We start from the raw sequence: 72089 nt of genomic DNA on the forward strand, positions 1-72089 counted from the left end.
TATGGACGACGGAACACACAAATAGCGTCGTGATTCAGTACATTGATGTGTAGTGTAACTATCTATAAGGGTCTATTGGTGACTCGGTCACCGGATGTTCGCTCTTGGTCAGTCTTGTTTTCAAATCCGACGCAAATTTGACAGTTAATTGCGACATTCCCACCATCCTAACGACGTTGCATCACAGAAATTGCGTCGCGATTCAATACATTGGTCACTAGCCGACTTATCTCGGAGGGTCTATCGTTGCCTCATACCAGATGGACGTACTCTTTGGCAGTCAAGTTTGTTTTCTCCCTCTCATAACTCACAGTTAATTCTTATTGTCAGATCTTGGTATTGACGATGGAACACACAAATGGCGTCGCGATTCAATAGATCGATGTATAGCGTAACTATCTACAAGGGTCTATTGGTGCCTCGGTCACCGGATGGTCGCGTTTTGTCAGTCTAGTTTACATATCCGACGCAAGATTGGCAGTTAATATTATTCCTCCCATACTCTCAATTACGATGGAACACACATACTGCGATGGTTTTCAGAACATCGTCTTCCAGCAGATTTATCTAAGAGCATGCCTTGGTCACCACATGATCGTTGTCCTACGAGTAAAGTTTCGTGAATCCGACGCAAATTTGACAGTTAATTGCGACATTCCCACCATCCTAATTACGATGCAACACAGAAATTGCGTCGCGATTCAATACATTGGTCACTAGCCGACTTATCTCCGAGGGTCTAACGCTGCTTCATACCAGATGGATGTACAATTTGGCTGTCAAGTTTCTTGTCCCCGACTCAAAACTCTCAGCTAATTCTCACCGTCAGATCCTGGTATGGACGACGGAACACACAAATAGCGTCTCGATTCAGTACATTGATGTCTAGCTTAACTATCTAGAAGAGTCTATTTGTGCTTCGGTCACCGGATGGTCGCGCTTTGTCAGTCTAGTTTTCAAATCCGACGCAAAACTGACAGTTAATTTTATTCCTCTCATACTCCCAATGACGATGGAACACACATTCTGCGATGGTTTCCAGAACATCGTCTTCCAGCAGATTTATCTCCAAGCATCTATTACTGCCTGTGTCACCACATGATCGTTGTCCTACGAGTAAAGTTTCGGGGATCCGACGCAAATTTGAGAGTTAATTGCGACTATCCCACCATCCTAATGCCGATGCAACACAGAAATCGCGTCGCGATTCAATACATTGGTCACTAGCCGAATTATCTCCGAGGGTCTAACGCTGCCTCATACCAGATGGATGTACAATTTGGCTGTCAAGTTTCTTGTCTGCGACTCGTAACTCACAGTTAATTCTTACCGTCAGATCCTGGTATCGACCATGGAACACACAAATAGCGTCGCGATTCAGTACATCGATGTCTAGCGTAACTATCTACAAGGGTCTATTGGTGCCTCGGTCACCGGATGTTCTATCTTTGTCAGTCTAGTTTTCAAATCCGACGCAAATTTGACAATTAATTGCGACATTCCCACCATCCTAACGACGTTGCAACACAGAAAATGCGTCGCGATTAAATACATTGGTCACTAGCCGACTTATCTCCGAGGGTCTATCGCTGCCTCATACCAGATGGACGTACTCTTTGGCAGTCAAGTTTGTTTTCTCCCTCTCATAACACACAGTTAATTCTTACCGTCAGATCCTGGTATTGACGATGGAACACACAAATAGCGTCGCGATTCAATAGATCGATGTCCAGCGTAACTATCTACAAGGGTCTATTGGTGCCTCGGCCACCGGATGGTCGCGTTTTGTCATCTAGTTTTCAAATCCGACGCAAAACTGACAGTTAATTTTATTTTCTCTCATCCTCTCAATGACGATAGAACACATACTGCGATGGTTTTCAGTACATCGTCTACCAGCAGATTTATCTCCAAGCATCTATTACTGCCTGGGTCACCACATGAACGTTGTCCTACGAGTAAAGTTTCGGGAATCCGACGCAAATTTGACAGTTAATTGAGACATTCCAACAATCCTAATGACGATGCAACACAGAAATTGCGTCGCGATTCAATACATTGGTCACTAGCCGACTTATCTCCGAGGGTCTAACGCTGCCTCCTACCAGATGTTGTACAATTTGGCTGTCAAGTTTCTTGTCTCCGACTCAAAACTCTCAGCTAATTCTCACCGTCAGATCCTGGTATGGACGATTGAACACACAAATAGCGTCGCGATTTAATACATCGATGTCTAGCGTAACTATCTATAAGGGTCTATTGGTGCCTCGGTCACCGGATGTTCGCTCTTTGTCAGTCTTGTTTTCAAATCCGACGCAAATTTGACAGTTAATTGCGACATTCCCACCATCCTAAGGACGTTGCAACACAGAAATTGCGTCGCGATTCAATACATTGGTCACTAGCCGACTTATCTCCGAGGGTCTAACGCTGCCTCATACCAGATGGATGAAGAATTTGGCTGTCAAGTTTCTTGTCTCCGACTCAAAACTCTCAGCTAATTCTCACCGTCAGATTCTGGTATGGACGACGGAACACACAAATAGCGTCGCGATTCAGTACACTGCTGTCTAGCGTAACTATCTATAAGGGTCTATTGGTGCCTCGGTCACCGGATGTTCGCTCTTTGTCAGTCTTGTATTCAAATCCGACGCAAATTTGACAGTTAATTGCGACATTCCCACCATCCTAACGACATTGCAACACAGAAAATGCGTCGCGATTCAATACATTGGACACTAGCCGACTTATCTCCGAGGGTCTATCGCTGCATCATACCAGATGGACGTATTCTTTGGCAGTCAAGTTTGTTTTCTCCCTCTCATAACTCACAGTTAATTCTTACCGTCAGATCTTGGTATTGACAATGGAACACGAAAATGGCGTCGGGATTCAATACATCAATGTCTAGCGTAACTATCTACATGGGTCTATTGGTGCCTCGGTCACCGGATGGTCGCGCTTTGTCAGTCTAGTTTTCAAATCCGACGCAAAACTGATAGTTAATTTTATTCCTCAAGTACTCTCAATTACGATGGAACACACATACTGCGATGGTTTTCAGAACATCGTCTTCCGGCAGATTTATCTCCAAGCATGTCTGGGTCACCACATGATCGTTCTCCTGCGAGTAAAGTTTCGGGAATCCGACGCAAATTTGAGAGTTAATTGCGACATTCCCACCATCCTAATGACGATGCAACACAGAAATCGCGTCGCGATTTAATACATTGGTCACTAGCCGACCTAACTCCGAGGGTCTAACGCTGCTTCATACCAGATGGATGTACAATTTGGCTGTCAAGTTTCTTGTCTCCGACTCAAAACTCTCAGCTAATTCTCACCGTCAGATCCTGGTATGGTCGACGGAACACACAAATAGCGTCGCGATTCAGTACATTGATGTCTAGCGTAACTATCTATAAGGGTCTAATGGTGCCTTGGTCACCGGATGTTCGCTCTTTGTCAGTCTTGTTTTCAAATCCGACGCAAATTTGACAGTTAATTGCGACATTCCCACCATCCTAACGACGTTGCAACACAGAAATTGCGTCCCGATTCAATACATTGGTCACTAGCCGACTTATCTCCGAGGGTCTATCGCTGCCTCATACCAGATGGACGTATTCTTTGGCAGTCAAGTTTGTTTTCTCCCTCTCATAACTCACAGTTAATTCTTACCGTCAGATCCTGGTATTGACGATGGAACACACAAATAGCGTCGCGATTCAATAGATCGATGTCCAGCGTAACTATCTACAAGGGTCTATTGGTGCCTCGGTCACCGAATGGTCGCGTTTTGTCATCTAGTTTTCAAATCCGACGCAAAACTGACAGTTAATTTTATTTTCTCTCATCCTCTCAATGACGATAGAACACATACTGCGATGGTTTTCAGTACATCGTCTACCAGCAGATTTATCTCCAAGCATCTATTACTGCCTGGGTCACCACATGAACGTTGTCCTACGAGTAAAGTTTCGGGAATCCGACGCAAATTTGACAGTTAATTGCGACATTCCCACCATCCTAATGACGATGCAACACAGAAATTGCGTCGCGACTCAATACATTGGTCACTAGCCGACCTAACTCCGAGGGTCTAACGCTGCTTCATACCAGATGGATGTACAATTTGGCTGTCAAGTTTCTTGTCTCCGACTCAAAACTCTCAGCTAATTCTCACCGTCAGATCCTGGTATGGACGACGGAACACACAAATAGCGTCGCGATTTAGTACATTGATGTCTAGCGTAACTATCTATAAGGGTCTATTGGTGCCTCAATCACCGGATGTTCGCTCTTGGTCAGTCTTGTTTTCAAATCCGACGCAAATTTGAGAGTTAATTGCGACATTCCCACCATCCTAACGACGTTGCATCACGGAAATTGCGTCGCGATTCAATACATTGGTCACTAGCCGACTTATCTCGGAGGGTCTATCGCTGCCTCATACCAGATGGACGTACTCTTTGGCAGTCAAGTTTGTTTTCTCCCTCTCATAACCCACAGTTAAATCTTATTGTCAGATCCTGGTATTGACGATGGAACACACAAATGGCGTCGCGATTCAATAGATCGATGTATAGCGTAACTATCTACAAGGGTCAATTGGTGCCTCGGTCACCGGATGGTCGCGTTTTGTCAGTCTAGTTTACAAATCCGACGCAAGATTGGCAGTTAATATTATTCCTCCCATACTCTCAATTACGATGGAACACACATACTGCGATGGTTTTCAGAACATCGTCTTCCAGCAGATTTATCTCCGAGCATGCCTTGGTCACCACATGATCGTTGTCCTACGAGTAAAGTTTCGGGAATCCGACGCAAATTTGACAGTTAATTGCGACATTCGCACCATCCTAATGACGATGCAACACAGAAATTGCGTCGCGATTCAATACATTGGTCACTAGCCGACTTATCTCCGAGGGTCTAACGCTGCCTCATACCAGATGGATGTACAATTTGGCTGTCAAGTTTCTTGTCTCCGACTCAAAACTCTCAGCTAATTCTTACTGTCAGATCCTGGTATGGACGACGGAACACACAAATATCGTCGCGATTCAGTACATTGATGTCTAGCGTAACTATCTACAAGGGTCTAATTGTGCTTCGGTCACCGGATGGTCGCGCTTTGTCAGTCTAGTTTTCAAATCCGACGCAAAACTGACAGTTAATTGTATTCCTCTCATACTCTCAATTACGATGGAACACACATTCTGCGATGGTTTCCAGAACATCGTCTTCCAGCAGATTTATCTCCAAGCATCTATTACTGCCTGGGTCACCACATGAAAGTTGTCCTACGAGTAAAGTTTCGGGAATCCGACGCAAATTTGAGAGTTAATTGCGACATTCCCACCATCCTAATGACGATGCAACACAGAAATTGCGTCGCGATTCAATACATTGGTCTCTAGCCGACCTAACTCCGGGGGTCTAACGCTGCTTCATACCAGATGGATGTACAATTTGGCTGTCAAGTTTCTTGTCTCCGACTCAAAACTCTCAGCTAATTCTCACCGTCAGATCCTGGTATGGTCGACGGAACACACAAATAGCGTCGCGATTCAGTACATTGATGTCTAGCGTAACTATCTATAAGGGTCTATTGGTGCCTCGGTCACCGGATGTTCGCTCTTTGTCAGTCTTGTTTTCAAATCCGACGCAAATTTGACAGTTAATTGCGTCATTCCCACCATCCTAACGACGTTGCAACACAGAAATTGCGTCCCGATTCGATACATTGGTCACTAGCCTACTTATCTCCGAGGGTCTATCGCTGCCTCATACCAGATGGACGTATTCTTTGGCAGTCAAGTTTGTTTTCTCCCTCTCATAACTCACAGTTAATTCTTACCGTCAGATCCTGGTATTGACGATGGAACACACAAATAGCGTCGCGATTCAATAGATCGATGTCCAGCGTAACTATCTACAAGGGTCTATTGGAGCCTCGGTCACCGGATGGTCGCGTTTTGTCATCTAGTTTTCAAATCCGACGCAAAACTGACAGTTATTTTTATTTTCTCTCATCCTCTCAATGACGATAGAACACATACTGCGATGGTTTTCAGTACATCGTCTACCAGCATATTTATCTCCAAGCATTTATTACTGCCTGGGTCACCACATGAACGTTGTCCTACGAGTAAAGTTTCGGGAATCCGACGCAAATTTGACAGTTAATTGCGACATTCCCACCATCCTAATGACGATGCAACACAGAAATTGCGTCGCGATTCAATACATTGGTCACTAGCCGACTTATCTCCGAGGGTCTAACGCTGCTTCATACCAGATGGATGTACAATTTGGATGTCAAGTTTCTTGTCTCCGACTCAAAACTCTCAGCTAATTCTCACCGTCAGATCCTGGTATGGACGACGGAACACACAAATATGGTCGCGATTCAGTACATTGATGTCTAGCGTAACTATCTACAAGGGTCTAATTGTGCTTCGGTCACCGGATGGTCACGCTTTGTCAGTCTAGTTTTCAAATCCGACGCAAAACTAACAGTTAATTGTATTCCTCTCATACTCTCAATTACGATGGAACACACATTCTGCGATGGTTTCCAGAACATCGTCTTCCAGCAGATTTATCTCCAAGCATCTATTACTGCCTGGGTCACCACATGAACGTTGTCCTACGAGTAAAGTTTCGGGAATCCGACGCAAATTTGACAGTTAATTGCGACATTCCCACCATCCTAATGACGATGCAACACAGAAATTGCGTCACGATTCAATACATTGGTCACTAGCCGACCTAACTCCGAGGGTCTAACGCTGCTTCATACCAGATGGATGTACAATTTGGCTGTCAAGTTTCTTGTCTCCGACTCAAAACTCTCAGCTAATTCTCACCGTCAGATCCTGGTATGGTCGACGGAACACACAAATAGAGTCGCGATTCAGTACATTGATGTCTAGCGTAACTATCTATAAGGGTCTATTGGTGCCTCGGTCACCGGATGTTCGCTCTTTGTCAGTCTTGTTTTCAAATCCGACGCAAATTTGACAGTTAATTGCGACATTCCCACCATCCTAACGACGTTGCAACACAGAAATTGCGTCCCGATTCAATACATTGGTCACTAGCCGACTTATCTCCGAGGGTCTATCGCTGCCTCATACCAGATGGACGTATTCTTTGGCAGTCAAGTTTGTTTTCTCCCTCTCATAACTCACAGTTAATTCTTACCGTCAGATCCTGGTATTGACGATGGAACACACAAATAGCGTCGCGAGTCAGTAGATCGATGTCCAGCGTAACTATCTACAAGGGTCTACTGGTGCCTCGGTCACCGGATGGTCGCGTTTTGTCATCAAGTTTTCAAATCCGACGCAAGACTGACAGTTAATTTATGTTCTCTCATCCTCTCAATGACGATGGAACACACATACTGCGATGGTTTTCAGAACATCGTCTTCCAGCAGATTTATCTCCGAGCATGCCTGGTTCACCACATGATCGTTCTCCTGCGAGTAAAGTTTCGGGAATCCGACGCAAATTTGACAGTTAATTGAGACATTCCCACCATCCTAGTGACGATGCAACACAGAAATTGCGTCGCGATTCAATACATTGGTCACTAGCCGACTTATCTCCGAGGGTCTAACGCTGCCTCATACCAGATGGATGTATAATTTGGGCGTCAAGTTTCTTGTCTCCGACTCAAAACTCTCAGCTAATTCTCACCGTCAGATCCTGGTATCGACCATGGAACACACAAATAGCGTCGCAATTCAGTACATCGATGTCTAGCGTAACTATCTACAAGGGTCTATTGTTGCCTCGGTCACCGGATGTTCTCTCTTTGTCAGTCTAGTTTTCAAATCCGACGCAAATTTGACAATTAATTGCGACATTCCCACCATCCTAACGACGTTGCAACACAGAAATTGCGTCGCGATTCAATACATTGGTCACTAGCCGACTTATCTCCGAGGGTCTATCGCTGCCTCATACCAGATGGACGTATTCTTTGGCAGTCAAGTTTGTTTTCTCCCTCTCATAACTCACAGTTAATTCTTACCGTCCGATCCTGGTATTGACGATGGAACACACAAATAGCGTCGCGATTCAATAGATCGATGTCCAGCGTAACTATCTACAAGGGTCTATTGTTGCCTCGGTCACCGGATGGTCGCGTTTTGTCATCTAGTTTTCAAATCCGACGCAAAACTGACAGTTAATTTTATTTTCTCTCATCCTCTCAATGACGATAGAACACATACTGCGATGGTTTTCAGTACATCGTCTACCAGCAGATTTATCTCCAAGCATCTATTACTGCCTGGGTCACCACATGAACGTTGTCCTACGAGTAAAGTTTCGGGAATCCGACGCAAATTTGACAGTTAATTGCGACATTCCCACCATCCTAATGACGATGCAACACAGAAATTGCGTCGCGATTCAATACATTGGTCACTAGCCGACCTAACTCCGAGGGTCTAACGCTGCTTCATACCAGATGGATGTACAATTTGGCTGTCAAGTTTCTTGTCTCCGACTCAAAACTCTAAGCTAATTCTCACCGTCAGATCCTGGTATGGACGACGGAACACACAAATATCGTCGCGATTCAGTACATTGATGTCTAGCGTAACTATCTACAAGGGTCTAATTGTGCTTCGGACACCGGATGGTCGCGCTTTGTCAGTCTAGTTTTCAAATCCGACGCAAAACTGACAGTTAATTGTATTCCTCTCATACTCTCAATTACGATGGAACACACATTCTGCGATGGTTTCCAGAACATCGTCTTCCAGCAGATTTATCTCCAAGCATCTATTACTGCCTGGGTCACCACATGAACGTTGTCCTACGAGTAAAGTTTCGGGAATCCGACGCAAATTTGACAGTTAATTGCGACATTCCCACCATCCTAATGACGATGCAACACAGAAATTGCGTCTCGATTCAATACATTGGTCACTAGCCGCCCTATCTCCGAGGGTCTAACGCTGCTGCTTCATACCAGATGGATGTACAATTTGGCTGTCAAGTTTCTTGTCTCCGACTCAAAACTCTCAGCTAATTCTCACCGTCAGATCCTGGTATGGTCGACGGAACACACAAATAGAGTCGCGATTCAGTACATTGATGTCTAGCGTAACTATCTATAAGTGTCTATTGGTGCCTCGGTCACCGAATGTTCGCTCTTTGTCAGTCTTGTTTTCAAATCCGATGCAAATTTGACAGTTAATTGCGACATTCCCACCATCCTAACGACGTTGCAACACAGAAATTGCGTCCCGATTCAATACATTGGTCACTAGCCGACTTATCTCCGAGGGTCTATCGCTGCCTCATACCAGATGGACGTATTCTTTGGCAGTCAAGTTTGTTTTCTCCCTCTCATAACTCACAGTTAATTCTTACCGTCAGATCCTGGTATTGACGATGGAACACACAAATAGCGTCGCGATTCAATAGATCGATGTCCAGCGTAACTATCTACAAGGGTCTATTGGTGCCTCGGTCACCGGATGGTCGCGTTTTGTCATCTAGTTTTCAAATCCGACGCAAAACTGACAGTTAATTTTATTTTCTCTCATCCTCTCAATGACGATAGAACACATACTGCGATGGTTTTCAATACATCGTCTACCAGCAGATTTATCTCCAAGCATCTATTACTGCCTGGGTCACCACATGAACGTTGTCCTACGAGTAAAGTTTCGGGAATCCGACGCAAATTTGACAGTTAATTGAGACATTCCCACCATCCTAGTGACGATGCAACACAGAAATTGCGTCGCGATTCAATACATTGGTCACTAGCCGACTTATCTCCGAGGGTCTAACGCTGCCTCATACCAGATGGATGTATAATTTGGGCGTCAAGTTTCTTGTCTCCGACTCAAAACTCTCAGCTAATTCTCACCGTCAGATCCTGGTATCGACCATGGAACACACAAATAGCGTCGCGATTCAGTACATCGATGTCTAGCGTAACTATCTACAAGGGTCTATTGTTGCCTCGGTCACCGGATGTTCTCTCTTTGTCAGTCTAGTTTTCAAATCCGACGCAAATTTGACAATTAATTGCGACATTCCCACCATCCTAACGACGTTGCAACACAGAAATTGCGTCGCGATTCAATACATTGGTCACTAGCCGACTTATCTCCGAGGGTCTATCGCTGCCTCATACCAGATGGACGTATTCTTTGGCAGTCAAGTTTGTTTTCTCCCTCTCATAACTCACAGTTAATTCTTACCGTCAGATCCTGGTATTGACGATGGAACACACAAATAGCGTCGCGATTCAATAGATCGATGTCCAGACTATCTACAAGGGTCTATTGGTGCCTCGGTCACCGGATGGTCGCGTTTTGTCATCTAGTTTTCAAATCCGACGCAAAACTGACAGTTAATTTTATTTTCTCTCATCCTCTCAATGACGATAGAACACATACTGCGATGGTTTTCAATACATCGTCTACCAGCAGATTTATCTCCAAGCATCTATTACTGCCTGGGTCACCACATGAACGTTGTCCTACGAGTAAAGTTTCGGGAATCAGACGCAAATTTGACAGTTAATTGCGACATTCCCACCATCCTAATGACGATGCAACACAGAAATTGCGTCGCGATTCAATACATTGGTCACTAGCCGACCTAACTCCGAGGGTCTAACGCTGCTTCATACCAGATGGATGTACAATTTGGCTGTCAAGTTTCTTGTCTCCGACTCAAAACTCTCAGCTAATTCTCACCGTCAGATCCTGGTATGGACGACGGAACACACAAATATCGTCGCGATTCAGTACATTGATGTCTAGCGTAACTATCTACAAGGGTCTAATTGTGCTTCGGTCACCGGATGGTCGCGCTTTGTCAGTCTAGTTTTCAAATCCGACGCAAAACTGACAGTTAATTGTATTCCTCTCATACTCTCAATTACGATGGAACACACATTCTGCGATGGTTTCCAGAACATCGTCTTCCAGCAGATTTATCTCCAAGCATCTATTACTGCCTGGGTCACCACATGAACGTTGTCCTACGAGTAAAGTTTCGGGAATCCGAAGCAAATTTGACAGTTAATTGCGACATTCCCACCATCCTAATGACGATGCAACACAGAAATTGCGTCGCGATTCAATACATTGGTCACTAGCCGCCCTATCTCCGAGGGTCTAACGCTGCTTCATACCAGATGGATGTACAATTTGGCTGTCAAGTTTCTTGTCTCCGACTCAAAACTCTCAGCTAATTCTCACCGTCAGATCCTGGTATGGTCGACGGAACACACAAATAGAGTCGCGATTCAGTACATTGATGTCTAGCGTAACTATCTATAAGTGTCTATTGGTGCCTCGGTCACCGAATGTTCGCTCTTTGTCAGTCTTGTTTTCAAATCCGACGCAAATTTGACAGTTAATTGCGACATTCCCACCATCCTAACGACGTTGCAACACAGAAATTGGGTCCCGATTCAATACATTGGTCACTAGCCGACTTATCTCCGAGGGTCTAACGCTGCTTCATACCAGATGGATGTACAATTTGGCTGTCAAGTTTCTTGTCTCCGACTCAAAACTCTCAGCTAATTCTCACCGTCAGATCCTGGTATGGACGACGGAACACACAAATATCGTCGCGATTCAGTACAATTATGTCTAGCGTAACTATCAACAAGGGTCTAATTGCGCTTCGGTCACCGGATGGTCGCGCTTTGGCAGTCTAGTTTTCAAATCCGACTCAAAACTGACAGTTAATTTTATTTTCTCTCATACTCTCAATTACGATGGAACACACATTCTGCGATGGTTTCCAGAACATCGTCTTCCAGCAGATTTATCTCCAAGCATCTATTACTGCCTGGGTCACCACATGAACGTTGTCCTACGAGTAAAGTTTCGGGAATCCGACGCAAATTTGACAGTTAATTGCGACATTCGCACCATCCTAATGACGATGCAACACAGAAATTGCGTCGCGATTCAATACATTGGTCACTAGCCGACTTATCTCCGAGGGTCTAACGCTGCCTCATACCAGATGGATGTACAATTTGGCTGTCAAGTTTCTTGTCTCCGACTCAAAACTCTCAGCTAATTCTTACCGTCAGATCCTGGTATGGACGACGGAACACACAAATATCGTCGCGATTCAGTACATTGATGTCTAGCGTAACTATCTACAAGGGTCTAATTGTGCTTCGGTCACCGGATGGTCGCGCTTTGTCAGTCTAGTTTTCAAATCCGACGCAAAACTGACAGTTAATTGTATTCCTCTCATACTCTCAATTACGATGGAACACACATTCTGCGATGGTTTCCAGAACATCGTCTTCCAGCAGATTTATCTCCAAGCATCTATTACTGCCTGGGTCACCACATGAAAGTTGTCCTACGAGTAAAGTTTCGGGAATCCGACGCAAATTTGAGAGTTAATTGCGACATTCCCACCATCCTAATGACGATGCAACACAGAAATTGCGTCGCGATTCAATACATTGGTCACTAGCCGACCTAACTCCGGGGGTCTAACGCTGCTTCATACCAGATGGATGTACAATTTGGCTGTCAAGTTTCTTGTCTCCGACTCAAAACTCTCAGCTAATTCTCACCGTCAGATCCTGGTATGGTCGACGGAACACACAAATAGCGTCGCGATTCAGTACATTGATGTCTAGCGTAACTATCTATAAGGGTCTATTGGTGCCTCGGTCACCGGATGTTCGCTTTTTGTCAGTCTTGTTTTCAAATCCGACGCAAATTTGACAGTTAATTGCGACATTCCCACCATCCTAACGACGTTGCAACACAGAAATTGCGTCCCGATTCAATACATTGGTCACTAGCCAACTTATCTCCGAGGGTCTATCGCTGCCTCATACCAGATGGACGTATTCTTTGGCAGTCAAGTTTGTTTTCTCCCTCTCATAACTCACAGTTAATTCTTACCGTCAGATCCTGGTATTGACGATGGAACACACAAATAGCGTCGCGATTCAATAGATCGATGTCCAGCGTAACTATCTACAAGGGTCTATTGGTGCCTCGGTCACCGGATGGTCGCGTTTTGTCATCTAGTTTTCAAATCCGACGCAAAACTAACAGTTAATTTTATTTTCTCTCATCCTCTCAATGACGATAGAACACATACTGCGATGGTTTTCAGTACATCGTCTACCAGCATATTTATCTCCAAGCACTTATTACTGCCTGGGTCACCACATGAACGTTGTCCAACGATTAAAGTTTCGGGAATCCGACGCAAATTTGACAGTTAATTGCGACATTCCCACCATCCTAATGACGATGCAACACAGAAATTGCGTCGCGATTCAATACATTGGTCACTAGCCGACTTATCTCCGAGGGTCTAACGCTGCTTCATACCAGATGGATGTACAATTTGGCTGTCAAGTTTCTTGTCTCCGACTCAAAACTCTCAGCTAATTCTCACCGTCAGATCCTGGTATGGACGACGGAACACACAAATATGGTCGCGATTCAGTACATTGATGTCTAGCGTAACTATCTACAAGGGTCTAATTGTGCTTCGGTCACCGGATGGTCGCGCTTTGTCAGTCTAGTTTTCAAATCCGACGCAAAACTGACAGTTAATTGTATTCCTCTCATACTCTCAATTACGATGGAACACACATTCTGCGATGGTTTCCAGAACATCGTCTTCCAGCAGATTTATCTCCAAGCATCTATTACTGCCTGCGTCACCACATGAACGTTGTCCTACGTGTAAAGTTTCGGGAATCCGACGCAAATTTGACAGTTAATTGCGACATTCCCACCATCCTAATGACGATGCAACACTGAAATTGCGTCACGATTCAATACATTGATCACTAGCCGACCTAACTCCGAGGGTCTAACGCTGCTTCATACCAGATGGATGTACAATTTGGCTGTTAAGTTTCTTGTCTCCGACTCAAAACTCTCAGCTAATTCTCACCGTCAGATCCTGGTATGGTCGACGGAACACACAAATTGAGTCGCGATTCAGTACATTGATGTCTAGCGTAACTATCTATAAGGGTCTATTGGTGCCTCGGTCACCCGATGTTCGCTCTTTGTCAGTCTTGTTTTCAAATCCGACGCAAATTTGACAGTTAATTGCGACATTCCCACCATCCTAACGACGTTGCAACACAGAAATTGCGTCCCGATTCAATACATTGGTCACTAGCCGACTTATCTCCGAGGGTCTATCGCTGCCTCATACCAGATGGACGTATTCTTTGGCAGTCAAGTTTGTTTTCTCCCTCTCATAACTCACAGTTAATTCTTACCGTCAGATCCTGGTATTGACGATGGAACACACAAATAGCGTCGCGATTCAATAGATCGATGTCCAGCGTAACTATCTACAAGGGTCTACTGGTGCCTCGGTCACCGGATGGTCGCGTTTTGTCATCAAGTTTTCAAATCCGACGCAAGACTGACAGTTAATTTATGTTCTCTCATCCTCTCAATGACGATGGAACACACATACTGCGATGGTTTTCAGAACATCGTCTTCCAGCAGATTTATCTCCGAGCATGCCTGGTTCACCACATGATCGTTCTCCTGCGAGTAAAGTTTCGGGAATCCGACGCAAATTTGACAGTTAATTGAGACATTCCCACCATCCTAGTGACGATGCAACACAGAAATTGCGTCGCGATTCAATACATTGGTCACTAGCCGACTTATCTCCGAGGGTCTAACGCTGCCTCATACCAGATGGATGTATAATTTGGGCGTCAAGTTTCTTGTCTCCGACTCAAAACTCTCAGCTAATTCTCACCGTCAGATCCTGGTATCGACCATGGAACACACAAATAGCGTCGCGATTCAGTACATCGATGTCTAGCGTAACTATCTACAAGGGTCTATTGTTGCCTCGGTCACCGGATGTTCTCTCTTTGTCAGTCTAGTTTTCAAATCCGACGCAAATTTGACAATTAATTGCGACATTCCCACCATCCTAACGACGTTGCAACACAGAAATTGCGTCGCGATTCAATACATTGGTCACTAGCCGACTTATCTCCGAGGGTCTATCGCTGCCTCATACCAGATGGACGTATTCTTTGGCAGTCAAGTTTGTTTTCTCCCTCTCATAACTCACAGTTAATTCTTACCGTCAGATCCTGGTATTGACGATGGAACACACAAATAGCGTCGCGATTCAATAGATCGATGTCCAGCGTAACTATCTACAAGGGTCTATTGGTGCCTCGGTCACCGGATGGTCGCGTTTTGTCATCTAGTTTTCAAATCCGACGCAAAACTGACAGTTAATTTTATTTTCTCTCATCCTCTCAATGACGATAGAACACATACTGCGATGGTTTTCAGTACATCGTCTACCAGCAGATTTATCTCCAAGCATCTATTACTGCCTGGGTCACCACATGAACGTTGTCCTACGAGTAAAGTTTCGGGAATCCGACGCAAATTTGACAGTTAATTGCGACATTCCCACCATCCTAATGACGATGCAACACAGAAATTGCGTCGCGATTCAATACATTGGTCACTAGCCGCCCTATCTCCGAGGGTCTAACGCTGCTTCATACCAGATGGATGTACAATTTGGCTGTCAAGTTTCATGTCTCCGACTCAAAACTCTCAGCTAATTCTCACCGTCAGATCCTGGTATGGTCGACGGAACACACAAATAGAGTCGCGATTCAGTACATTGATGTCTAGCGTAACTATCTATAAGTGTCTATTGGTGCCTCGGTCACCGAATGTTCGCTCTTTGTCAGTCTTGTTTTCAAATCCGACGCAAATTTGACAGTTAATTGCGACATTCCCACCATCCTAATGACGATGCAACACAGAAATTGCGTCGCGATTCAATACATTGGTCACTATCCGCCCTATCTCCGAGGGTGCTTCATACCAGATGGATGAAGAATTTGGGTGTCAAGTTTCTTGTCTCCGACTCAAAACTCTCAGCTAATTCTCACCGTCAGATTCTGGTATGGACGACGGAACACACAAATAGCGTCGCGATTCAGTACACTGATGTCTAGCGTAACTATCTATAAGGGTCTATTGGTGCCTCGGTCACCGGATGTTCGCTCTTTGTCAGTCTTGTTTTCAAATCCGACGCAAATTTGACAGTTAATTGCGACATTCCCGCCATCCTAACGACATTGCAACACAGAAATTGCGTCGCGATTCAATACATTGGACACTAGCCGACTTATCTCCGAGGGTCTATCGCTGCATCATACCAGATGGACGTATTCTTTGGCAGTCAAGTTTGTTTCCTCCCTCTCATAACTCACAGTTAATTCTTACCGTCAGATCTTGGTATTGACAATGGAACACAAAAATGGCGTCGGGATTCAATACATCAATGTCTAGCGTAACTATCTACATGGGTCTATTGGTGCCTCGGTCACCGGATGGTCGCGCTTTGTCAGTCTAGTTTTCAAATCCGACGCAAAACTGATAGTTAATTTTATTCCTCAAGTACTCTCAATTACGATGGAACACACATACTGCGATGGTTTTCAGAACATCGTCTTCCAGCAGATTTATCTCCAAGCATGTCTGGGTCACCACATGATCGTTCTCCTGCGAGTAAAGTTTCGGGAATCCGACGCAAATTTGACAGTTAATTGAGACATTCCCACCATCCTAATGACGATGCAACGCAGAAATTGCGTCGCGATTCAAAACATTTGTCACTAGCCGACTTATCTCCGAGGGTCTAACGCTGCCTCATACCAGATGGATGTACAATTTGGCTGTCAAGTTTCTTGTCTCCGACTCGTAACTCACAGTTAATTCTTACCGTCAGATCCTGGTATTGACCATGGAACACACAAATAGCGTCGCGATTCAGTACATCGATGTCTAGCGTAACTATCTACAAGGGTCTATTGGTGCCTCGGTCACCGGATGTTCTCTCTTTGTCAGTCTAGTTTTCAAATCCGACGCAAATTTGACAATTAACTGCGACATTCCCACCATCCTAACGACGTTGCAACACAGAAATTGCGTCGCGATTAAATACATTGGTCACTAGCCTACTTATCTCCGAGGGTCTATCGCTGCCTCATACCAGATGGACGTACTCTTTGGCAGTCAAGTTTGTTTTCTCCCTCTCATAACTCACAGTTAATTCTAACCGTCAGATCCTGGTATTGACGATGGAACACACAAATAGCGTCGCGATTCAATAGATCGATGTCCAGCGTAACTATCTACAAGGGTCTATTGGTGCCTCGGTCACCGGATGGTCGCGTTTTGTCATCTAGTTTTCAAATCCGACGCAAAACTGACAGTTGATTTTATTTTCTCTCATCCTCTCAATGACGATAGAACACATACTGCGATGGTTTTCAGTACATCGTCTACCAGCAGATTTATCTCCAAGCATCTATTACTGCCTGTGTCACCACATGAACGTTATCCTCCGAGTAAAGTTTCGGGAATCCGAAGCAAATTTGACAGTTAATTGCGACATTCCCACCATCCTAATGACGATGCAACACAGAAATTGCGTCGCGATTCAATACATTGGTCACTAGCCGACTTATCTCCGAGGGTCTATCGCTGCCTCATACCAGATGGATGTACAATTTGGCTGTCAAGTTTCTTGTCTCCGACTCAAAACTCTCAGCTAATTCTTACCGTCAGATCCTGGTATGGACGACGGAACACACAAATATCGTCGTGATTCAGTACATTGATGTCTAGCGTAACTATCTACAAGGGTCTAATTGTGCTTCGGTCACCGGATGGTCGCGCTTTGTCAGTCTAGTTTTCAAATCCGACGCAAAACTGACAGTTAATTGTATTCCTCTCATACTCTCAATTACGATGGAACACACATTCTGCGATGGTTTCCAGAACATCGTCTTCCAGCAGATTTATCTCCAAGCATCTATTACTGCCTGGGTCACCACATGAACGTTGTCCTACGAGTAAAGTTTCGGGAATCCGACGCAAATTTGTGAGTTAATTGCGACATTCCCACCATCCTAATGACGATGCAACACAGAAATCGCGTCGCGATTTAATACATTGGTCACTAGCCGACCTAACTCCGAGGATCTAACGCTGCTTCATACCAGATGGATGTACAATTTGGCTGTCAAGTTTCTTGTCTCCGACTCAAAACTCTCAGCTAATTCTCACCGTCAGATCCTGGTATGGTCGACGGAACACACAAATAGCGTCGCGATTCAGTACATTGCTGTCTAGCGTAACTATCTATAAGGGTCTATTGGTGCCTCGGTCACCGGATGTTCGCTCTTTGTCAGTCTTGTTTTCAAATCCGACGCAAATTTGACAGTTAATTGCGACATTCCCACCATCCTAACGACGTTGCAACACAGAAATTGCGTCCCGATTCAATACATTGGTCACTAGCCGACTTATCTCCGAGGGTCTATCGCTGCCTCATACCAGATGGACGTATTCTTTGGCAGTCAAGTTTGTTTTCTCCCTCTCATAACTCACAGTTAATTCTTACCGTCAGATCCTGGTATTGACGATGGAACACACAAATAGCGTCGCGATTCAATAGATCGATGTCCAGCGTAACTATCTACAAGGGTCTATTGGTGCCTCGGTCACCGGATGGTCGCGTTTTGTCATCTAGTTTTCAAATCCGACGCAAAACTGACAGTTAATTTTATTTTCTCTCATCCTCTCAATGACGATAGAACACATACTGCGATGGTTTTCAGTACATCGTCTACCAGCAGATTTATCTCCAAGCATCTATTACTGCCTGGGTCACCACATGAACGTTGTCCTACGAGTAAAGTTTCGGGAATCCGACGCAAATTTGACAGTTAATTGCGACATTCGCACCATCATAATGACGATGCAACACAGAAATTGCGTCGCGATTCAATACATTGGTCACTAGCCGACTTATCTCCGAGGGTCTAACGCTGCCTCATACCAGATGGATGTACAATTTGGCTGTCAAGTTTCTTGTCTCCGACTCAAAACTCTCAGCTAATTCTTACCGTCAGATCCTGGTATGGACGACGGAACACACAAATATGGTCGCGATTCAGTACATTGATGTCTAGCGTAACTATCTACAAGGGTCTAATTGTGCTTCGGTCACCGGATGGTCGCGCTTTGTCAGTCTAGTTTTCAAATCCGACGCAAAACTGACAGTTAATTGTATTCCTCTCATACTCTCAATTACGATGGAACACACATTCTGCGATGGTTTCCAGAACATCGTCTTCCAGCAGATTTATCTCCAAGCATCTATTACTGCCTGGGTCATCACGTGAACGTTGTCCTACGAGTAAAGTTTCGGGAATCCGACGCAAATTTGACAGTTAATTGCGACATTCCCACCATCCTAATGACGATGCAACACAGAAATTGCGTCGCGATTCAATACATTGGTCACTAGCCGACCTAACTCCGAGGGTCTAACGCTGCTTCATACCAGATGGATGTACAATTTGGCTGTCAAGTTTCTTGTCTCCGACTCAAAACTCTCAGCTAATTCTCACCGTCAGATCCTGGTATGGTCGACGGAACACACAAATAGAGTCGCGATTCAGTACATTGATGTCTAGCGTAACTATCTATAAGGGTCTATTGGTGCCTCGGTCACCGGATGTTCGCTCTTTGTCAGTCTTGTTTTCATATCCGACGCAAATTTGACAGTTAATTGCGACATTCCCACCATCCTAACGACGTTGCAACACAGAAATTGCGTCCCGATTCAATACATTGGTCACTAGCCGACTTATCTCCGAGGGTCTATCGCTGCCTCATACCAGATGGACGTATTCTTTTGCAGTCAAGTATGTTTTATCCCTCTCATAACTCACAGTTAATTCTTACCGTCAGATCCTGGTATTGACGATGGAACACACAAATAGCGTCGCGATTCAATAGATCGATGTCCAGCGTAACTATCTACAAGGGTCTATTGGTGCCTCGGTCACCGGATGGTCGCGTTTTGCCATCTAGTTTTCAAATCCGACGCAAAACTGACAGTTAATTTTATTTTCTCTCATCCTCTCAATGACGATAGAACACATACTGCGATGGTTTTCAGTACATCGTCTACCAGCAGATTTATCTCCAAGCATCTATTACTGCCTGGGTCACCACATGAACGTTGTCCTACGAGTAAAGTTTCGGGAATCCGACGCAAATTTGACAGTTAATTGCGACATTCCCACCATCCTAATGACGATGCAACACAGAAATTGCGTCGCGATTCAATACATTGGTCACTAGCCGACTTATCTCCGAGGGTCTAACGCTGCTTCATACCAGATGGATGTACAATTTGGCTGTCAAGTTTCTTGTCTCCGACTCAAAACTCTCAGCTAATTCTCACCGTCAGATCCTGGTATGGACGACGGAACACACAAATATGGTCGCGATTCAGTACATTGATGTCTAGCGTAACTATCTACAAGGGTCTAATTGTGCTTCGGTCACCGGATGGTCGCGCTTTGTCAGTCTAGTTTTCAAATCCGACGCAAAACTGACAGTTAATTGTATTCCTCTCATACTCTCAATTACGATGGAACACACATTCTGCGATGGTTTCCAGAACATCGTCTTCCAGCAGATTTATCTCCAAGCATCTATTACTGCCTGGGTCACCACATGAACGTTGTCCTACGAGTAAAGTTTCGGGAATCCGACGCAAATTTGACAGTTAATTGCGACATTCCCACCATCCTAATGACGATGCAACACAGAAATTGCGTCACGATTCAATACATTGGTCACTAGCCGACCTAACTCCGAGGGTCTAACGCTGCTTCATACCAGATGGATGTACAATTTGGCTGTCAAGTTTCTTGTCTCCGACTCAAAACTCTCAGCTAATTCTCACCGTCAGATCCTGGTATGGTCGACGGAACACACAAATAGAGTCGCGATTCAGTACATTGATGTCTAGCGTAACTATCTATAAGGGTCTATTGGTGCCTCGGTCACCGGATGTTCGCTCTTTGTCAGTCTTGTTTTCATATCCGACGCAAATTTGACAGTTAATTGCGACATTCCCACCATCCTAACGACGTTGCAACACAGAAATTGCGTCGCGATTCAATACATTGGTCACAAGCCGACTTATGTCCGAGGGTCTATCGCTGCCTCATACCAGATGGACGTATTCTTTTGCAGTCAAGTTTGTTTTATCCCTCTCATAACTCACAGTTAATTCTTACCGTCAGATCCTGGTATTGACGATGGAACAAACAAATAGCGTCGCGATTCAATAGATCGATGTCCAGCGTAACTATCTACAAGGGTCTATTGGTGCCTCGGTCACCGGATGGTCGCGTTTTGTCATCTAGTTTTCAAATCCGACGCAAAACTGACAGTTAATTTTATTTTCTCTCATCCTCTCAATGACGATAGAACACATACTGCGATGGTTTTCAGTACATCGTCTACCAGCAGATTTATCTCCAAGCATCTATTACTGCCTGGGTCACCACATGAACGTTGTCCTACGAGTAAAGTTTCGGGAATCCGACGCAAATTTGACAGTTAATTGCGACATTCCCACCATCCTAATGACGATGCAACACAGAAATTGCGTCGCGATTCAATACATTGGTCACTAGCCGACCTAACTCCGAGGGTCTAACGCTGCTTCATACCAGATGGATGTACAATTTGGCTGTCAAGTTTCTTGTCTCCGACTCAAAACTCTCAGCTAATTCTCACCGTCAGATCCTGGTATGGACGACGGAACACACAAATATCGTCGCGATTCAGTACATTGATGTCTAGCGTAACTATCTACAAGGGTCTAATTGTGCTTCGGTCACCGGATGGTCGCGCTTTGTCAGTCTAGTTTTCAAATCCGACGCAAAACTGACAGTTAATTGTATTCCTCTCATACTCTCAATTACGATGGAACACACATTCTGCGATGGTTTCCAGAACATCGCCTTCCAGCAGATTTATCTCCAAGCATCTATTACTGCCAGGGTCACCACATGAACGTTGTCCTACGAGTAAAGTTTCGGGAATCCGACGCAAATTTGACAGTTAATTGCGACATTCCCACCATCCTAATGACGATGCAACACAGAAATTGCGTCGCGATTCAATACATTGGTCACTAGCCGCCCTATCTCCGAGGGTCTAACGCTGCTTCATACCAGATGGATGTACAATTTGGCTGTCAAGTTTCTTGTCTCCGACTCAAAACTCTCAGATAATTCTCATCGTCAGATCCTGGTATGGTCGACGGAACACACAAATAGAGTCGCGATTCAGTACATTGATGTCTAGCGTAACTATCTATAAGTGTCTATTGGTGCCTCGGTCACCGAATGTTCGCTCTTTGTCAGTCTTGTTTTCAAATCCGACGCAAATTTGACAGTTAATTGCGACATTCCCACCATCCTAACGACGTTGCAACACAGAAATTGCGTCCCGATTCAATACATTGGTCACTAGCCGACTTATCTCCGAGGGTCTATCGCTGCCTCATACCAGATGGACGTATTCTTTGGCAGTCAAGTTTGTTTTCTCCCTCTCATAACTCACAGTTAATTCTTACCGTCAGATATTGGTATTGACGATGGAACACACAAATAGCGTCGCGATTCAATAGATCGATGTCCAGCGTAACTATCTACAAGGGTCTACTGGTGCCTCGGTCACCGGATGGTCGCGTTTTGTCATCAAGTTTTCAAATCCGACGCAAGACTGACAGTTAATTTATGTTCTCTCATCCTCTCAATGACGATGGAACACACATACTGCGTTGGTTTTCAGAACATCGTCTTCCAGCAGATTTATCTCCGAGCATGCCTTGGTCACCACATGATCGTTGTCCTACGAGTAAAGTTTCGGGAATCCGACGCAAATTCGACAGTTAATTGCGACATTCGCACCATCCTAATGACGATGCAACACAGAAATTGCGTCGCGATTCAATACATTGGTCACTAGCCGAGGGTCTAACGCTGCCTCATACCAGATGGATGTACAATTTGGCTGTCAAGTTTCTTGTCTCCGACTCATAACTCACAGTTAATTCTTACCGTCAGATCCTGGTATCGACCATGGAACACACAAATAGCGTCGCGATTCAGTACATCGATGTCTAGCGTAACTATCTAGAAGGGTCTATTGGTGCCTCGGTCACCGGATGTTCTATCTTTGTCAGTCTAGTTTTCAAATCCGACGCAAATTTGACAATTAATTGCGACATTCCCACCATCCTAACGACGTTGCAACACAGAAATTGCGTCGCGATTAAATACATTGGTCACTAGCCGACTTATCTCCGAGGGTCTATAGCTGCCTCATACCAGATGGACGTACTCTTTGGCAGTCAAGTTTGTTTTCTCCCTCTCATAACTCACAGTTAATTCTTACCGTCAGATCCTGGTATTGACGATGGAACACACAAATAGCGTCGCGATTCAATAGATCGATGTCCAGCGTAACTATCTACAAGGGTCTACTGGTGCCTCGGTCACCGGATGGTCGCGTTTTGTCATCTAGTTTTCAAATCCGACGCAAAACTGACAGTTAATTTTATTTTCTCTCATCCTCTCAATGACGATAGAACACATACTGCGATGGTTTTCAGTACATCGTCTACCAGCAGATTTATCTCCAAGCATTTATTACTGCCTTGGTCACCACATGAACGTTGTCCTACGTGTAATCGGGAATCCGACGCAAATTTGACAGTTAATTGAGACATTCCCACCATCCTAATGACGATGCAACACAGAAATCGCGTCGCATTTCAATACATTGGTCACTAGCCGACTTATCTCCGAGGGTCTAACGCTGCTTCATACCAGATGGATGTACAATTTGGCTGTCAAGTTTCTTGTCTCCGACTCAAAACTCTCAGCTAATTCTCACGGTCAGATTCTGGTATGGACGACGGAACACACAAATAGCGTCGCGATTCAGTACACTGATGTCTAGCGTAACTATCTATAAGGGTCTATTGGTGCCTCGGTCACCGGATGTTCGCTCTTTGTCAGTCTTGTTTTCAAATCCGACGCAAATTTGACAGTTAATTGCGACATTCCCACCATCCTAACGACGTTGCAACACAGAAATTGCGTCGCGATTCAATACATTGGTCACTAGCCGACTTAATTCCGAGGGTCTATCGCTGCATCATACCAGATGGACGTATTCTTTGGCAGTCAAGTTTGTTTTCTCCCTCTCATAACTCACAGTTAATTCTTACCGTCAGATCTTGGTATTGACGATGGAACACAAAAATGGCGTCGCGATTCAATAGATCGATGTCCAGCGTAACTATCTACAAGGGTGTATTGGTGCCTCGGTCAACGGATGGTCGCGCTTTGTCAGTCTAGTTTTCAAATCCGACGCAAAACTGATAGTTAATTTTATTCCTCAAGTACTCTCAATTACGATGGAACACACATACTGCGATGGTTTTCAGAACATCGTCTTCCAGCAGATTTATCTCCGAGCATGCCTGGTTCACCACATGATCGTTCTCCTGCGAGTAAAGTTTCGGGAATCCGACGCAAATTTGACAGTTAATTGAGACATTCGTATCATCCTAATGACGATGCAACACAGAAATTGCGTCGCGATTCAATACATTGGTCACTAGCCGACTTATCTCCGAGGGTCTAACGCTGCCTCCTACCAGATGGTGTACAATTTGGCTGTCAAGTTTCTTGTCTCCGACTCAAAACTCTCAGCTAATTCTCACCGTCAGATCCTGGTATGGACGATGGAACACACAAATAGCAGCGCAATTCAATACATCGATGTCTAGCGTAACTATCTATAAGGGTCTATTGGTGCCTCGGTCACCGGATGTTCGCTCTTTGTCAGTCTTGTTTTCAAATCCGACGCAAATTTGACAGTTAATTGCGACATTCCCACCATCCTAACGACGTTGCAACACAGAAATTGCGTCGCGATTCAATACATTGGTCACTAGCCGACTTATCTCCGAGGGTCTATCGCTGCCTCATACCAGATGGACGTACTCTTTGGCAGTCAAGTTTGTTTTATCCCTCTCATAACTCACAGTTAATTCTTACCGTCAGATCCTGGTATTGACGATGGAACACACAAATAGCGTCGCGATTCAATACATCGATGTCTAGCGTAACTATCTATAAGGGTCTATTGGTGCCTCGGTCACCGGATGTTCGCTCTTTGTCAGTCTTGTTTTCAAATCCGACGCAAATTTGACAGTTAATTGCAACATTCCCACCATCCTAATGACGATGCAACACAGAAATTGCGTCGCGATTCAATACATTGGTCACTAGCCGACTTATCTCCGAGGGTCTAACGCTGCTTCATACCAGATGGATGTACTATTTGGCTGTCAAGTTTCTTGTCTCCGACTCAAAACGCTCAGCTAATTCTCACCGTCAGATCCTGGTATGGACGACGGAACACACAAATAGCGTCGCGATTCAGTACATTGATGTCTAGCGTAACTATCTATAAGGGTCTATTGGTGCCTCGGTCACTGGATGATCGCTCTTTGTCAGTCTTGTTTTCAAATCCGACGCAAATTTGACAGTTAATTGCGACATTCCCACCATCCTAACGACGTTGCAACACAGAAATTGCGTCGCGATTCAATACATTGGTCACTAGCCGACTTATCTCCGAGGGTCTATCGCTGCCTCATACCAGATGGACGTATTCTTTGGCAGTCAAGTTTGTTTTCTCCCTCTCATAACTCACAGTTAATACTTACCGTTACATCCTGGTATTGACGATGGAACACACAAATAGCGTCGCGATTCTATACATCGATGTCCAGCGTAACTATCTACAAGGGTCTATTGGTGCCTCGGTCACGGGATGGTCGCGTTTTGTCAGTCTAGTTTACAAATCCGACGCAAGATTGGCAGTTAATATTATTCCTCCCATACTCTCAATTACGATGGAACTCACATACTGCGATGGTTTTCAGAACATCGTCTTCCAGCAGATTTATCTCCGAGCATGCCTTGGTCACCAGATGATCGTTGTCCTACGAGTAAAGTTTCGGGAATCCGACGCAAATTTGACAGTTAATTGCGACATTCGCACCATCCTAATGACGATGCAACACAAAAATTGCGTCGCGATTCAATACATTGGTCACTAGCCGACTTATCTCCGAGGGTCTAACGCTGCCTCCTACCAGATGGTGTACAATTTGGCTGTCAAGTTTCTTGTCTCCGACTCAAAACTCTCAGCTAATTCTCACCGTCAGATCCTGGTATGGACGATGGAACACACAAATAGCAGCGCAATTCAATACATCGATGTCTAGCGTAACTATCTATAAGGGTCTATTGGTGCCTCGGTCACCGGATGTTCGCTCTTTGTCAGTCTTGTTTTCAAATCCGACGCAAATTTGACAGTTAATTGCGACATTCCCACCATCCTAACGACGTTGCAACACAGAAATTGCGTCGCGATTCAATACATTGGTCACTAGCCGACTTATCTCCGAGGGTCTATCGCTGCCTCATACCAGATGGACGTACTCTTTGGCAGTCAAGTTTGTTTTATCCCTCTCATAACTCACAGTTAATTCTTACCGTCAGATCCTGGTATTGACGATGGAACACACAAATAGCGTCGCGATTCAATACATCGATGTCTAGCGTAACTATCTATAAGGGTCTATTGGTGCCTCGGTCACCGGATGTTCGCTCTTTGTCAGTCTTGTTTTCAAATCCGACGCAAATTTGACAGTTAATTGCAACATTCCCACCATCCTAATGACGATGCAACACAGAAATTGCGTCGCGATTCAATACATTGGTCACTAGCCGACTTATCTCCGAGGGTCTAACGCTGCTTCATACCAGATGGATGTACAATTTGGCTGTCAAGTTTCTTGTCTCCGACTCAAAACGCTCAGCTAATTCTCACCGTCAGATCCTGGTATGGACGACGGAACACACAAATAGCGTCGCGATTCAGTACATTGATGTCTAGCGTAACTATCTATAAGGGTCTATTGGTGCCTCGGTCACTGGATGATCGCTCTTTGTCAGTCTTGTTTTCAAATCCGACGCAAATTTGACAGTTAATTGCGACATTCCCACCATCCTAACGACGTTGCAACACAGAAATTGCGTCGCGATTCAATACATTGGTCACTAGCCGACTTATCTCCGAGGGTCTATCGCTGCCTCATACCAGATGGACGTATTCTTTGGCAGTCAAGTTTGTTTTCTCCCTCTCATAACTCACAGTTAATACTTACCGTTACATCCTGGTATTGACGATGGAACACACAAATAGCGTCGCGATTCTATACATCGATGTCCAGCGTAACTATCTACAAGGGTCTATTGGTGCCTCGGTCACGGGATGGTCGCGTTTTGTCAGTCTAGTTTACAAATCCGACGCAAGATTGGCAGTTAATATTATTCCTCCCATACTCTCAATTACGATGGAACTCACATACTGCGATGGTTTTCAGAACATCGTCTTCCAGCAGATTTATCTCCGAGCATGCCTTGGTCACCAGATGATCGTTGTCCTACGAGTAAAGTTTCGGGAATCCGACGCAAATTTGACAGTTAATTGCGACATTCGCACCATCCTAATGACGATGCAACACAAAAATTGCGTCGCGATTCAATACATTGGTCACTAGCCGACTTATCTCCGAGGGTCTAACGCTGCCTCATACCAGATGGATGTACAATGTGGCAGTCAAGTTTCTCTTTTCCCTCTCATAACTCACAGTTAATACTTACCGTTAGATCCTGGTATTGACGATGGAACACACAAATAGCGTCGCGATTCTATACATCGATGTCCAGCGTAACTATCTACAAGGGTTTATTGGTGCCTCGGTCACCGGATGTTCTCTCTTTGTCAGTCTAGTTTTCAAATCCGACGCAAATTTGTCAGTTAATTGCGACATTCCCAACATCCTAACGACGTTGCAACACAGAAATTGCGTCGCGATTAAATACATTGGTCACTAGCCGACTTATCTCCGAGGGTCTATCGCTGCCTCATACCAGATGGACGTACTCTTTGGCAGTCAAGTTTGTTTTCTCCCTCTCATAACTCACAGTTAATTCTTACCGTCAGATCCTGGTATTGACGATGGAACACACAAATAGCGTCGCGATTCAATAGATCGATGTCCAGCGTAACTATCTACAAGGGTCTATTGGTGCCTCGGTCACCGGATGGTCGCGTTTTGTCATCTAGTTTTCAAATCCGACGCAAAACTGACAGTTAATTTTATTTTCTCTCATCCTCTCAATGACGATAGAACACATACTGCGATGGTTTTCAGTACATCGTCGACCAGCAGATTTATCTCCAAGCATCTATTACTGCCTGGGTCACCACATGAACGTTGTCCTACGAGTAAAGTTTCGGGAATCCGACGCAAATTTGACAGTTAATTGCGACATTCCCACCATCCTAATGACGATGAACACAGAAATTGCGTCGCGATTCAATACATTGGTCACTAGCCGACTTATCTCCGAGGGTCTAACGCTGCTTCATACCAGATGGATGAACAATTTGGCTGTCAAGTTTCTTGTCTCCGACTCAAAACGCTCAGCTAATTCTCACCGTCAGATCCAGGTATGGACGACGGAACACACAAATAGCGTCGCGATTCAGTACATTGATGTCTAGCGTAACTATCTATAAGGGTCTATTGGTGCCTCGGTCACCGGATGTTCGTTCTTTGTCAGTCTTGTTTTCAAATCCGACGCAAATTTGACAGTTAATTGCGACATTCCCACAATCCTAACGACGTTGCAACACAGAAATTGCGTCGCGATTCAATACATTGGTCACTAGCCGACTTATCTCCGAGGGTCTATTGCTGCCTCATACCAGATGGACGTATTCTTTGGCAGTCAAGTTTGTTTTCTCCCTCTCATAACTCACAGTTAATTCTTACCGTCAGATCTTGGTATTGACGATGGAACACAAAAATGGCGTCGCGATTCAATAGATCGATGTCCAGCGTAACTATCTACAAGGGTCTATTGGTGCCTCGGTCACGGGATGGTCGCGTTTTGTCAGTCTAGTTTACAAATCCGACGCAAGATTGGCAGTTAATATTATTCCTCCCATACTCTCAATTACGATGGAACTCACATACTGCGATGGTTTTCAGAACATCGTCTTCCAGCAGATTTATCTCCGAGCATGCCTTGGTCACCAGATGATCGTTGTCCTACGAGTAAAGTTTCGGGAATCCGACGCAAATTTGACAGTTAATTGCGACATTCGCACCATCCTAATGACGATGCAACACAAAAATTGCGTCGCGATTCAATACATTGGTCACTAGCCGACTTATCTCCGAGGGTCTAACGCTGCCTCATACCAGATGGATGTACAATGTGGCAGTCAAGTTTCTCTTTTCCCTCTCATAACTCACAGTTAATACTTACCGTTAGATCCTGGTATTGACGATGGAACACACAAATAGCGTCGCGATTCTATACATCGATGTCCAGCGTAACTATCTACAAGGGTCTATTGGTGCCTCGGTCACCGGATGTTCTCTCTTTGTCAGTCTAGTTTTCAAATCCGACGCAAATTTGTCAGTTAATTGCGACATTCCCAACATCCTAACGACGTTGCAACACAGAAATTGCGTCGCGATTAAATACATTGGTCACTAGCCGACTTATCTCCGAGGGTCTATCGCTGCCTCATACCAGATGGACGTACTCTTTGGCAGTCAAGTTTGTTTTCTCCCTCTCATAACTCACAGTTAATTCTTACCGTCAGATCCTGGTATTGACGATGGAACACACAAATAGCGTCGCGATTCAATAGATCGATGTCCAGCGTAACTATCTACAAGGGTCTATTGGTGCCTCGGTCACCGGATGGTCGCGTTTTGTCATCTAGTTTTCAAATCCGACGCAAAACTGACAGTTAATTTTATTTTCTCTCATCCTCTCAATGACGATAGAACACATACTGCGATGGTTTTCAGTACATCGTCGACCAGCAGATTTATCTCCAAGCATCTATTACTGCCTGGGTCACCACATGAACGTTGTCCTACGAGTAAAGTTTCGGGAATCCGACGCAAATTTGACAGTTAATTGCGACATTCCCACCATCCTAATGACGATGCAACACAGAAATTGCGTCGCGATTCAATACATTGGTCACTAGCCGACTTATCTCCGAGGGTCTAACGCTGCTTCATACCAGATGGATGAACAATTTGGCTGTCAAGTTTCTTGTCTCCGACTCAAAACGCTCAGCTAATTCTCACCGTCAGATCCAGGTATGGACGACGGAACACACAAATAGCGTCGCGATTCAGTACATTGATGTCTAGCGTAACTATCTATAAGGGTCTATTGGTGCCTCGGTCACCGGATGTTCGCTCTTTGTCAGTCTTGTTTTCAAATCCGACGCAAATTTGACAGTTAATTGCGACATTCCCACCATCCTAACGACGTTGCATCACAGAAATTGCGTCGCGATTCAATACACTGGTCACTAGCCGACTTATCTCCGAGGGTCTGTCGCTGCCTGATACCAGATGGACGTACTCTTTGGCAGTCAAGTTTGTTTTATCCCTCTCATAACTCACAGTTAATTCTTACCGTCAGATCCTGGTATTGACGATGGAACACACAAATAGCGTCGCGATTCAATACATCGATGTCTAGCGTAACTATCTATAAGGGTCTATTGGTGCCTCGGTCACCGGATGTTCGCTCTTTGTCAGTCTTGTTTTCAAATCCGACGCAAATTTGACAGTTAATTGCAACATTCCCACCATCCTAATGACGATGCAACACAGAAATTGCGTCGCGATTCAATACATTGGTCACTAGCCGACTTATCTCCGAGGGTCTAACGCTGCTTCATACCAGATGGATGTACAATTTGGCTGTCAAGTTTCTTGTCTCCGACTCAAAACGCTCAGCTAATTCTCACCGTCAGATCCTGGTATGGACGACGGAACACACAAATAGCGTCGCGATTCAGTACATTGATGTCTAGCGTAACTATCTATAAGGGTCTATTGGTGCCTCGGTCACTGGATGATCGCTCTTTGTCAGTCTTGTTTTCAAATCCGACGCAAATTTGACAGTTAATTGCGACATTCCCACCATCCTAACGACGTTGCAACACAGAAATTGCGTCGCGATTCAATACATTGGTCACTAGCCGACTTATCTCCGAGGGTCTATCGCTGCCTCATACCAGATGGACGTATTCTTTGGCAGTCAAGTTTGTTTTCTCCCTCTCATAACTCACAGTTAATACTTACCGTTACATCCTGGTATTGACGATGGAACACACAAATAGCGTCGCGATTCTATACATCGATGTCCAGCGTAACTATCTACAAGGGTCTATTGGTGCCTCGGTCACGGGATGGTCGCGTTTTGTCAGTCTAGTTTACAAATCCGACGCAAGATTGGCAGTTAATATTATTCCTCCCATACTCTCAATTACGATGGAACTCACATACTGCGATGGTTTTCAGAACATCGTCTTCCAGCAGATTTATCTCCGAGCATGCCTTGGTCACCAGATGATCGTTGTCCTACGAGTAAAGTTTCGGGAATCCGACGCAAATTTGACAGTTAATTGCGACATTCGCACCATCCTAATGACGATGCAACACAAAAATTGCGTCGCGATTCAATACATTGGTCACTAGCCGACTTATCTCCGAGGGTCTAACGCTGCCTCCTACCAGATGGTGTACAATTTGGCTGTCAAGTTTCTTGTCTCCGACTCAAAACTCTCAGCTAATTCTCACCGTCAGATCCTGGTATGGACGATGGAACACACAAATAGCAGCGCAATTCAATACATCGATGTCTAGCGTAACTATCTATAAGGGTCTATTGGTGCCTCGGTCACCGGATGTTCGCTCTTTGTCAGTCTTGTTTTCAAATCCGACGCAAATTTGACAGTTAATTGCGACATTCCCACCATCCTAACGACGTTGCAACACAGAAATTGCGTCGCGATTCAATACATTGGTCACTAGCCGACTTATCTCCGAGGGTCTATCGCTGCCTCATACCAGATGGACGTACTCTTTGGCAGTCAAGTTTGTTTTATCCCTCTCATAACTCACAGTTAATTCTTACCGTCAGATCCTGGTATTGACGATGGAACACACAAATAGCGTCGCGATTCAATACATCGATGTCTAGCGTAACTATCTATAAGGGTCTATTGGTGCCTCGGTCACCGGATGTTCGCTCTTTGTCAGTCTTGTTTTCAAATCCGACGCAAATTTGACAGTTAATTGCAACATTCCCACCATCCTAATGACGATGCAACACAGAAATTGCGTCGCGATTCAATACATTGGTCACTAGCCGACTTATCTCCGAGGGTCTAACGCTGCTTCATACCAGATGGATGTACAATTTGGCTGTCAAGTTTCTTGTCTCCGACTCAAAACGCTCAGCTAATTCTCACCGTCAGATCCTGGTATGGACGACGGAACACACAAATAGCGTCGCGATTCAGTACATTGATGTCTAGCGTAACTATCTATAAGGGTCTATTGGTGCCTCGGTCACTGGATGATCGCTCTTTGTCAGTCTTGTTTTCAAATCCGACGCAAATTTGACAGTTAATTGCGACATTCCCACCATCCTAACGACGTTGCAACACAGAAATTGCGTCGCGATTCAATACATTGGTCACTAGCCGACTTATCTCCGAGGGTCTATCGCTGCCTCATACCAGATGGACGTATTCTTTGGCAGTCAAGTTTGTTTTCTCCCTCTCATAACTCACAGTTAATACTTACCGTTACATCCTGGTATTGACGATGGAACACACAAATAGCGTCGCGATTCTATACATCGATGTCCAGCGTAACTATCTACAAGGGTCTATTGGTGCCTCGGTCACGGGATGGTCGCGTTTTGTCAGTCTAGTTTACAAATCCGACGCAAGATTGGCAGTTAATATTATTCCTCCCATACTCTCAATTACGATGGAACTCACATACTGCGATGGTTTTCAGAACATCGTCTTCCAGCAGATTTATCTCCGAGCATGCCTTGGTCACCAGATGATCGTTGTCCTACGAGTAAAGTTTCGGGAATCCGACGCAAATTTGACAGTTAATTGCGACATTCGCACCATCCTAATGACGATGCAACACAAAAATTGCGTCGCGATTCAATACATTGGTCACTAGCCGACTTATCTCCGAGGGTCTAACGCTGCCTCATACCAGATGGATGTACAATGTGGCAGTCAAGTTTCTCTTTTCCCTCTCATAACTCACAGTTAATACTTACCGTTAGATCCTGGTATTGACGATGGAACACACAAATAGCGTCGCGATTCTATACATCGATGTCCAGCGTAACTATCTACAAGGGTCTATTGGTGCCTCGGTCACCGGATGTTCTCTCTTTGTCAGTCTAGTTTTCAAATCCGACGCAAATTTGTCAGTTAATTGCGACATTCCCAACATCCTAACGACGTTGCAACACAGAAATTGCGTCGCGATTAAATACATTGGTCACTAGCCGACTTATCTCCGAGGGTCTATCGCTGCCTCATACCAGATGGACGTACTCTTTGGCAGTCAAGTTTGTTTTCTCCCTCTCATAACTCACAGTTAATTCTTACCGTCAGATCCTGGTATTGACGATGGAACACACAAATAGCGTCGCGATTCAATAGATCGATGTCCAGCGTAACTATCTACAAGGGTCTATTGGTGCCTCGGTCACCGGATGGTCGCGTTTTGTCATCTAGTTTTCAAATCCGACGCAAAACTGACAGTTAATTTTATTTTCTCTCATCCTCTCAATGACGATAGAACACATACTGCGATGGTTTTCAGTACATCGTCGACCAGCAGATTTATCTCCAAGCATCTATTACTGCCTGGGTCACCACATGAACGTTGTCCTACGAGTAAAGTTTCGGGAATCCGACGCAAATTTGACAGTTAATTGCGACATTCCCACCATCCTAATGACGATGAACACAGAAATTGCGTCGCGATTCAATACATTGGTCACTAGCCGACTTATCTCCGAGGGTCTAACGCTGCTTCATACCAGATGGATGAACAATTTGGCTGTCAAGTTTCTTGTCTCCGACTCAAAACGCTCAGCTAATTCTCACCGTCAGATCCAGGTATGGACGACGGAACACACAAATAGCGTCGCGATTCAGTACATTGATGTCTAGCGTAACTATCTATAAGGGTCTATTGGTGCCTCGGTCACCGGATGTTCGTTCTTTGTCAGTCTTGTTTTCAAATCCGACGCAAATTTGACAGTTAATTGCGACATTCCCACAATCCTAACGACGTTGCAACACAGAAATTGCGTCGCGATTCAATACATTGGTCACTAGCCGACTTATCTCCGAGGGTCTATTGCTGCCTCATACCAGATGGACGTATTCTTTGGCAGTCAAGTTTGTTTTCTCCCTCTCATAACTCACAGTTAATTCTTACCGTCAGATCTTGGTATTGACGATGGAACACAAAAATGGCGTCGCGATTCAATAGATCGATGTCCAGCGTAACTATCTACAAGGGTCTATTGGTGCCTCGGTCACGGGATGGTCGCGTTTTGTCAGTCTAGTTTACAAATCCGACGCAAGATTGGCAGTTAATATTATTCCTCCCATACTCTCAATTACGATGGAACTCACATACTGCGATGGTTTTCAGAACATCGTCTTCCAGCAGATTTATCTCCGAGCATGCCTTGGTCACCAGATGATCGTTGTCCTACGAGTAAAGTTTCGGGAATCCGACGCAAATTTGACAGTTAATTGCGACATTCGCACCATCCTAATGACGATGCAACACAAAAATTGCGTCGCGATTCAATACATTGGTCACTAGCCGACTTATCTCCGAGGGTCTAACGCTGCCTCATACCAGATGGATGTACAATGTGGCAGTCAAGTTTCTCTTTTCCCTCTCATAACTCACAGTTAATACTTACCGTTAGATCCTGGTATTGACGATGGAACACACAAATAGCGTCGCGATTCTATACATCGATGTCCAGCGTAACTATCTACAAGGGTCTATTGGTGCCTCGGTCACCGGATGTTCTCTCTTTGTCAGTCTAGTTTTCAAATCCGACGCAAATTTGTCAGTTAATTGCGACATTCCCAACATCCTAACGACGTTGCAACACAGAAATTGCGTCGCGATTAAATACATTGGTCACTAGCCGACTTATCTCCGAGGGTCTATCGCTGCCTCATACCAGATGGACGTACTCTTTGGCAGTCAAGTTTGTTTTCTCCCTCTCATAACTCACAGTTAATTCTTACCGTCAGATCCTGGTATTGACGATGGAACACACAAATAGCGTCGCGATTCAATAGATCGATGTCCAGCGTAACTATCTACAAGGGTCTATTGGTGCCTCGGTCACCGGATGGTCGCGTTTTGTCATCTAGTTTTCAAATCCGACGCAAAACTGACAGTTAATTTTATTTTCTCTCATCCTCTCAATGACGATAGAACACATACTGCGATGGTTTTCAGTACATCGTCGACCAGCAGATTTATCTCCAAGCATCTATTACTGCCTGGGTCACCACATGAACGTTGTCCTACGAGTAAAGTTTCGGGAATCCGACGCAAATTTGACAGTTAATTGCGACATTCCCACCATCCTAATGACGATGCAACACAGAAATTGCGTCGCGATTCAATACATTGGTCACTAGCCGACTTATCTCCGAGGGTCTAACGCTGCTTCATACCAGATGGATGAACAATTTGGCTGTCAAGTTTCTTGTCTCCGACTCAAAACGCTCAGCTAATTCTCACCGTCAGATCCAGGTATGGACGACGGAACACACAAATAGCGTCGCGATTCAGTACATTGATGTCTAGCGTAACTATCTATAAGGGTCTATTGGTGCCTCGGTCACCGGATGTTCGCTCTTTGTCAGTCTTGTTTTCAAATCCGACGCAAATTTGACAGTTAATTGCGACATTCCCACCATCCTAACGACGTTGCAACACAGAAATTGCGTCGCGATTCAATACATTGGTCACTAGCCGACTTATCTCCGAGGGTCTATCGCTGCCTCATACCAGATGGACGTATTCTTTGGCAGTCAAGTTTGTTTTCTCCCTCTCATAACTCACAGTTAATACTTACCGTTACATCCTGGTATTGACGATGGAACACACAAATAGCGTCGCGATTCTATACATCGATGTCCAGCGTAACTATCTACAAGGGTCTATTGGTGCCTCGGTCACGGGATGGTCGCGTTTTGTCAGTCTAGTTTACAAATCCGACGCAAGATTGGCAGTTAATATTATTCCTCCCATACTCTCAATTACGATGGAACTCACATACTGCGATGGTTTTCAGAACATCGTCTTCCAGCAGATTTATCTCCGAGCATGCCTTGGTCACCAGATGATCGTTGTCCTACGAGTAAAGTTTCGGGAATCCGACGCAAATTTGACAGTTAATTGCGACATTCGCACCATCCTAATGACGATGCAACACAAAAATTGCGTCGCGATTCAATACATTGGTCACTAGCCGACTTATCTCCGAGGGTCTAACGCTGCCTCATACCAGATGGATGTACAATGTGGCAGTCAAGTTTCTCTTTTCCCTCTCATAACTCACAGTTAATACTTACCGTTAGATCCTGGTATTGACGATGGAACACACAAATAGCGTCGCGATTCTATACATCGATGTCCAGCGTAACTATCTACAAGGGTCTATTGGTGCCTCGGTCACCGGATGTTCTCTCTTTGTCAGTCTAGTTTTCAAATCCGACGCAAATTTGTCAGTTAATTGCGACATTCCCAACATCCTAACGACGTTGCAACACAGAAATTGCGTCGCGATTAAATACATTGGTCACTAGCCGACTTATCTCCGAGGGTCTATCGCTGCCTCATACCAGATGGACGTACTCTTTGGCAGTCAAGTTTGTTTTCTCCCTCTCATAACTCACAGTTAATTCTTACCGTCAGATCCTGGTATTGACGATGGAACACACAAATAGCGTCGCGATTCAATAGATCGATGTCCAGCGTAACTATCTACAAGGGTCTATTGGTGCCTCGGTCACCGGATGGTCGCGTTTTGTCATCTAGTTTTCAAATCCGACGCAAAACTGACAGTTAATTTTATTTTCTCTCATCCTCTCAATGACGATAGAACACATACTGCGATGGTTTTCAGTACATCGTCGACCAGCAGATTTATCTCCAAGCATCTATTACTGCCTGGGTCACCACATGAACGTTGTCCTACGAGTAAAGTTTCGGGAATCCGACGCAAATTTGACAGTTAATTGCGACATTCCCACCATCCTAATGACGATGAACACAGAAATTGCGTCGCGATTCAATACATTGGTCACTAGCCGACTTATCTCCGAGGGTCTAACGCTGCTTCATACCAGATGGATGAACAATTTGGCTGTCAAGTTTCTTGTCTCCGACTCAAAACGCTCAGCTAATTCTCACCGTCAGATCCAGGTATGGACGACGGAACACACAAATAGCGTCGCGATTCAGTACATTGATGTCTAGCGTAACTATCTATAAGGGTCTATTGGTGCCTCGGTCACCGGATGTTCGTTCTTTGTCAGTCTTGTTTTCAAATCCGACGCAAATTTGACAGTTAATTGCGACATTCCCACAATCCTAACGACGTTGCAACACAGAAATTGCGTCGCGATTCAATACATTGGTCACTAGCCGACTTATCTCCGAGGGTCTATTGCTGCCTCATACCAGATGGACGTATTCTTTGGCAGTCAAGTTTGTTTTCTCCCTCTCATAACTCACAGTTAATTCTTACCGTCAGATCTTGGTATTGACGATGGAACACAAAAATGGCGTCGCGATTCAATAGATCGATGTCCAGCGTAACTATCTACAAGGGTCTATTGGTGCCTCGGTCACGGGATGGTCGCGTTTTGTCAGTCTAGTTTACAAATCCGACGCAAGATTGGCAGTTAATATTATTCCTCCCATACTCTCAATTACGATGGAACTCACATACTGCGATGGTTTTCAGAACATCGTCTTCCAGCAGATTTATCTCCGAGCATGCCTTGGTCACCAGATGATCGTTGTCCTACGAGTAAAGTTTCGGGAATCCGACGCAAATTTGACAGTTAATTGCGACATTCGCACCATCCTAATGACGATGCAACACAAAAATTGCGTCGCGATTCAATACATTGGTCACTAGCCGACTTATCTCCGAGGGTCTAACGCTGCCTCATACCAGATGGATGTACAATGTGGCAGTCAAGTTTCTCTTTTCCCTCTCATAACTCACAGTTAATACTTACCGTTAGATCCTGGTATTGACGATGGAACACACAAATAGCGTCGCGATTCTATACATCGATGTCCAGCGTAACTATCTACAAGGGTCTATTGGTGCCTCGGTCACCGGATGTTCTCTCTTTGTCAGTCTAGTTTTCAAATCCGACGCAAATTTGTCAGTTAATTGCGACATTCCCAACATCCTAACGACGTTGCAACACAGAAATTGCGTCGCGATTAAATACATTGGTCACTAGCCGACTTATCTCCGAGGGTCTATCGCTGCCTCATACCAGATGGACGTACTCTTTGGCAGTCAAGTTTGTTTTCTCCCTCTCATAACTCACAGTTAATTCTTACCGTCAGATCCTGGTATTGACGATGGAACACACAAATAGCGTCGCGATTCAATAGATCGATGTCCAGCGTAACTATCTACAAGGGTCTATTGGTGCCTCGGTCACCGGATGGTCGCGTTTTGTCATCTAGTTTTCAAATCCGACGCAAAACTGACAGTTAATTTTATTTTCTCTCATCCTCTCAATGACGATAGAACACATACTGCGATGGTTTTCAGTACATCGTCGACCAGCAGATTTATCTCCAAGCATCTATTACTGCCTGGGTCACCACATGAACGTTGTCCTACGAGTAAAGTTTCGGGAATCCGACGCAAATTTGACAGTTAATTGCGACATTCCCACCATCCTAATGACGATGCAACACAGAAATTGCGTCGCGATTCAATACATTGGTCACTAGCCGACTTATCTCCGAGGGTCTAACGCTGCTTCATACCAGATGGATGAACAATTTGGCTGTCAAGTTTCTTGTCTCCGACTCAAAACGCTCAGCTAATTCTCACCGTCAGATCCAGGTATGGACGACGGAACACACAAATAGCGTCGCGATTCAGTACATTGATGTCTAGCGTAACTATCTATAAGGGTCTATTGGTGCCTCGGTCACCGGATGTTCGCTCTTTGTCAGTCTTGTTTTCAAATCCGACGCAAATTTGACAGTTAATTGCGACATTCCCACCATCCTAACGACGTTGCATCACAGAAATTGCGTCGCGATTCAATACACTGGTCACTAGCCGACTTATCTCCGAGGGTCTGTCGCTGCCTGATACCAGATGGACGTACCCTTTGGCAGTCAAGTTTGTTTTCTCCCTCTCATAACTCACAGTTAATTCTTATTGTCAGATCCTGGTATTGACGATGGAACACACAAATGGCGTCGCGATTCAATAGATCGATGTCCAGCGTAACTATCTACAAGGGTCTATTGGTGCGTCGGTCACCGGATGGTCGCGTTTTGTCATCTAGTTTTCAAATCCGACGCAAAACTGACAGTTAATTTATGTTCTCTCATCCTCTCAATGACGATGGAACACACATACTGCGATGGTTTTCAGAACATCGTCTTCCAGCAGATTTATCTCCGAGCATGCCTGGTTTACCACATGATCGGTCTCCTGCGAGTAAAGTTTCGGGAATCCGACGCAAATTTGACAGTTAATTGAGACATTCCCACCATCCTAATGACGATGCAACACAGAAATTGCGTCACGATTCAATACATTGGTCACTAGCCGACTTATCTCCGAGGGTCTAACGCTGCTCATACCAGATGGATGTACAATTTGGCTGTCAAGTTTCTTGTCTCCGTCTCAAAACTCACAGTTAATTCTTACCGTCAGATCCTGGTATCTACTATGGAACACACAAATAGCGTCGGGATTCAATACATCAATGTCTAGCGTAACTATCTACAAGGGTCTATTGGTGCCTCGGTCACCGGATGGTCGCGCTTTGTCAGTCTAGTTTTCAAATCCGACGCAAAACTGATAGTTAATTTTATTCCACAAGTACTCTCAATTACGATGGAACACACATACTGCGATGGTTTTCAGAACATCGTCTTCCAGCAGATTTATCTCCGAGCATGCCTGGTTCACCACATGATCGTTCTCCTGCGAGTAAAGTTTCGGGAAACCGACGCAAATTTGACAGTTAATTGAGACATTCCCACCATCCTAATGACGATGCAACACAGAAATTGCGTCGCGATTCAATACATTGGTCACTAGCCGACTTATCTCCGAGGGTCTATCGCTGCCTCATACCAGATGGACGTATTCTTTGGCAGTCAAGTTTGTTTTCTCCCTCTCATAACTCACAGTTAATTCTTACCGTCAGATCTTGGTATTGACGATGGAACACAAAAATGGCGTCGCGATTCAATAGATCGATGTACAGCGTAACTATCTACAAGGGTGTACTGGTGCCTCGGTCACCGGATGGTCGCGTTTTGTCATCTAGTTTTCAAATCCAACGCAAAACTGACAGTTAATTTTATTTTCTCTCATCCTCTCAATGACGATAGAACACATACTGCGATGGTTTTCAGTACATCGTCGACCAGCAGATTTATCTCCAAGCATCTATTACTGCCTGGGTCACCACATGAGCGTTGTCCTACGAGTAAAGTTTCGGGAATCCGACGCAAATTTGACAGTTAATTGCGACATTCCCACCATCCTAATGACGATGCAACACAGAAATTGCGTCGCGATTCAATACATTGGTCACTAGCCGACTTATCTCCGAGGGTCTAACGCTCCTTCATACCAGATGGATGTACAATTTGGCTGTCAAGTTTCTTGTCTCCGACTCAAAACGCTCAGCTAATTCTCACCGTCAGATCCTGGTATGGACGACGGAACACACAAATAGCGTCGCGATTCAGTACATTGATGTCTAGCGTAACTATCTATAAGGGTCTATTGGTGCCTCGGTCACCGGATGTTCGCTCTTTGTCAGTCTTGTTTTCAAATCCGACGCAAATTTGACAGTTAATTGCGACATTCCCACCATCCTAACGACGTTGCAACACAGAAATTGCGTCGCGATTCAATACATTGGTCACTAGCCGACTTATCTCCGAGGGTCTATCGCTGCCTCATACCAGATGGACGTATTCTTTGGCAGTCAAGTTTGTTTTCTCCCTCTCATAACTCACAGTTAATTCTTACCGTCAGATCTTGGTATTGACAATGGAACACAAAAATGGCGTCGCGATTCAATAGATCGATGTCCAGCGTAACTATCTACAAGGGTCTACTGGAGCCTCGGTTATCGGATGGTCGCGTTTTGTCATCTAGTTTTCAAATCCGACGCAAAACTGACAGTTAATTTATGTTCTCTCATCCTCTCAATGACGATGGAACACACATACTGCGATGGTTTTCAGAACATCGTCTTCCAGCAGATTTATCTCCGAGCATGCCTGGTTTACCACATGATCGGTCTCCTGCGAGTAAAGTTTCGGGAATCCGACGCAAATTTGACAGTTAATTGAGACATTCCCATCATCCTAATGACGATGCAACACAGAAATTGCGTCGCCATTCAATACATTGGTCACTAGCCGACTTATCTCCGAGGGTCTAACGCTGCTCATACCAGATGGATGTACAATTTGGCTGTCAAGTTTCTTGTCTCCGTCTCAAAACTCACAGTTAATTCTTACCGTCAGATCCTGGTATCTACTATGGAACACACAAATAGCGTCGGGATTCAATACATCAATGTCTAGCGTATCTATCTACAAGGGTCTATTGGTGCATCGGTCACCGGATGGTCGCGCTTTGTCAGTCTAGTTTTCAAATCCGACGCAAAACTGATAGTTAATTTTATTCCACAAGTACTCTCAATTACGATGGAACCCACATACTGCGATGGTTTTCAGAACATCGTCTTCCAGCAGATTTATCTCCGAGCATGCCTGGTTCACCACATGATCGTTCTCCTGCGAGTAAAGTTTCGGGAAACCGACGCAAATTTGACAGTTAATTGAGACATTCCCACCATCCTAATGACGATGCAACACAGAAATTGCGTCGCGATTCAATACATTGGTCACTAGCCGACTTATCTCCGAGGGTCTATCGCTGCCTCATACCAGATGGACGTATTCTTTGGCAGTCAAGTTTGTTTTCGCCCTCTCATAACTCACAGTTAATTCTTACCGTCAGATCTTGGTATTGACGATGGAACACAAAAATGGCGTCGCGATTCAATAGATCGATGTACAGCGTAACTATCTACAAGGGTCTACTGGTGCCTCGGTCACCGGATGGTCGCGTTTTGTCATCTAGTTTTCAAATCCGACGCAAAACTGACAGTTAATTTATATTCTCTCATCCTCTCAATGACGATGGAACACACATACTGCGATGGTTTTCAGAACATCGTCTTCCAGCAGATTTATCTCCGAGCATGCCTGGTTTACCACATGATCGTTCTCCTGCGAGTAAAGTTTCGGGAATCCGACGCCAATTTGACAGTTAATTGAGACATTCCCACCATCCTAATGACGATGCAACACAGAAATTGCGTCGCGATTCAATACATTGGTCACTAGCCGACTTATCTCCGAGGGTCTAACGCTGCTCATACCAGATGGATGTATAATTTGGCTGTCAAGTTTCTTGTCTCCGACTCAAAACTCTCAGCTAATTCTCACCGTCAGATCCTGGTATGGACGACGGAACACACAAATAGCGTCGCGATTCAGTACATTGATGTCTAGCGTAACTATCTATAAGGGTCTATTGGTGCCTCGGTCACCGGATGTTCACTCTTGGTAAGTCTTGTTTTCAAATCCGACGCAAATTTGACAGTTAATTGCGACATTCCCACCATCCTAACGACGTTGCATCACAGAAATTGCGTCGCGATTCAATACATTGGTCACTAGCCGACTTATCTCCGAGGGTCTATCGCTGCCTCATACCAGATGGACGTACTCTTTGGCAGTCAAGTTTGTTTTCTCCCTCTCATAACTCACAGTTAATTCTTACCGTCAGATCCTGGTATTGACGATGGAACACACAAATAGCGTCGCGATTCAATAGATCGATGTCCAGCGTAACTATCTACAAGGGTCTATTGGTGCCTCGGTCACCGGATGGTCGCGTTTTGTCATCTAGTTTTCAAATCCAACGCAAAACTGACAGTTAATTTTATTTTCTCTCATCCTCTCAATGACGATAGAACACATACTGCGATGGTTTTCAGTACATCGTCGACCAGCAGATTTATCTCCAAGCATCTATTACTGCCTGGGTCACCACATGAGCGTTGTCCTACGAGTAAAGTTTCGGGAATCCGACGCAAATTTGACAGTTAATTGCGACATTCCCACCATCCTAATGACGATGCAACACAGAAATTGCGTCGCGATTCAATACATTGGTCACTAGCTGACTTATCTCCGAGGGTCTAACGCTGCCTCCTACCAGATGGATGTACAATTTGGCTGTCAAGTTTCTTGTCTCCGACTCAAAACGCTCAGCTAATTCTCACCGTCAGATCCTGGTATGGACGACGGAAGACACAAATAGCGTCGCGATTCAGTACATTGATGTCTAGCGTAACTATCTGTAAGGGTCTATTGGTGCCTCGGTCACCGGATGTTCGCTCTTTGTCAGTCTTGTTTTCAAATCCGACGCAAATTTGACAGTTAATTGCGACATTCCCACCATCCTAACGACGTTGCAACACAGAAATTGCGTCGCGATTCAATACATTGGTCACTAGCCGACTTATCTCCGAGGGTCTATCCCTGCCTCATACCAGATGGACGTATTCTTTGGCAGTCAAGTTTGTTTTCTCCCTCTCATAAGTCACAGTTAATTCTTACCGTCAGATCTTGGTATTGACGATGGAACACAAAAATGGCGTCGCGATTCAATAGATCGATGTCCAGCGTAACTATCTACAAGGGTCTACTGGTGCCTCGGTCACCGGATGGTCGCGTTTTGTCATCTAGTTTTCAAATCCGACGCAAAACTGACAGTTAATTTATGTTCTCTCATCCTCTCAATGACGATGGAACACACATACTGCGATGGTTTTCAGAACATCGTCTTCCAGCAGATTTATCTCCGAGCATGCCTGGTTTACCACATGATCGTTCTCCTGCGAGTAAAGTTTCGGGAATCCGACGCCAATTTGACAGTTAATTGAGACATTCCCACCATCCTAATGACGATGCAACACAGAAATTGCGTCGCGATTCAATACATTGGTCACTAGCCGACTTATCTCCGAGGGTCTAACGCTGCTCATACCAGATGGATGTATAATTTGGCTGTCAAGTTTCTTGTCTCCGACTCAAAACTCTCAGCTAATTTTCACCGTCAGATCCTGGTATGGACGACGGAACACACAAATAGCGTCGCGATTCAGTACATTGATGTCTAGCATAACTATCTATAAGGGTCTATTGGTACCTCGGTCACCGGATGTTCACTCTTGGTAAGTCTTGTTTTCAAATCCGACGCAAATTTGACAGTTAATTGCGACATTCCCACCATCCTAACGACGTTGCATCACAGAAATTGCGTCGCGATTCAATACACTGGTCACTAGCCGACTTATCTCCGAGGGTCTATCGCTGCCTCATACCAGATGGACGTACTCTTTGGCAGTCAAGTTTGTTTTCTCGCTCTCATAACTCACAGTTAATTCTTATTGTCAGATCCTGGTATTGACGATGGAACACACAAATGGCGTCGCGATTCAATAGATCGATGTCCTGCGTAACTATCTACAAGGGTCTATATTGGTGCGTCGGTCACCGGATGGTCGCGTTTTGTCATCTGGTTTTCAAATCCGACGCAAAACTGACAGTTAATTTATGTTCTCTCATCCTCTCAATGACGATGGAACACACATACTGCGATGGTTTTCAGAACATCGTCTTCCAGCAGATTTATCTCCGAGCATGCCTGGTTTACCACATGATCGGTCTCCTGCGAGTAAAGTTTCGGGAATCCGACGCAAATTTGACAGTTAATTGAGACATTCCCACCATCCTAATGACGATGCAACACAGAAATTGCGTCGCGATTCAATACATTGGTCACTAGCCGACTTATCTCCGAGGGTCTAACGCTGCTCATACCAGATGGATGTACAATTTGGCTGTCAAGTTTCTTGTCTCCGTCTCAAAACTCACAGTTAATTCTTACCGTCAGATCCTGGTATCTACTATGGAACACACAAATAGCGTCGGGATTCAATACATCAATGTCTAGCGTAACTATCTACAAGGGTCTATTGGTGCCTCGGTCACCGGATGGTCGCGCTTTGTCAGTCTAGTTTTCAAATCCGACGCAAAACTGATAGTTAATTTTATTCCACAACTACTCTCAATTACGATGGAACACACATACTGCGATGGTTTTCAGAACATCGTCTTCCAGCAGATTTATCTCCGAGCATGCCTGGTTCACCACATGATCGTTCTCCTGCGAGTAAAGTTTCGGGAAACCGACGCAAATTTGACAGTTAATTGAGACATTCCCACCATCCTAATGACGATGCAACACAGAAATTGCGTCGCGATTCAATACATTGGTCACTAGCCGACTTATCTCCGAGGGTCTATCGCTGCCTCATACCAGATGGACGTATTCTTTGGCAGTCAAGTTTGTTTTCTCCCTCTCATAACTCACAGTTAATTCTTACCGTCAGATCCTGGTATTGACGATGGAACACACAAATAGCGTCGCGATTCAATAGATCGATGTCCAGCGTAACTATCTACAAGGGTCTATTGGTGCCTCGGTCACCGGATGGTCGCGTTTTGTCATCTAGTTTTCAAATCCAACGCAAAACTGACAGTTAATTTTATTTTCTCTCATCCTCTCAATGACGATAGAACACATACTGCGATGGTTTTCAGTACATCGTCGACCAGCAGATTTATCTCCAAGCATCTATTACTGCCTGGGTCACCACATGAGCGTTGTCCTACGAGTAAAGTTTCGGGAATCCGACGCAAATTTGACAGTTAATTGCGACATTCCCACCATCCTAATGACGATGCAACACAGAAATTGCGTCGCGATTCAATACATTGGTCACTAGCCGACTTATCTCCGAGGGTCTAACGCTCCTTCATACCAGATGGATGTACAATTTGGCTGTCAAGTTTCTTGTCTCCGACTCAAAACGCTCAGCTAATTCTCACCGTCAGATCCTGGTATGGACGACGGAACACACAAATAGCGTCGCGATTCAGTACATTGATGTCTAGCGTAACTATCTATAAGGGTCTATTGGTGCCTCGGTCACCGGATGTTCGCTCTTTGTCAGTCTTGTTTTCAAATCCGACGCAAATTTGACAGTTAATTGCGACATTCCCACCATCCTAACGACGTTGCAACACAGAAATTGCGTCGCGATTCAATACATTGGTCACTAGCCGACTTATCTCCGAGGGTCTATCGCTGCCTCATACCAGATGGACGTATTCTTTGGCAGTCAAGTTTGTTTTCTCCCTCTCATAACTCACAGTTAATTCTTACCGTCAGATCTTGGTATTGACGATGGAACACACAAATAGCGTCGGGATTCAATACATCAATGTCTAGCGTAACTATCTACAAGGGTCTATTGGTGCCTCATTCACCGGATGGTCGAGCTTTATCAGTCTAGTTTTCAAATCCGACGCAAAACTGACAGTTAATTTATGTTCTCTCATCCTCTCAATGACGATGGAACACACATACTGCGATGGTTTTCAGAACATCGTCTTCCAGCAGATTTATCTCCGAGCATGCCTGGTTTACCACATGATCGGTCTCCTGCGAGTAAAGTTTCGGGAATCCGACGCAAATTTCACAGTTAATTGAGACATTCCCACCATCCTAATGACGATGCAACACAGAAATTGCGTCGCCATTCAATACATTGGTCACTAGCCGACTTATCTCCGAGGGTCTAACGCTGCTCATACCAGATGGATGTACAATTTGGCTGTCAAGTTTCTTGTCTCCGTCTCAAAACTCACAGTTAATTCTTACCGTCAGATCCTGGTATCTACTATGGAACACACAAATAGCGTCGGGATTCAATACATCAATGTCTAGCGTATCTATCTACAAGGGTCTATTGGTGCATCGGTCACCGGATGGTCGCGCTTTGTCAGTCTAGTTTTCAAATCCGACGCAAAACTGATAGTTAATTTTATTCCACAAGTACTCTCAATTACGATGGAACCCACATACTGCGATGGTTTTCAGAACATCGTCTTCCAGCAGATTTATCTCCGAGCATGCCTGGTTCACCACATGATCGTTCTCCTGCGAGTAAAGTTTCGGGAAACCGACGCAAATTTGACAGTTAATTGAGATATTCCCACCATCCTAATGACGATGCAACACAGAAATTGCGTCGCGATTCAATACATTGGTCACTAGCCGACTTATCTCCGAGGGTCTAACGCTGCCTCCTACCAGATGGATGTACAATTTGGCTGTCAAGTTTCTTGTCTCCGACTCAAAACGCTCAGCTAATTCTCACCGTCAGATCCTGGTATGGACGACGGAACACACAAATAGCGTCGCGATTCAGTACATTGATGTCTAGCGTAACTATCTATAAGGGTCTATTGGTGCCTCGGTCACCCGATGTTCGCTCTTTGTCAGTCTTGTTTTCAAATCCGACGCAAACTTGACAGTTAATTGCGACATTCCCACCATCCTAACGACGTTGCAACACAGAAATTGCGTCGCGATTCAATACATTGGTCACTAGCCGACTTATCTCCGAGGGTCTATCGCTGCCTCATACCAGATGGACGTATTCTTTGGCAGTCAAGTTTGTTTTCTCCCTCTCATAACTCACAGTTAATTCTTACCGTCAGATCTTGGTATTGACGATGGAACACAAAAATGGCGTCGCGATTCAATAGATCGATGTCCAGCGTAACTATCTACAAGGGTCTACTGGAGCCTCGGTTATCGGATGGTCGCGTTTTGTCATCTAGTTTTCAAATCCGACGCAAAACTGACAGTTAATTTATGTTCTCTCATCCTCTCAATGACGATGGAACACACATACTGCGATGGTTTTCAGAACATCGTCTTCCAGCAGATTTATCTCCGAGCATGCCTGGTTTACCACATGATCGGTCTCCTGCGAGTAAAGTTTCGGGAATCCGACGCCAATTTGACAGTTAATTGAGACATTCCCACCATCCTAATGACGATGCAACACAGAAATTGCGTCGCGATTCAATACATTGGTCACTAGCCGACTTATCTCCGAGGGTCTAACGCTGCTCATACCAGATGGATGTACAATTTGGCTGTCAAGTTTCTTGTCTCCGTCTCAAAACTCACAGTTAATTCTTACCGTCAGATCCTGGTATCTACTATGGAACACACAAATAGCGTCGGGATTCAATACATCAATGTCTAGCGTAACTATCTACAAGGGTCTATTGGTGCCTCGGTCACCGGATGGTCGCGCTTTGTCAGTCTAGTTTTCAAATCCGACGCAAAACTGATAGTTAATTTTATTCCACAAGTACTCTCAATTACGATGGAACACACATACTGCGATGGTTTTCAGAACATCGTCTTCCAGCAGATTTATCTCCGAGCATGCCTGGTTCACCACATGATCGTTCTCCTGCGAGTAAAGTTTCGGGAAACCGACGCAAATTTGACAGTTAATTGAGACATTCCCACCATCCTAATGACGATGCAACACAGAAATTGCGTCGCGATTCAATACATTGGTCACTAGCCGACGTATCTCCGAGGGTCTAACGCTGCCTCCTACCAGATGGATGTACAATTTGGCTGTCAAGTTTCTTGTCTCCGACTCAAAACGCTCAGCTAATTCTCACCGTCAGATCCTGGTATGGACGACGGAACACACAAATAGCGTCGCGATTCAGTACATTGATGTCTAGCGTAACTATCTATAAGGGTCTATTGGTGCCTCGGTCACCCGATGTTCGCTCTTTGTCAGTCTTGTTTTCAAATCCGACGCAAATTTGACAGTTAATTGCGACATTCCCACCATCCTAACGACGTTGCAACACAGAAATTGCGTCGCGATTCAATACATTGGTCACTAGCCGACTTATCTCCGAGGGTCTATCGCTGCCTCATACCAGATGGACGTATTCTTTGGCAGTCAAGTTTGTTTTCTCCCTCTCATAACTCACAGTTAATTCTTACCGTCAGATCTTGGTATTGACGATGGAACACAAAAATGGCGTCGCGATTCAATAGATCGATGTCCAGCGTAACTATCTACAAGGGTCTACTGGTGCCTCGGTCACCGGATGGTCGCGTTTTGTCATCTAGTTTTCAAATCCGACGCAAAACTGACAGTTAATTTATGTTCTCTCATCCTCTCAATGACGATGGAACACACATACTGCGATGGTTTTCAGAACATCGTCTTCCAGCAGATTTATCTCCGAGCATGCCTGGTTTACCACATGATCGTTCTCCTGCGAGTAATGTTTCGGGAATCCGACGCCAATTTGACAGTTAATTGAGACATTCCCACCATCCTAATGACGATGCAACACAGAAATTGCGTCGCGATTCAATACATTGGTCACTAGCCGACTTATCTCCGAGGTTCTATCGCTGCCTCATACCAGATGGACGTACTCTTTGGCAGTCAAGTTTGTTTTCTCCCTCTCATAACTCACAGTTAATTCTTACCGTCAGATCCTGGTATCTACTATGGAACACACAAATAGCGTCGGGATTCAATACATCAATGTCTAGCGTAACTATCTACAAGGGTCTATTGGTGCCTCGGTCATCGGATGGTCGCGCTTTGTCAGTCTAGTTTTCAAATCCGACGCAAAACTGATAGTTAATTTTATTCCACAAGTACTCTCAATTACGATGGAACACACATACTGCGATGGTTTTCAGAACATCGTCTTCCAGCAGATTTATCTCCGAGCATGCCTGGTTTACCACATGATCGGTCTCCTGCGAGTAAAGTTTCGGGAATCCGACGCAAATTTGACAGTTAATTGAGACATTCCCACCATCCTAATGACGATGCAACACAGAAATTGCGTCGCGATTCAATACATTGGTCACTAGCCGACTTATCTCCGAGGGTCTAACGCTGCTCATACCAGATGGATGTACAATTTGGCTGTCAAGTTTCTTGTCTCCGTCTCAAAATAAACAGTTAATTCTTACCGTCAGATCCTGGTATCTACTATGGAACACACAAATAGCGTCGGGATTCAATACATCAATGTCTAGCGTAACTATCTACAAGGGTCTACTGGTGCCTCGGTCACCGGATGGTCGCGCTTTGTCAGTCTAGTTTTCAAATCCGACGCAAAACTGATAGTTAATTTTATTCCACAAGTACTCTCAATTACGATGGAACACACATACTGCGATGGTTTTCAGAACATCGTCTTCCAGCAGATTTATCTCCGAGCATGCCTGGTTCACCACATGATCGTTCTCCTGCGAGTAAAGTTTCGGGAAACCGACGCAAATTTGACAGTTAATTGAGACATTCCCACCATCCTAATTACGATGCAACACAGAAATTGCGTCGCGATTCAATACATTAGTCACTAGCCGACTTATCTCCGAGGGTCTAACGCTGCCTCCTACCAGATGGATGTACAATTTGGCTGTCAAGTTTCTTGTCTCCGACTCAAAACGCTCAGCTAATTCACACCGTCAGATCCTGGTATGGACGACGGAACACACAAATAGCGTCGCGATTCAGTACATTGATGTCTAGCGTAACTATCTATAAGGGTCTATTGGTGCCTCGGTCACCCGATGTTCGCTCTTGGTCAGTCTTGTTTTCAAATCCGACGCAAGTTTGACAGTTAATTGCGACATTCCCACCATCCTAACGACGTTGCAACACAGAAATTGCGTAGCGATTCAATACATTGGTCACTAGCCGATTTATCTCCGAGGGTCTATCGCTGCCTCATACCAGATGGACGTACTCTTTGGCAGTCAAGTTTGTTTTCTCCCTCTCATAACTCACAGTTAATTCTTACCGTCAGATCTTGGTATTGACGATGGAACACAAAAATGGCGTCGCGATTCAATAGATCGATGTCCAGCGTAACTATCTACAAGGGTCTATTGGTGCCTCGGTCACCGGATGGTCGCGTTTTGTCAGTCTGGTTTACAAATCCGACGCAAGATTGGCAGTTAATTTTATTCCTCCCATACTCTCAATTACGATGGAACACACATACTGCGATGGTTTTCAGAACATCGTCTTCCAGCAGATTTATCTCCGAGCATGCCTGGTTCACCACATGATCGTTCTCCTGCGAGTAAAGTTTCGGGAATCTGACGCAAATTTGAAAGTTAATTGAGACATTCCCACCATCCTAATGACGATGCAACACAGAAATTGCGTCGCGATTCAATACATTGGTCACTAGCCGACTTATCTCCGAGGGTCTAACGCTGCCTCCTACCAGATGGTGTACAATTTGGCTGTCAAGTTTCTTGTCTCCGACTCAAAACTCTCAGCTAATTCTCACCGTCAGATCCTGGTATGGACGACGGAACACACAAATAGCGTCTCGATTCAGTCGCAATTAACTGTCAAATTTGCGTCGAATTTGAAAACTAGACTGACAAAGCGCGACCATCCGGTGACCGAGGCACCAATAGACCATTGTAGATAGTTACGCTGGACATCGATCTATTGAATCGCGACGCCATTTTTGTGTTCCATCGTCAATACCAAGATCTGTCGGTAAGAATTAACTGCGAGTTATGAGAGGGAGAAAACAATCTTGACTGCCAAAGAATACGTCCATCTGGTATGAGGCAGCGATAGACCCTCGGAGATAAGTCGGCTAGTGACCAATGTATTTAATCGCGACGCAATTTCTGTGTTGCATCGTCATTTGGATGGTGGGAATGTCGTAATTAACTGTCAAATTTGCGCCGGATTCCCGAAACTTTACTCGCATTAGAACGTTCAAGTGGTGACCCAGGCAGTAATAGATACTTGGAGTTAAATATGATGGAAGACGATGTTCAGAAAACCATCGCAGAATTTGAGTTCCATCGTAATTGAGACTATGGGAGGAATAAAATTAACTGTCAGTTTTGCGTCGGATTTGAAAACAAGACTGACAAAGCGCGAACATCCGGTGACCGAGGCACAAATAGACCCCTCTAGATAGTTCCGCTGGACATCGATGTATAGAATCGCGACGCTATTTGTGTGTTCCATCGTCAATACCGAAATCTGACGGTAGGAATTAGCTGTGAGTTTTGAGTGGGAGACAAGAAACTTGACAGCCAAATTGTACATCCATCTGGTATGAGGCAGCGTTAGACCCTCGGAGATAAGTCGGCTAGTGACCAATGAATTGAATTGCGACGTAATTTCTGTGTTGCATCGTCATTAGGATGGTGGGAATGTCGTAATTAACTGTCAAATTTGAGCCGGATTCCCGAAACTTTACTCGCAGGAGAACGTTCATGTGGTGACCCAGGCAGTAATAGATGCTTGGAGATAAATCTGCTGGAAGACGATGTTCTGAAAACCATCGCAGTATGTGTGTTCCATCGTCATTGAGAGGATGACAGAACATAAATTAATTGCCAGTTTTGCGTCGGATTTGAAAACTAGATGACAAAACGCGACCATCCGTCGACCAAGGTACCAGTAGACCCTTGTAGATAGTTACGCTGGACATCGATCTATTGAATCGCGACGCTATTTGTGTGTTCCATCGTCAATACCAGGATCTGACGGTAGGAATTAGCTGAGAGTTTTGAGTCGGACACAAGAAACTTGACAGCCAAATTGTACACCATCTGGTAGGAGGCAGCGTTAGACCCTCGGAGATAAGTCGGCTAGTGACCAATGTATTGAATCGCGACGCAATTTCTGTGTTGCATCGTCATTAGGATGGTGGGAATGTCTCAATTAACTGTCAAATTTACGTCGGATTCCCGAAACTTTACTCGCAGGAGAACGATCATGTCTTGAACCAGGCATGCTCGGAGATAAATCTGCTAGAAGACGATGTTCTGAAAACCATCGCAGTATGTGTGTTCCATCGTAATTGAGAGTATTTAAGGAATAAAATTAACTGCCAATCTTGCGTCGGATTTGTAAACTAGACTGACAAAACGCGACCATCCAGTGACCGAGGCACCAATAGACCCTTGTAGATAGTTACGCTGGACATCGATCTATTGAATCGCGACGCCATTTTTGTGTTCCATCGTCAATACCAAGATCTGACGGTAAGAATTAACTGTGAGTTATGAGAGGGAGAAAACAAACTTGACTGCCAAAGAGTACGTCCATCTGGTATGAGGCAGCGATAGACCCTCGGAGATAAGTCGGATAGTGACCAATGTATTGAATCGCGACGCAATTTCTGTGTTGCAACGTCATTAGGATGGTGGGAATGTCGCAATTAACTGTCAAATTTGCGTCGGATTCCCGAAACTTTACTCGTAGGACAACGTTCATGTGGTGACTCAGGCAGTAATAGATGCTTGGAGATAAATCTGCTGGTAGACGATGTACTGAAAACCATCGCAGTATGTGTTCTATCGTCATTGAGAGGATGAGAGAAAATAAAATTAACTGTCAGTTTTGCGTTGGATTTGAAAACTAGATGACAAAACGCGACCATCCGGTGACCGAGGCACCAGTAGACCCTTGTAGATAGTTACGCTGGACATCGATCTATTGAATCGCGACGCTATTTGTGTGTTCCATCGTCAATACCAGGATCTGACGGTAAGAATTAACTGTGAGTTATGAGAGGGAGAAAACAAACTTGACTGCCAAAGAGTACGTCCATCTGGTATGAGGCAGCGATAGACCCTCGGAGATAAGTCGGCTAGTGACCAATGTATTGAATCGCGACGCAATTTCTGTGTTGCAACGTCGTTAGGATGTTGGGAATGTCGCAATTAACTGTCAAATTTGCGTCGGATTTGAAAACAAGACTGACAAAGAGCGAACATCCGGTGACCGAGGCACCAATAGACCCTTATAGATAGTTACGCTAGACATCGATGTATTGAATCGCGACGCTATTTGTGTGTTCCATCGTCCATACCAGGATCAGACGGTGAGAATTAGCTGAGAGTTTTGAGTCGGAGACAAGAAACTTGACAGCCAAATTGTATATCCATCTGGTATGAAGCAGCGTTAGACCATCGGAGTTAGGTCGGCTAGTGACTAATGTATTGAATCGCGACGCAATTTCTGTGTTGCATCGTCACTAGGATGGTGGGAATGTCGCAATTAACTCTCAAATTTGCGTCGGATTCCCGAAACTTTACTCGTAGGACAACGTTCATGTGGTGACCCAGGCAGTAATAGATGCTTGGAGATAAATCTGCTGGAAGACGATGTTCTGGAAACCATCGCAGAATGTGTAATTGTGTAATTGTGTAATTGAGAGTATGAGAGGAATACAATTAACTGTCAGTTTTGCGTCGGATTTGAAAACTAGACTGACAAAGCGCGACCATCCGGTGACCGAAGCACAATTAGACCCTTGTAGATAGTTACGCTAGACATCAATGTACTGAATCGCGACGATATTTGTGTGTTCCGTCGTCCATACCAGGATCAGACTATGAGAATTAGCTGAGAGTTTGACAGCCAAATTGTACATCCATCTGGTATGAAGCAGCGTTAGACCCTCGGAGTTAGGTCGGCTAGTGACCAATGTATTAAATCGCGACGCTATTTCTGTGTTGCATCGTCATTAGGATGGTGGGAATGTCGCAATTAACTGTCAAATTTGCGTCGGATTCCCGAAACTTTACTCGTAGGACAACGTTCATGTGGTGACCCAGGCAGTAATAGATGCTTGGAGATAAATCTGCTGGTAGACGATGTACTAAAAACCATCGCAGTATGTGTTCTATCTTCATTGAGAGGATGAGAGAAAATAAAATTAACTGTCAGTTTTGCGTCGGATTTGAGAACTAGATGACAAAACGCTACCATCCGGTGACCGAGACACCAATTGACCCTTGTAGATAGTTACGCTGGACATCGATCTATTGAATCGCGACGCTATTTGTGTGTTCCATCGTCAATACCAGGATCTGACGGTAAGAATTAACTGTGAGTTATGAGAGGGAGAAAACAAACTTGACTGCCAAAGAGTACGTCCATCTGGTATGAGGCAGCGATAGACCCTCGGAGATAAGTCGGCTAGTGACCAATGTATTTAATCGCGACGCAATTTCTGTGTTGCAACGTCGTTAGGATGGTGGGAATGTCGCAATTAATTGTCAAATTTGCGTCGGATTTGAAAACTAGACTGAGAAAGCGCGACCATCCGGTGACCGAGGCACCAATAGACCCTTGTAGATAGTAACGCTGGACATCGATCTATTGAATCGCGACGCCATTTTTGTGTTCCATCGTCAATACCAAGATCTGACGGTAAGAATTAACTGTGAGTTATGAGAGGGAGAAAACAAACTTGACTGCCAAAGAATACGTCCATCTGGTATGAGGCAGCGATAGACCCTCGGAGATAAGTCGGCTAGTGACCAATGTATTGAATCGCGACGCAATTTCTGTGTTGCAACGTCGTTAGGATGGTGGGAATGTCGCAATTAACTGTCAAATTTGCGTCGGATTTGAAAACAAGTCTGACAAAGAGTGAACATCCGGTGACCGAGGCACCAATAGACCCTTATAGATAGTTACGCTAGACATCAATGTACTGAATCGCGACGCTATTTGTGTGTTCCGTCGACCATACCAGGATCTGACGGTGAGAATTAGCTGAGAGATTTGAGCCGGAGACAAGAAACTTGACAGCCAAATTGTACATCCATCTGGTATGAAGCAGCGTTATACCCTCGGAGATAAGTCGGCTAATGACCAATGTATTGAATCGCGACGCAATTTCTGTGTTGCATCGTCATTAGGATGGTGGGAATGTCGCAATTAACTGTCAAATTTGCGTCGGATTCCCGAAACTTTACTCGTAGGACAACGTTCATGTGGTGACCCAGGCAGTAATAGATGCTAGGAGATAAATCTGCTGGTAGACGATGTACTGAAAACCATCGCAGTATGTGTTCTATCGTCATTGAGAGGATGAGAGAAAATAAAATTAACTGTCAGTTTTGCGTTGGATTTGAAAACTAGATGACAAAACGCGACCCTCCGGTGACCGAGGCACCAATAGACCCTTGTAGATAGTTACGCTGGACATCGATCTATTGAATCGCGACGCTATTTGTGTATTCCATCGTCAATACCAGGATCTGACGGTAAGAATTATCTGTGAGTTATGAGAGGGATAAAACAAACTTGACTGCCAAAGAGTACGTCCATCTGGTATGAGGCAGCGATAGACCCTCGGAGATAAGTCGGCTAGTGACCAATGTATTGAATCGCGACGCGATTTCTGTGTTGCATCGGCATTAGGATGGTGGGATAGTCGCAATTAACTGTCAAATTTGCATCGGATTCCCGAAACTTTACTCGTAGGACAACGTTCATGTGGTGACCCAGGCAGTAATAGATACTTGGAGATAAAAATGATGGAAGACGATGTTCAGAAAACCATCGCAGAATGTGAGTTCCATCGTAATTGAGACTATGGGAGGAATAAAATTAACTGTCAGTTTTGCGTCGGATTTGAAAACTAGACTGACAAAGCGCGACCATCCGGTGACCGAAGCACAAATAGACCCTTCTAGATAGTTACGCTAGACATCAATGTACTGCATCGCGACGATATTTGTGTGTTCCGTCGGCCATACCAGGAGCTGACGGTGAGAATTAGCTGAGAGTTTTGAGTCGGAGACAAGAAACTTGACAGCCAAATTGTACATCCATCTGGTATGAAGCAGCGTTAGGCCCTCGGAGTTAGGTCGGCTAGTGACCAATGTATTGAATCGCGACGCAATTTCTGTGTTGCATCGTGATTAGGATGGTGGGAATGTCTCAATTAACTGTCAAATTTGCGTCGGATTTGAAAACAAGACTGACAAAGAGCGAACATCCTGTGACCGAGGCACCAATAGACCCTTATAGATAGTTACGCTAGACATCGATGTATTGAATCGCGACGCTATTTGTGTGTTCCATCGACCATACCAGGATCTGACGGTGAGAATTAGCTGAGAGTTTTGAGTCGGAGACAAGAAACTTGACAGCCAAATTGTACATCCATCTGGTATGAAGCAGCGTTAGACCCTCGGAGTTAGGTCGGCTAGTGACCAATGTATTGAATCGCGACGCAATTTCTGTGTTGCATCGTCATTAGGATGGTGGGAATGTCGCAATTAACTGTCAAATTTGTGTCGGATGCCCGAAACTTTACTCGTAGGACAACGTTCATGTGGTGACCCAGGCAGTAATAGATGCTTGGAGATAAATCTGCTGGAAGACGATGTTCTGGAAACCATCGCAGAATGTGTGTTCCATCGTAATTGAGAGTATGAGAGGAATACAATTAACTGTCAGTTTTGCGTCGGATTTGAAAACTAGACTGACAAAGCGCGACCATCCGGTGACCGAAGCACAATTAGACCCTTGTAGATAGTTACGCTAGACATCAATGTACTGAATCGCGACGATATTTGTGTGTTCCGTCGTCCATACCAGGATCAGACTGTGAGAATTAGCTGAGAGTTTGACAGCCAAATTGTACATCCATCTGGTATGAAGCAGCGTTAGACCCTCGGAGTTAGGTCGGCTAGTGACCAATGTATTAAATCGCGACGCTATTTCTGTGTTGCATCGTCATTAGGATGGTGGGAATGTCGCAATTAACTGTCAAATTTGCGTCGGATTCCCGAAACTTTACTCGTAGGACAACGTTCATGTGGTGACCCAGGCAGTAATAGATGCTTGGAGATAAATCTGCTGGTAGACGATGTACTAAAAACCATCGCAGTATGTGTTCTATCGTCATTGAGAGGATGAGAGAAAATAAAATTAACTGTCAGTTTTGCGTTGGATTTGAGAACTAGAAGACAAAACGCGACCATCCGGTGACCGAGACACCAATTGACCCTTGTAGATAGTTACGCTGGACATCGATCTATTGAATCGCGACGCTATTTCTGTGTTCCATCGTCAATACCAGGATCTGACGGTAAGAATTAACTGTGAGTTATGAGAGGGAGAAAACAAACTTGACTGCCAAAGAGTACGTCCATCTGGTATGAGGCAGCGATAGACCCTCGGAGATAAGTCGGCTAGTGACCAATGTATTTAATCGCGACGCAATTTCTGTGTTGCAACGTCGTTAGGATGGTGGGAATGTCGCAATTAATTGTCAAATTTGCGTCGGATTTGAAAACTAGACTGACAAAGCGCGACCATCCGGCGACCGAGGCACCAATAGACCCTTATAGATAGTTACGCTGGACATCGATCTATTGAATCGCGACGCCATTTTTGTGTTCCATCGTCAATACCAAGATCTGACGGTAAGAATTAACTGTGAATTATGAGAGGGAGAAAACAAACTTGACTGCCAAAGAATACGTCCATCTGGTATGAGGCAGCGATAGACCCTCGGAGATAAGTCGGCTAGTGACCAATGTATTGAATCGCGACGCAATTTCTGTGTTGCAACGTCGTTAGGATGGTGGGAATATCGCAATTAACTGTCAAATTTGCGTCGGATTTGAAAACAAGTCTGACAAAGAGCGAACATCCGGTGACCGAGGCACCAATAGACCCTTATAGATAGTTACGCTAGACATCAATGTACTGAATCGCGACGCTATTTGTGTGTTCCGTCGACCATACCAGGATCTGACGGTGAGAATTAGCTGAGAGATTTGAGCCGGAGACAAGAAACTTGACAGCCAAATTGTACATCCATCTGGTATGAAGCAGCGTTATACCCTCGGAGATAAGTCGGCTAATGACCAATGTATTGAATCGCGACGCAATTTCTGTGTTGCATCGTCATTAGGATTGTGGGAATGTCGCAATTAACTGTCAAATTTGCGTCGGATTCCCGAAACTTTACTCGTAGGACAACGTTCATGTGGTGACCCAGGCAGTAATAGATGCTTGGAGATAAATTTGCTGGTAGACGATGTACTGAAAACCATCGCAGTATGTGTTCTATCGTCATTGAGAGGATGAGAGGAATACAATTAACTGTCAGTTTTGCGTCGGATTTGAAAACTAGACTGACAAAGCGCGACCATCCGGTGACCGAAGCACAATTAGACCCTTGTAGATAGTTACGCTAGACATCAATGTACTGAATCGCGACGATATTTGTGTGTTCCGTCGTCCATACCAGGATCAGACTGTGAGAATTAGCTGAGAGTTTGACAGCCAAATTGTACATCCATCTGGTATGAAGCAGCGTTAGACCCTCGGAGTTAGGTCGGCTAGTGACCAATGTATTAAATCGCGACGCTATTTCTGTGTTGCATCGTCATTAGGATGGTGGGAATGTCGCATTTAACTGTCAAATTTGCGTCGGATTCCCGAAACTTTACTCGTAGGACAACGTTCATGTGGTGACCCAGGCAGTAATAGATGCTTGGAGATAAATCTGCTGGTAGACGATGTACTAAAAACCATCGCAGTATGTGTTCTATCGTCATTGAGAGGATGAGAGAAAATAAAATTAACTGTCAGTTTTGCGTTGGATTTGAGAACTAGAAGACAAAACGCGACCATCCGGTGACCGAGACACCAATTGACCCTTGTAGATAGTTACGCTGGACATCGATCTATTGAATCGCGACGCTATTTCTGTGTTCCATCGTCAATACCAGGATCTGACGGTAAGAATTAACTGTGAGTTATGAGAGGGAGAAAACAAACTTGACTGCCAAAGAGTACGTCCATCTGGTATGAGGCAGCGATAGACCCTCGGAGATAAGTCGGCTAGTGACCAATGTATTTAATCGCGACGCAATTTCTGTGTTGCAACGTCGTTAGGATGGTGGGAATGTCGCAATTAATTGTCAAATTTGCGTCGGATTTGAAAACTAGACTGACAAAGCGCGACCATCCGGCGACCGAGGCACCAATAGACCCTTATAGATAGTTACGCTGGACATCGATCTATTGAATCGCGACGCCATTTTTGTGTTCCATCGTCAATACCAAGATCTGACGGTAAGAATTAACTGTGAATTATGAGAGGGAGAAAACAAACTTGACTGCCAAAGAATACGTCCATCTGGTATGAGGCAGCGATAGACCCTCGGAGATAAGTCGGCTAGTGACCAATGTATTGAATCGCGACGCAATTTCTGTGTTGCAACGTCGTTAGGATGGTGGGAATATCGCAATTAACTGTCAAATTTGCGTCGGATTTGAAAACAAGTCTGACAAAGAGCGAACATCCGGTGACCGAGGCACCAATAGACCCTTATAGATAGTTACGCTAGACATCAATGTACTGAATCGCGACGCTATTTGTGTGTTCCGTCGACCATACCAGGATCTGACGGTGAGAATTAGCTGAGAGATTTGAGCCGGAGACAAGAAACTTGACAGCCAAATTGTACATCCATCTGGTATGAAGCAGCGTTATACCCTCGGAGATAAGTCGGCTAATGACCAATGTATTGAATCGCGACGCAATTTCTGTGTTGCATCGTCATTAGGATTGTGGGAATGTCGCAATTAACTGTCAAATTTGCGTCGGATTCCCGAAACTTTACTCGTAGGACAACGTTCATGTGGTGACCCAGGCAGTAATAGATGCTTGGAGATAAATTTGCTGGTAGACGATGTACTGAAAACCATCGCAGTATGTGTTCTATCGTCATTGAGAGGATGAGAGAAAATAAAATTAACTGTCAGTTTTGCGTTGGATTTGAAAACTAGATGACAAAACGCGACCCTCCGGTGACCGAGGCACCAATAGACCCTTGTAGATAGTTACGCTGGACATCGATCTATTGAATCGCGACGCTATTTGTGTATTCCATCGTCAATACCAGGATCTGACGGTAAGAATTATCTGTGAGTTATGAGAGGGATAAAACAAACTTGACTGCCAAAGAGTACGTCCATCTGGTATGAGGCAGCGATAGACCCTCGGAGATAAGTCGGCTAGTGACCAATGTATTGAATCGCGACGCGATTTCTGTGTTGCATCGGCATTAGGATGGTGGGATAGTCGCAATTAACTGTCAAATTTGCATCGGATTCCCGAAACTTTACTCGTAGGACAACGTTCATGTGGTGACCCAGGCAGTAATAGATACTTGGAGATAAAAATGATGGAAGACGATGTTCAGAAAACCATCGCAGAATGTGAGTTCCATCGTAATTGAGACTATGGGAGGAATAAAATTAACTGTCAGTTTTGCGTCGGATTTGAAAACTAGACTGACAAAGCGCGACCATCCGGTGACCGAAGCACAAATAGACCCTTCTAGATAGTTACGCTAGACATCAATGTACTGCATCGCGACGATATTTGTGTGTTCCGTCGGCCATACCAGGAGCTGACGGTGAGAATTAGCTGAGAGTTTTGAGTCGGAGACAAGAAACTTGACAGCCAAATTGTACATCCATCTGGTATGAAGCAGCGTTAGGCCCTCGGAGTTAGGTCGGCTAGTGACCAATGTATTGAATCGCGACGCAATTTCTGTGTTGCATCGTGATTAGGATGGTGGGAATGTCTCAATTAACTGTCAAATTTGCGTCGGATTTGAAAACAAGACTGACAAAGAGCGAACATCCTGTGACCGAGGCACCAATAGACCCTTATAGATAGTTACGCTAGACATCGATGTATTGAATCGCGACGCTATTTGTGTGTTCCATCGACCATACCAGGATCTGACGGTGAGAATTAGCTGAGAGTTTTGAGTCGGAGACAAGAAACTTGACAGCCAAATTGTACATCCATCTGGTATGAAGCAGCGTTAGACCCTCGGAGTTAGGTCGGCTAGTGACCAATGTATTGAATCGCGACGCAATTTCTGTGTTGCATCGTCATTAGGATGGTGGGAATGTCGCAATTAACTGTCAAATTTGTGTCGGATGCCCGAAACTTTACTCGTAGGACAACGTTCATGTGGTGACCCAGGCAGTAATAGATGCTTGGAGATAAATCTGCTGGAAGACGATGTTCTGGAAACCATCGCAGAATGTGTGTTCCATCGTAATTGAGAGTATGAGAGGAATACAATTAACTGTCAGTTTTGCGTCGGATTTGAAAACTAGACTGACAAAGCGCGACCATCCGGTGACCGAAGCACAATTAGACCCTTGTAGATAGTTACGCTAGACATCAATGTACTGAATCGCGACGATATTTGTGTGTTCCGTCGTCCATACCAGGATCAGACTGTGAGAATTAGCTGAGAGTTTGACAGCCAAATTGTACATCCATCTGGTATGAAGCAGCGTTAGACCCTCGGAGTTAGGTCGGCTAGTGACCAATGTATTAAATCGCGACGCTATTTCTGTGTTGCATCGTCATTAGGATGGTGGGAATGTCGCAATTAACTGTCAAATTTGCGTCGGATTCCCGAAACTTTACTCGTAGGACAACGTTCATGTGGTGACCCAGGCAGTAATAGATGCTTGGAGATAAATCTGCTGGTAGACGATGTACTAAAAACCATCGCAGTATGTGTTCTATCGTCATTGAGAGGATGAGAGAAAATAAAATTAACTGTCAGTTTTGCGTTGGATTTGAGAACTAGAAGACAAAACGCGACCATCCGGTGACCGAGACACCAATTGACCCTTGTAGATAGTTACGCTGGACATCGATCTATTGAATCGCGACGCTATTTCTGTGTTCCATCGTCAATACCAGGATCTGACGGTAAGAATTAACTGTGAGTTATGAGAGGGAGAAAACAAACTTGACTGCCAAAGAGTACGTCCATCTGGTATGAGGCAGCGATAGACCCTCGGAGATAAGTCGGCTAGTGACCAATGTATTTAATCGCGACGCAATTTCTGTGTTGCAACGTCGTTAGGATGGTGGGAATGTCGCAATTAATTGTCAAATTTGCGTCGGATTTGAAAACTAGACTGACAAAGCGCGACCATCCGGCGACCGAGGCACCAATAGACCCTTATAGATAGTTACGCTGGACATCGATCTATTGAATCGCGACGCCATTTTTGTGTTCCATCGTCAATACCAAGATCTGACGGTAAGAATTAACTGTGAATTATGAGAGGGAGAAAACAAACTTGACTGCCAAAGAATACGTCCATCTGGTATGAGGCAGCGATAGACCCTCGGAGATAAGTCGGCTAGTGACCAATGTATTGAATCGCGACGCAATTTCTGTGTTGCAACGTCGTTAGGATGGTGGGAATATCGCAATTAACTGTCAAATTTGCGTCGGATTTGAAAACAAGTCTGACAAAGAGCGAACATCCGGTGACCGAGGCACCAATAGACCCTTATAGATAGTTACGCTAGACATCAATGTACTGAATCGCGACGCTATTTGTGTGTTCCGTCGACCATACCAGGATCTGACGGTGAGAATTAGCTGAGAGATTTGAGCCGGAGACAAGAAACTTGACAGCCAAATTGTACATCCATCTGGTATGAAGCAGCGTTATACCCTCGGAGATAAGTCGGCTAATGACCAATGTATTGAATCGCGACGCAATTTCTGTGTTGCATCGTCATTAGGATTGTGGGAATGTCGCAATTAACTGTCAAATTTGCGTCGGATTCCCGAAACTTTACTCGTAGGACAACGTTCATGTGGTGACCCAGGCAGTAATAGATGCTTGGAGATAAATTTGCTGGTAGACGATGTACTGAAAACCATCGCAGTATGTGTTCTATCGTCATTGAGAGGATGAGAGGAATACAATTAACTGTCAGTTTTGCGTCGGATTTGAAAACTAGACTGACAAAGCGCGACCATCCGGTGACCGAAGCACAATTAGACCCTTGTAGATAGTTACGCTAGACATCAATGTACTGAATCGCGACGATATTTGTGTGTTCCGTCGTCCATACCAGGATCAGACTGTGAGAATTAGCTGAGAGTTTGACAGCCAAATTGTACATCCATCTGGTATGAAGCAGCGTTAGACCCTCGGAGTTAGGTCGGCTAGTGACCAATGTATTAAATCGCGACGCTATTTCTGTGTTGCATCGTCATTAGGATGGTGGGAATGTCGCATTTAACTGTCAAATTTGCGTCGGATTCCCGAAACTTTACTCGTAGGACAACGTTCATGTGGTGACCCAGGCAGTAATAGATGCTTGGAGATAAATCTGCTGGTAGACGATGTACTAAAAACCATCGCAGTATGTGTTCTATCGTCATTGAGAGGATGAGAGAAAATAAAATTAACTGTCAGTTTTGCGTTGGATTTGAGAACTAGAAGACAAAACGCGACCATCCGGTGACCGAGACACCAATTGACCCTTGTAGATAGTTACGCTGGACATCGATCTATTGAATCGCGACGCTATTTCTGTGTTCCATCGTCAATACCAGGATCTGACGGTAAGAATTAACTGTGAGTTATGAGAGGGAGAAAACAAACTTGACTGCCAAAGAGTACGTCCATCTGGTATGAGGCAGCGATAGACCCTCGGAGATAAGTCGGCTAGTGACCAATGTATTTAATCGCGACGCAATTTCTGTGTTGCAACGTCGTTAGGATGGTGGGAATGTCGCAATTAATTGTCAAATTTGCGTCGGATTTGAAAACTAGACTGACAAAGCGCGACCATCCGGCGACCGAGGCACCAATAGACCCTTATAGATAGTTACGCTGGACATCGATCTATTGAATCGCGACGCCATTTTTGTGTTCCATCGTCAATACCAAGATCTGACGGTAAGAATTAACTGTGAATTATGAGAGGGAGAAAACAAACTTGACTGCCAAAGAATACGTCCATCTGGTATGAGGCAGCGATAGACCCTCGGAGATAAGTCGGCTAGTGACCAATGTATTGAATCGCGACGCAATTTCTGTGTTGCAACGTCGTTAGGATGGTGGGAATATCGCAATTAACTGTCAAATTTGCGTCGGATTTGAAAACAAGTCTGACAAAGAGCGAACATCCGGTGACCGAGGCACCAATAGACCCTTATAGATAGTTACGCTAGACATCAATGTACTGAATCGCGACGCTATTTGTGTGTTCCGTCGACCATACCAGGATCTGACGGTGAGAATTAGCTGAGAGATTTGAGCCGGAGACAAGAAACTTGACAGCCAAATTGTACATCCATCTGGTATGAAGCAGCGTTATACCCTCGGAGATAAGTCGGCTAATGACCAATGTATTGAATCGCGACGCAATTTCTGTGTTGCATCGTCATTAGGATTGTGGGAATGTCGCAATTAACTGTCAAATTTGCGTCGGATTCCCGAAACTTTACTCGTAGGACAACGTTCATGTGGTGACCCAGGCAGTAATAGATGCTTGGAGATAAATTTGCTGGTAGACGATGTACTGAAAACCATCGCAGTATGTGTTCTATCGTCATTGAGAGGATGAGAGGAATACAATTAACTGTCAGTTTTGCGTCGGATTTGAAAACTAGACTGACAAAGCGCGACCATCCGGTGACCGAAGCACAATTAGACCCTTGTAGATAGTTACGCTAGACATCAATGTACTGAATCGCGACGATATTTGTGTGTTCCGTCGTCCATACCAGGATCAGACTGTGAGAATTAGCTGAGAGTTTGACAGCCAAATTGTACATCCATCTGGTATGAAGCAGCGTTAGACCCTCGGAGTTAGGTCGGCTAGTGACCAATGTATTAAATCGCGACGCTATTTCTGTGTTGCATCGTCATTAGGATGGTGGGAATGTCGCATTTAACTGTCAAATTTGCGTCGGATTCCCGAAACTTTACTCGTAGGACAACGTTCATGTGGTGACCCAGGCAGTAATAGATGCTTGGAGATAAATCTGCTGGTAGACGATGTACTAAAAACCATCGCAGTATGTGTTCTATCGTCATTGAGAGGATGAGAGAAAATAAAATTAACTGTCAGTTTTGCGTTGGATTTGAGAACTAGATGACAAAACGCGACCATCCGGTGACCGAGACACCAATTGACCCTTGTAGATAGTTACGCTGGACATCGATCTATTGAATCGCGACGCTATTTGTGTGTTCCATCGTCAATACCAGGATCTGACGGTAAGAATTAACTGTGAGTTATGAGAGGGTGAAAACAAACTTGACTGCCAAAGAGTACGTCCATCTGGTATGAGGCAGCGATAGACCCTCGGAGATAAGTCGACTAGTGACCAATGTATTTAATCGCGACGCAATTTCTGTGTTGCAACGTCGTTAGGATGGTGGGAATGTCGCAATTAATTGTCAAATTTGCGTCGGATTTGAAAACTAGACTGACAAAGAGAGAACATCCGGTGACCGAGGCACCAATAGACCCTTGTAGATAGTTACGCTAGACATCGATGTACTGAATCGCGACGCTATTTGTGTGTTCAATCGTCCATACCAGGATCTGACGGTGAGAATTAGCTGAGAGTTTTGAGTCGGAGACAAGAAACTTGACAGCCAAATTGTACAACATCTGGTAGGAGGCAGCGTTAGACCCTCGGAGATAAGTCGGCTAGTGACCAATGTATTGAATCGCGACGCAATTTCTGTGTTGCATCGTCATTAGGATGGTGGGAATGTCTCAATTAACTGTCAAATTTGCGTCGGATTCCCGAAACTTTACTCGCAGGAGAACGATCATGTGGTGAACCAGGCATGCTCAGAGATAAATCTGCTGGAAGACGACGTTCTGAAAACCATCGCAGTATGTGTGTTCCATCGTAATTGAGAGTATGGGAGGAATAAAATTAACTGCCAATCTTGCGTCGGATTTGTAAACTAGACTGACAAAACGCGACCATCCGGTAACCGAGGCACCAATAGACCCTTGTAGATAGTTACGCTGGACATCGATCTATTGAATCGCGACGCCATTTTTGTGTTCCATCGTCAATACCAAGATCTGACGGTAAGAATTAACTGTGAGTTATGAGAGGGAGAAAACAAACTTGACTGCCAAAGAATACGTCCATCTGGTATGAGGCAGCGATAGACCCTCGGAGATAAGTCGGCTAGTGACCAATGTATTGAATCGCGACGCAATTTCTGTGTTGCAACGTCGTTATGATGGTGGGAATGTCGCAATTAACTGTCAAATTTGCGTCGGATTTGAAAACAAGTCTGACAAAGAGCGAACATCCGGTGACCGAGGCACCAATAGACCCTTATAGATAGTTACGCTAGACATCAATGTACTGAATCGCGACGCTATTTGTGTGTTCCGTCGACCATACCAGGATCTGACGGTGAGAATTAGCTGAGAGATTTGAGCCGGAGACAAGAAACTTGACAGCCAAATTGTACATCCATCTGGTATGAAGCAGCGTTATACCGGAGATAAGTCGGCTAATGACCAATGTATTGAATCGCGACGCAATTTCTGTGTTGCATCGTCATTAGGATGGTGGGAATGTCGCAATTAACTGTCAAATTTGCGTCGGATTCCCGAAACTTTACTCGTAGGACAACGTTCATGTGGTGACCCAGGCAGTAATAGATGCTTGGAGATAAATTTGCTGGTAGACGATGTACTGAAAACCATCGCAGTATGTGTTCTATCGTCATTGAGAGGATTAGAGAAAATAAAATTAACTGTCAGTTTTGCGTTGGATTTGAAAACTAGATGACAAAACGCGACCCTCCGGTGACCGAGGCACCAATAGACCCTTGTAGATAGTTACGCTGGACATCGATCTATTGAATCGCGACGCTATTTGTGTATTCCATCGTCAATACCAGGATCTGACGGTAAGAATTAACTGTGAGTTATGAGAGGGATAAAACAAACTTGACTGCCAAAGAGTACGTCCATCTGGTATGAGGCAGCGATAGACCCTCGGAGATAAGTCGGCTAGTGACCAATGTAATGAATCGCGACGCGATTTCTGTGTTGCATCGGCATTAGGATGGTGGGATAGTCGCAATTAACTGTCAAATTTGCATCGGATTCCCGAAACTTTACTCGTAGGACAACGTTCATGTGGTGACCCAGGCAGTAATAGATACTTGGAGATAAAAATGATGGAAGACGATGTTCAGAAAACCATCGCAGAATGTGAGTTCCATCGTAATTGAGACTATGGGAGGAATAAAATTAACTGTCAGTTTTGCGTCGGATTTGAAAACTAGACTGACAAAGCGCGACCATCCGGTGACCGAAGCACAAATAGACCCTTCTAGATAGTTACGCTAGACATCAATGTACTGAATCGCGACGATATTTGTGTGTTCCGTCGTCCATACCAGGATCTGACGGTGAGAATTAGCTGAGAGTTTTGAGTCGGAGACAAGAAACTTGACAGCCAAATTGTACATCCATCTGGTATGAAGCAGCGTTAGACCCTCGGAGTTAGGTCAGCTAGTGACCAATGTATTGAATCGCGACGCAATTTCTGTGTTGCATCGTCATTAGGATGGTGGGAATGTCGCAATTAACTGTCAAATTTGCGTCGGATTCCCGAAACTTTACTCGTAGGACAACGTTCAATTGGTGACCTAGGCAGCAATAGATACTTGGAGATAAATATGATGGAAGACGATGTTCAGAAAACCATCGCAGAATGTGAGTTCCATCGTAATTGAGACTAAGGGAGGAATAATATTAACTGTCAGTTTTGCGTCGGATTTGAAAACAAGACTGACAAAGCGCGAACATCCGGTGACCGAGGCACAAATAGACCCTTCTAGATACTTCCGCTGGACATCGATGTATAGAATCGCGCCGCTATTTGTGTGTTCCATCGTCAATACGGAGATCTGACGGTAGGAATTAGCTGTGAGTTTTGAGTGGGAGACAAGAAACTTGACAGCCAAATTGTACATCCATCTGGTATGAAGCAGCGTTAGGCCCTCGGAGTTAGGTCGGCTAGTGACCAATGTATTGAATCGCGACGCAATTTCTGTGTTGCATCGTCATTAGGATGGTGGGAATGTCTCAAGTAACAGTCAAATTTGCGTCGGATTTGAAAACAAGACTGACAAAGAGCGAACATCCGGTGACCGAGGCACCAATAGACCCTTATAGATAGTTACGCTAGACATAGATGTATTGAGTAGCGACGCTATTTGTGTGTTCCATCGACCATACCAGGATCTGACGGTGAGAATTAGCTGAGAGTTTTGAGTCGGAGACAAGAAACTTGACAGCCAAATTGTACATCCATCTGGTATGAAGCAGCGTTAGACCCTCGGAGTTAGGTCGGCTAGTGACCAATGTATTGAATCGCGACGCAATTTCTGTGTTGCATCGTCATTAGGATGGTGGGAATGTCGCAATTAACTGTCAAATTTGCGTCGGATGCCCGAAACTTTACTCGCAGGAGAACGATCATGTGGTGACCCAGACATGCTTGGAGATAATTCTGCTGGAAGACGATGTTCTGAAAACCATCGCAGTACGTGTGTTCCATCGTAATTGAGAGTACTTGAGGAATAAAATTAAGTATCAGTTTTGCGTCGGATTTGAAAACTAGACTGACAAAGCGCGACCATCCGGTGACCGAGGTACCAGTAGACCCTTGTAGATAGTTACGCTGGACATCGATCTATTGAATCGCGACGCTATTTGTGTGTTCCATCGTCAATACCAGGATCTGACGGTAAGAATTAACTGTGAGTTATGAGAGGGAGAAAACAAACTTGACTGCCAAAGAATACGTCCATCTGGTATGAGGCAGCGATAGACCCTCGGAGATAAGCCGGCTAGTGACCAATGTATTGAATCGGGACGCAATTTCTGTGTTGCAACGTCGTTAGGATGGTGGGAATGTCGCAATTAACTGTCAAATTTGCGTCGGATTTGAAAACAAGACTGACAAAGAGCGAACATCCGGTGACCGAGGCACCAATAGACCCTTATAGATAGTTACGCTAGACATCAATGTACTGAATCGCGACGCTATTTGTGTGTTCCGTCGACCATACCAGGATCTGACGGTGAGAATTAGCTGAGAGTTTTGAGTCGGAGACAAGAAACTTGACAGCCAAATTGTGCATCCATCTGGTATGAAGCAGCGTTAGACCCTCGGAGTTAGGTCAGCTAGTGACCAATGTATTGAATCGCGACGCAATTTCTGTGTTGCATCGTCATTAAGATGGTGGGAATGTCGCAATTAACTGTCAAATTTGCGTCGGATTCCCGAAACTTTACTCGTAGGACAACGTTCATGTGGTGACCCAGGCAGTAATAGATGCTTGGAGATAAATCTGCTGGAAGACGATGTTCTGGAAACCATCGCAGAATGTGTGTTCCATCGTAATTGAGAGTATGAGAGGAATACAATTAACTGTCAGTTTTGCGTCGGATTTGAAAACTAGACTGACAAAGCGCGTCCATCCGGTGACCGAAGCACAATTAGACCCTTGTAGATAGTTACGCTAGACATCAATGTACTGAATCGCGACGATATTTGTGTGTTCCGTCGTCCATACCAGGATCTGACGGTGAGAATTAGCTGAGAGTTTTGAGTCGGAGACAAGAAACTTGACAGCCAAATTGTACATCCATCTGGTATGAAGCAGCGTTAGACCCTCGGAGTTAGGTCGGCTAGTAACCAATGTATTGAATCGCGACGCAATTTCTGTGTTGCATCGTCATTAGGATGGTGGGAATGTCTCAATTAACTGTCAAATTTGCGTCGGATTCCCGAAACTTTACTCGCAGGAGAACGATCATGAGGTGAACCAGGCATGCTCGGAGATAAATCTGCTGGAAGACGATGTTCTGAAAACCATCGCAGTATGTGTGTTCCATCGTAATTGAGAGTACTTGAGGAATAAAATTAACTATCAGTTTTGCGTCGGATTTGAAAACTAGACTGACAAAGCGCGACCATCCGGTGACCGAGGCACCAATAGACCCTTGTAGATAGTTACGCTAGACATTGATGTATTGAATCCCGACGCCATTTTTGTGTTCCATCGTCAATACCAAGATCTGACGGTAAGAATTAACTGTGAGTTATGAGAGGGAGAAAACAAACTTGACTGCCAAAGAATACGTCCATCTGGTATGATGCAGCGATAGACCCTCGGAGATAAGTCGGCTAGTGACCAATGTATTGAATCGCGACGCAATTTCTGTGTTGCAACGTCGTTAGGATGGTGGGAATGTCGCAATTAACTGTCAAATTTGCGTCGGATTTGAAAACAAGACTGATAAAGAGCGAACATCCGATGACCGAGGCACCAATAGACCCTTATAGATAGTTACGCTAGACATCAGTGTACTGAATCGCGACGCTATTTGTGTGTTCCGTCGTCCATACCAGAATGTGACGGAGAGAATTAGCTGAGAGTTATGAGTCGGAGACAAGAAACTTGACAGCCAAATTGTACATCCATCTGGTATGAAGCAGCGTTAGACCCTCGGAGATAAGTCGGCTAGTGACCAATGTATTGAATCGCGACGCAATTTCTGTGTTGCAACGTCGTTAGGATGGTGGGAATGTCGCAATAAATTCTCAAATTTGCGTCGGATTTGAAAACAAGACTGACAAAGAGCGAACATCCGGTGACCGAGGCACCAATAGACCCTTATAGATAGTTACGCCAGACATCAATATACTGAATCGCGACGCTATTTGTGTGTTCCGTCGACCATACCAGGATCTGACGGTGAGAATTAGCTGAGAGTTTTGAGTCGGAGACAAGAAACTTGACAGCCAAATTGTACATCCGTCTGGTATGAAGCAGCGTTAAACCCTCGGAGTTTGGTGGGCTAGTGACCAATGTATTGAAATGCGACGCAATTTCTGTGTTGCATCGTCATTAGGATGGTGGGAATGTCGCAATTAACTGTCAAATTTGCGTCGCATTCCCGAAACTTTACTCGTAGGACAACGTTCATGTGGTGACCCAGGCAGTAATAGATGCTTGGAGATAAATCTGCTGGAAGACGATGTTCTGGAAACCATCGCAGAATGTGTGTTCCATCGTAATTG

Source organism: Schistocerca gregaria, unplaced genomic scaffold (assembly GCF_023897955.1).
Source record: "Schistocerca gregaria isolate iqSchGreg1 unplaced genomic scaffold, iqSchGreg1.2 ptg000246l, whole genome shotgun sequence".
In the NCBI taxonomy this organism is placed as follows: Eukaryota; Metazoa; Arthropoda; class Insecta; order Orthoptera; family Acrididae; genus Schistocerca; species Schistocerca gregaria.